Source organism: Passer domesticus, chromosome 5 (genome assembly GCF_036417665.1).
Source record: "Passer domesticus isolate bPasDom1 chromosome 5, bPasDom1.hap1, whole genome shotgun sequence".
Lineage (NCBI taxonomy): Eukaryota > Metazoa > Chordata > Aves > Passeriformes > Passeridae > Passer > Passer domesticus.
The window spans coordinates 44,041,516-44,094,895 of record NC_087478.1 but is presented as its reverse complement, the minus strand read 5'-3'; the positions used below and the strand labels follow the sequence as shown (position 1 = coordinate 44,094,895).

Below are 53,380 nucleotides of genomic sequence, written 5' to 3'. Positions count from 1 at the left end.
GGTTCCAGGGTGAGATGTGGAGGGGCATGGCTTCAAGGGGTTAAACATATAATGATGACATACTGAAGTTTCTAATGCTAATGTTTACATGGAATTCAGTTATTAATGAGGTCTTTCATTTGCAGTCACTAAATTTTTTTAAATCTCTCACAGTCTGCAGTACTTTCAAAGACACTGTCAGCTCATTATGAATAATCATAGAGTGTTCATGAAAGAGGAGTACACTGAAAATGACAAAATCTCCAAGTTATTAATGTGCAAATATTCAAAGTAAAGTGAAAATTATTTATTAAAAAACACTCTGAAATGTTGTAATGTCGTTTGTACAATTTCAGAGTGGAAAAAAATAGAGAAAGAGGATGCAATCTTACTTTTTATCTTTTTCTAATATTTGCTGTGCCCAGGATTAACGTAATGGAAAATGTATATCTTCTTTTTAGACAGCTACTACTTTGAGACTTAAAAAAATATTTAGAGAAGACTTAGTGTTTAAAAGACTAAGAATATAAACACTGCATAATTAGCTGTTAATGATATTGTAAATCTGTTTCTTAAGACACATATTTATCTGCTGATTTTCAAACTAATCATTAGATTTACATTAAAATATAATCTACTCTCTCAATTTCTGTTCTCATATTCAAAGGTGTCCTTTTTGTCTGTAAACGTATTGATATAGAATCATTGCAATAACCTGTTTTATAAGTTTCTGTCTTTCAGGTATTAAAATAATAAAGACACCATGTGAATGTAATAATATCAAATGTCACAAAATCAAGGGGCGTTCCTTTTCACATGATGAACATTTAACCTGCAGAAGACTTGATAAATAAAAGGTACCTTTGAGGCAAAGAGTAAGTTTCAACCTGCAGCTGTTGGAAGAAGGCAGGAGCCTTATTAAAGCACACAGAGCTACACCAAATGAAACAAGGATCTGGTCAGGGTTAGTCACGGTTGGAGTAATGCAAGTTGCAGCCTTGAGAGAGAGAAAAAAAGAAAATATTTGAATCCCACAAAAATAAAGAGTTTGCTGAATTTTACTGTCATGAAGGTTTTTGCTGGCATTTGTTGGCTTATCTTGCAGTCAGATTTAGTATTTGACAGTATCACTTGACATGCCCAGGCAGAGGGCTCAGATTTCTGGGGTTTTTTACTTCCCAAACACAGTAAGTGTGTACACCTTACCTTGATGCAGATCTCCACCTTTCCATCGTGCTTCTTAGTGAGACTAAAAGAGGAGAGAGAGATGAAGAATTGTAATTTTGAAATAATTTTAGACACTATAGGTTTATGAAGACCTTTGAAATATGTTCTGAGTTTCATGTAATACCGTTTCTTCAAAGCAATGAATAACTTAAATTAGTGTTGCTTGAGAACATTTCAAGATGTATTTTTCTCTAAATTAATTTCTTTTGCATTTTTAACTGGTTTTGGCTGGCAGTAATTTAATCAGAGTCTGTAATCTTCTATCAGTTATTGTGCCAAACCATAATGTTCCTTTACACTTCAATGGTGTCCCCAAGTATGCTTCCAGCCTATTGAGAGAACAGATTCTAGGTACTGCTGGTCCTAAACGCCATGTTTCAGTGTCTGAAAAGCAAAGAGATAATTGAAATAGGTGAATGTCAACTTCTATTTTTCTCATTATATGCATTGAGGATAACATATGCTCACAGAATCATTAAGTTCTATATTCTATTGATAGCTTTTTCTTGTCTCAGCAGAGATTGTTTTGAAAATATGGAAATTCCCTAAATAGGAGCATATCTGTCATCTGAAAGTATGAGATAATTTAGAAAAAAAATCCTGATTGTGCAGACCAGTTGCATAAAAATATTGTTTCCAGCTGTAATTTTTATTTGTTGTTTATGGCAATTTGAAATGTTCTTTTGCCACAAATCCTAGGTGGAATCTATCAATCTTTCTGTCATAAAGTAAAACAATGCTTCACTCCTTTTGTGAGACTCTGGTGCTATAATATTTTTCTAATTAATATCACCATAAAATTCATATTTCTTCTACTTCCTCCTCCACATCCCACTCCTAATTTTCTTTCAGAATAAGAAGGTTACTGTTTCTGTCTACTACCAACATAAATCAATTCGTAGCAAATAGCCTAGTGTGATATCTATTAACTTGTCACCAGGGATAAAATTTATTTAAAAGTTAAGAAGTGTTTTGCAATATGAAATTCTACCCAGTGCTGTAGTGAATAGCATTCACTTTCTCAATAAATACTTTTTCAGGCACCACTTCTAGAAATGTAATCTCCTGATCCGGGAATGCTGAATGAAATTCACAAACCATGAACATCTTTAGTGATTAGTGTCTCAAGAGTAGCACTCACTTTTCTGGACACATTGCCTTTCAATATATCCAACAGGTTTTCCATTGTTTTTCTCTTCCTTCCTTTTTTTCTTGTTTTGCCAAACAAGCAAGTAGATCACATCTTTTGGATAAGGCTCCAAGAGAAGCAAAAAGCATGTGAATAGTGTAAAAATTTTCTGATAAAAATCACGGCATGAAACTTGGCTAATTGCATTTTTCTTTTCTCCAGGCTTTACAGTAATTTGATTTTAGTTGTACAAATATGAATGCATCTGTTAATCAACTCTGGCATGTCCAAAACTGTGTAAGAAATATTCTCATATTTTCTAAGCTGATTTGAAAACTCCTTTTTGAAGAAAATACCTCACTTCATAGGTGTATGGAATAAAATAGGGTAAAATATGCATGGCATCATTTGTTTTTGAAGTCACAGCATCTATATTTTTCTGTTTTTCTCAGTTTATTAATATCTAATAAGAAAGAAAAAAGGGAAAGAGATTCAGAAATCACAGGTAAAAGAAAACAATTGACAAGAAACCAGTATTTCAGCATATTACATACAAAAACGGAAGGAAAGGGTTCATCTCCAAAGATGTACATGAATCTTTTCAAAGATAACAAGCATAAAGAAAATAGTTGGCATTTCATGTTAGAGTTCACTTTAAAATCCCAACCATTTGTAAAGGAGAAAATATCATTGTATTTTTCCAGTTCTATGAACCACCCTGTGTTAACTTCTCCTCAGAGATATGTTGGATAGGTCATTTAGGAGTTTTGCATAAAATGGAATGTTTCAGATTTCCCTTATCTAAGTATGATTCATTTAGCCACTAAAATTGCTATTGAAAACCATTTTGCATCGTTAGCCAGTATTACTAAATTGTTCAGCAGGCTTGGAAAACACAACCCTGGGAAAACATATGTTCATGTGAAGCACTTTTGATAAGCTGTTATAAAGAGAGTTCCAGTACATAAACCCATAACTCCTGCCTGTAAAATGAAATATGCAACAAGTAGGCCAAATCTTGATTATATCTCGGATATTAAAGCCACAATTTTGGTTGATTTTGCCATGTAGTAATTATACCATCTGTGATGGAACCCTTTAAAATCCTCTGCAGCCTTCGGTAAAAAGTGAGAAAGAGCCATTTTTATGGCTTGCTTTCATTTAATATTTAGCTTTTGGTTTAGACAGTCCCAGTTCATGATTTCTGGCCTGGTGCACGAATAAGGAGTTCTCAGGTTTTCCTCTCAGCCCCCAGACCTCTGGCCAGCGACTGTAATGCAGCTCTGGGATGAGCTCCCTAAGTCACTGTGGCAATCAGACCAGAAACTCCAAAGAATTTCCCAGTTAACAGAGTGTGGTGAATTCATATCTTCCTTCCTCATAACAGTTAAGCAAGACAAGAACAACAATAAAACAATTTCACAAGCAACAAGTTGCCAGTTTCTTTGAATACCCATATTGACTCTTTGCTGGAAAAAGACACATGAGATCCAAAGCTATGTGCACATGTTCCTTTGGCTATATGACCAAAGCTCTTTAAAACACAATAGGGGCTCCTTCCAGAAATCCAGTTAATTAATTGGCATAATTTATGCCTTGTAGGTTTTTGCATATTAATCAAAAGACAGAGCAGTTCCATGATGCCATGAGGATCAAAGTGCTTGGGCATTTAGAGGCAGGTCTGCTCCAACCTGTTCCTGCCCTATCCATCTGTCCTTTCCAATGGCTTGCTCCTGGCTGTGAGTCAATGGGTCCCTTATTTGCATCCATGAGGTCAGGTAGGCTGCAGGAACTTGACTCAGCTGAAGAATATCCTCTGGAAGAAAATAATCAAGAATATTTACTTTCCAGCCTGCTTCAACTCTTTTCTAGAATAAAACATCTGTGCCGGCATGGGACACTGGGATGAGGAGAGAGGCACAAAACACAAGACAAGAGCCAGCAGCCAGGGCAGCTGCTGCTTGTGCTGCTGTGCCCACCAGGGAGCTGCTCAGCACACTGTGCCCACAACACCCTGCCTGTCACCTACTAGATTTTTATCCTCCTCTCTCTTAAATGAAGTTCTGTCACTTTCCTTTTGTTTCTCAACAAGCAAAGCTCCACTTAGCACTAGCACCTCTATTGCTTTTTGCAGAGGGAGAAGGCCTAGCACCTGCTCAGGCAAGTCACCAGAAGTAACCATCCTTCCATCTGGTCAGTGGCATCAATGAGGTCACAGCTGCTGGAAGCATTTCTTCTCTGCCTTGATCCACCAGCAAAACAAATCTCTCACAAAACCCAGTTAAATATAGCAAACCCACCATTCATCTTTCTCTCTGAAAGATATCACAAGGACATTTGGAAATTAACCTGAATGATCATTAAACATCTTTCTGACAGAGGGCAAGATCAATCTCACCAGCAGGTAGCACATGCAGGTTGTCAATGAGGTGCCCTTGCAGAGGGAACAGAAGGGAGGGTTGAAGCCTCCATGAAAGAAGCACCCTTGCCAAAGCACTTACCCTTGCATTACATGGGCCCTCCATGGCAGAAGGAAGCTTGCTTGACTTGATTCCTTCAGTGTGGGCAGGGAGGGTCCTGCCAGCAGCACTTTGCAAGGCAAGTTGCATGCACTAAGCAGTGCTCTAACAGGCAGCCACTTGTCACTTCAGACTCATTACCAGTACAGAGAGCTAATTTGAAATAGCCACAAGCAGTAAGAAAATTCCCAGAAACCTCAATGTCTCCACTACCTAACTTTCAGACATGCTGTGGAGGTAAAGAAGAAGCATGTTACCTTAGGCCAAGAGCAAGCTGCTGCTAAAAAATTTTGAGGCCTAAAATGACCCTTTTGGTGGCTCATCGGTCCCCACAACACCAAAGCAAGACAGAGACAACAGCTGATGAAAAGTACAACACTCTTTCACCTAACCTGTGAGTCATCAAAACGTTTTTATGCCCTGACTTCTGGTGAGAACAACTCCTAGACAAAGCTGGCAATGATAGGCATACCATGTTTGCTGGAGACTATCACCTCTCAATATGGACAGAAAAAAAAGATGAGGCTTTTTAAAGCTCATGGAAATACCACCACTGTATGAACCTCCACAAAGCAAACTGAAACATTTTCTCCTTTCTGACAGCACAGCAGGCTCGCTGGCTCCAGCTGCTGAGGTGCTATTTTTGTATCACATCACTCAAACCCATTGCGTCTCACTGCAGAGAGGGGTGCTGGGCAGCAGGATGAAAGGCTCGGATGCTGCGTCTAAGGAGCCGCTTTTAAAGCGCCATGGATTTAGCGTAGCTGCACAGAGCAAGGGAGGGTTGCTGGCTGAAGGGATGCTCTCTGCCATTAATTAAAGTCTGTTTACTTAGGGATCATATCCCAGTGCAAAAGAAGAGAATTATTTTTAGAGAGATTTCACCTTTATTGCCATTGAATGAAATTAACGTTAGCTGAATGGCTCACTTGGAAACATAAAAAGCAAAAGCATCTTAGAGTGCCAATTACAAGCATAAGGTCTGGAATGGCTCTCACCAGCAAGCAGTAGCTACTGGTCCTTGTGAAACAACTCCACAATGCCCTCTCTCTCTCCCTTCGTGCTGTTGAATTTGCTGGTTTGTGATTGTACAAAATGGCTCATTTTACTGCAGACAGGAGCAAGGACAATTAGCTCACTGTCCGAGCTGACTAAAGCTGTCCGTGTTCATGGCAGAATGGCTACAACCCCAAACCTGCCCCTTTGAGTGAAATCATTATACATTGTTTATTCTGAGATGTTTGCCTGGTTTTACAGTGTATGTTTTGATGAGCTGAAGAAGCACCTTTCCCTGATTAAACCAGGCAGTTCAGGGAGAGCTTTGATCTTTGCATGCCTTCCGTGCAGCAAAAGGATTTTGCAAACAGTAACCTTGAAGGAAGTTGGCTTTCAGCCATGAGCAGGAAAAAGTAAATATTATATGTCAGTTGAGAATTTAATAGAGAATTTGGGGGTAAGACTTTTAATAGAAAGCAAATTTGTGAGAACTGAATTCTTCTGTCGTGTTTCAATTTCTGATGCACAAAATGAAAATGAAACAGATTGGCTTAGGTTGGATTGATCCATGCAGGACTAATTTAGTTTCCTAAATACAATTAAAATATCTTGTCTCAGGACGGTTCAAGATTAATCTTTCCTCAAGCTGCCACAGTGATTCACAGGAGCTGCAGTTCATTCTCTTTTGAGACAGATACCTGACAGACCTCATACCTCATGGTTCACACCATATTCTAAATGAGATAAGGCAAAATAAAGCCATCACTTCACTAAATTTCATTTTGATATATTATCTTTGGATAAACCTGAAAATGCAGGGAAAGTTGGGGTAAGAATTTAGGAATTCACCTGCATGGTAAGATAAAAAATCTCTTTGTACCAAGGCCTGTAAAATAGAGAAGTAGATTATATCTGGCTGTCCTGGCCCTTCAAAGTGCAGAAGCAGATCATATCTGGCCCTCCAGGCAGGTGTTAAACTACCTGGTTCTTTGGAAATGAATGGCTTCTCTGGCTAAATTTGGAGTACCATGACAGTGATGCATAAACAGCAGCCCAGATCCCTCAAGGTGGACCAGGTAAACAAGCTCAAGGTCCACTGCACATACTTTTCATTGCAACACTTCCGTGCAGAAATCATTCTCTGTGATTGCCAAAGGTGCGATTTTATTGCTCTAAAAGCTCTCTGAATTGTGCCATTCAAGAATAAAGGCAGCAGCTCTCCCCTCCAAACAGCTTTGCACGGCTGGATACCTTACCATTGAATACTTTTCTCTCAGGATTTTCTTCTTTCCAACACAGTTTCCAAATTGTTCCCTTTTCTTTCAATAAACTCAGGATTTGAAGGGTTCAGCTGTACATGTAACAACCAGTTTTCAACACTGAAAATGTAAGGGTGGAACAGTATACACTTAGATGCAGAGTTTCAACATTTCATTTTCACAGAAAGGCTATTTCTTTCTAGGACACTAATGAGTAGAAGCTTGAACAGGAAAAAAAAATTAGATACACAGGTGGTAAGGAAACTGCAGAGAGTTTCACCCTTTAGTGAAGGCATATTAATGCCAGCCTGCTGTTACACTGGCTGCTGGCTGAGCTGGTGTGAGTTTCTCTGACCACTCCCACTGGAGCTCTGTCTTGGGAGGACAATTTGCACAGCGTAGTCAGCTGAAAACTTCCAATTGATCTTTCAATTGATCTTCTATCATGGGTATATAAAAACATTCAGGGGTTTGGGGGTATGTGTTACAATTTTTGAAGAATCTCTGGTTAAATGGTAGTTCCTCCATTCTGGTGCTAGTTTTGAATCTGTGCAGGCACACTCACATATGCTCCAGCACATATTGTACACAAGATAAACAATTGCCTTCTTTTCACTTTAACTACACCAAAAATAAAGACAATTACATAATGCAAACAAATCTTTGAGCAGTGGGGTTCCTGGAGGAAACTGGTTGCACCAGCTGAAAACTTGGAGGGAAGCACTTGCTTTCTCTTGTCTTGAGGCAGAATAGTCCTTGTTTCTTCCCTAGGATATTTTTTCTTTAGGCTTCATGGATCATTAGAAATGAGATAATTGTAAGAACGTTTTAAAGATATTTTATAAAAATAGTGATTACTTTTAGTGTAATCAATACCACATGAGAGGCTATACACTACACTAGATGGAGTTGTTAGGCATAATGCATGAATAAAGAAATTTCCCTTGCCTAACATATTTACCTCCTAGCTTCTCACTGCAGGTAGCTTTTCTGACTTCCACAATGTAGCAACTTTCTATATTTTCATCACAGAGTCACAGAGTAGCTTGGTTTGAGAGGGACCTAAAAGATCATCTACTTTACCAACCCTCAGGCTGTGGGCAGGGACAACTTTTATTTTTAAAGTCTTCCCTGATCACAGCTTAATGTTCTGTGCAAGTTCAGCTTCATCTGCACCTATTGAAGTATTATGTAAAAACAACTTACTAATAAATATGTTTTTCTGTCATTCTCACTGATTCATTGCAATCACAAGAGAGTCAATTTTATCAGCAACAAGTTTTAAAAATATAGCAAAAAATAATGACAAATCTCAAAGAGATCACTTGTAGAGATATAAACTTCAAATCATGATTATCCATTGATGAATGAAAAGGTATTCTATGTTTTAAGTCCTACTATTTGTGGCCTTGTATTGTGCTTTAAATAGTGCCTTTCCAAAGGAGCATATTGGACCATGTCACAGTGGGCATGATTCTGATTTCTCTTGTGCAAATACTGTGATTGACAGCTGTGTGCTGATATTCTCTAACTCAAAATTTATTTCACCATTTTCACCGTCTTAGCCCTTCAAGTCTGCTTTAATTTACCTTCTAATTATTTTTAATGGTATGTGAGCTGGGGAAATGGGAACTCTTGCACTTCCTGTATCCAGAACACATCCAGATTTTGCAGAAATCCCTTGAAATCACACAGGATCTAGAAAAAGAATTACATTTGATTGCAAATTGGAAATGTCTTACCCAGCAGAGATAGGGTGCTATGCTATGCTGCCTCTTGTCTCTGCATCTGGGGAATGCAAAAGAAAATCTGGCTGGCCCTTGACTTTCTGGGTTAAGAGGAAATGTTAGAATTTTGTTTCAGCTTCACTGTCACTGCAACTAAGAAAAGAAAAATATTGGAATAAAGAGACTCAGAAGGATGGTAAAAAAGTTAAAGAAGGTATCTGAAACCTGCACTGTCTCTGTTCTAGATCAGCCAGTGCATGGGAAGTTTTCTCTCTTTCTTTTGACTACCCAATATCCCTGATAAGATAAAAGATTACTATTACTTTTGTACATACATTTTGTACACCATTTAAATAAAACAGCTGAAAATCAAATCTGTTAAGTAAGGTTACCATGTAAAACATTTACAATTCATCTTGCTAATTACAGACACAATGAGAAGCGAATGAGCTGCAGTGTGAAACATTTTACTTCTTTTTCACACGAGAAATCAATGTCAGGTGAAGTGAAGGAGCATAATGGGCTTGGGAAGCTTTCCACTATGGTCCTCCATTTCCAGAAAAAGATAAGATATGTGTACAGTCAGCACATTTTATCACTAAGCAGCATCTTCAAATGCCAACCTATTTACTGAACTTACAGTTCTATGTTATCTCTTACAAGCAATGCAAAAGAGTAATATGCTTTGTATAGATTAATCCTCATAATTCTACGCTGCTTATTCACAGAGATAACTCTCACTCACTTTGTCTTCTCATTATCTAAATAGGCATGCCTTTCCTTAAGTCATCAACAGAGGTCATCACACAAATGCCCTTGTGGAATATTCATTAATCAAACAACTAATTTGAAATGGATCTTCAAAGCATTATTCATTCCCCATCATTCTTCATACATCAATTTAAATGCTTTATGTGTATAATGATTAGGTTGATGTTTAATTAATTGTGAAAATGTGAATTAAAGCTAAATTACAAGACAAATTATTCCACAGCACACAAAAAACCCCTTAATTCTCTACTGTTAGGTTTTGAAACCTCATCAAGTTTCCATAAACACCTTTTTCAGCTTTTTACTATGTGGTTATAGCAGATCGGTTGGTTAGACTGTTTAAAAAAGGTTATAGTCTCAGTGCCACTAATTTACTACTGCAAATGGCAGAATAAGCAAAGGTTAATGCAAGTACACATCACCTCTTTGTAATTAAGAATAAATAGGATATTCGCTATTTGCAAGGCAACTTAAGAGGGCCCAAGACAGAGGAAGATGCAATAGACATATTCTACTCCAGAATTTATTTAATTTCATGAAGCCACTAGATCTAGTAATTAGTTTGTCAGACATCACCAAAAATAAACTACCAACTACACAGTATGAAATAGGTGATACACTATGTGATATGTCTTAGACATGGCAAAAGTCAGATGGTTTTATGACAGAGTAGCGTCCAAATTGCAGCATGTGAGTTACATCTGTGCCATTTACAAACCAATGGCTCCACGTTTCAACTGGATAAACCATTATTTATGTTACTTCCTACAGGTTTTCACACATTGTTGCTCTTGCAGAATGGATATTGCTTCTAAATGCCAGGAGGGCATTTAATAAATGGATGGCTGATCTCAGTACATTGCAGCCCAAGGTACATTGGTAAGCCTTCAGCTGAAACATATAAAATGACAATACTGATTGCATTGTAACAGTAACAAGCTGATTTACAAAAAGAACTTCCTCAATTTACAGGTGAAAATAATTTTTTAAAAATTATGTAACAAGAATTACAACAGCCTAAAAATTTCTATTTCAGTGTATATGCAATGCATATATATGAATGCTAGTAGAGAGTATATATGTATGGCCAAAGAGGTCCAAGCGAATGATGGATGAATAAAAAATAGTTCTGGAAGGTAAGAATGCCATCTAATTATTATTACAAAAGTAAATATAACATCTAATCAGGTTTATTACCATCTGGTTATTTAATGGAGGTAGGGCAAAAAGGCAACTCAGATTAAAAATCTTTCTTCTGCTCACAAAATGAATATGACAAAAACTGTACAAATGGCATCGTATTGAATTCACCCAAAACCAGAACAGGGAATGCACTTTACAGGACAGTGTGACAGCATCTGGTCCCATTGTGGTGAGGCAGTAAGCACAGGCATTTTTTCTGAGCATTACTTGTTTTGAGTTCACATGTACTCCAGCCACAGGATTTAAACCCACATCCCTTCAGCCTATCCATATGCAGAGTCATGCCAAACCAATAATTAAGGTTCAATATGCTCATATGTGTTGTACGATAAGGCTGCATTATTAAATGAATGATGCCTGAAGGAGAAGCAGTAAGATATGACCCAAGCTGCTCAGAACGAGGTAATTTTTTGGTTTTTCCTTTCAAAAGCCTGCATGAGCCAGTATAAGGTGCCTTCCTTATTTGTATGGTTCAACAATGAGAAGTGCTGACCATCTACATCTCTCACTAACTCAGAATCAGATGCACAGTCAGTAATAGACCAATTCTCTTAGTTTTCCTTTCTGCAAGCATTCAAGTAAAACCCCCAACTTTTAAAAAATACTGCTGTTTTATCAGCAAATCCTTGAGTGTACAGACCTGAGCCACCAAAGAAATATGAATATTAAAGATGTTGACTTTTGGTTAAGATGAAATTTCAGTTCAAATCAATGTCAAAATACAGTGCAGAAAAAACCATAGTCAAGCAGCATTTCATTCCTTTTCTTGTTTGGGGAGAGTTCAATTGAGGTTTTCAGATGAACCAAGAATCCTCAATCTGTTCAACTGTCTTGAATAATAAGTACCTTTCCCCCCCGCCTTTTTTTTTTTTTTTCTTCCTCCTCCCCCCCATCTGGGATAACAGCTTTATGGTCTACAAGCCACACATGTTAAGAAGAAGCAGCATCCAAATCCTGCTTCAGCACATGACATCCCTTAGCAGGTGACAAAGCAACATTAATAAACCTGGTCTCATCCTAGTCAAAGCAGATATCATTCAGAATACGTAAAATGCAGCAAGAGGGATGGAATTATATGTCTAGTTTTCAGTGGTTTATTTATGAAATTCCTAGGGGACATAGCCATACAAAGGTCTCAAAGCCATCATCTGTGGTAAATAGTATGTCATAATATATTTAACAAATCATAATTCAATCCACAGAATATTATAAGGAGAAAGGTTTAGAAAATGTTTCTAGATGGGAAGTTACTGAACCCTTGGTTTCAACAGTTTTATTATAGCTTAGGGGTACACTCACTGCTGACTATACAAATAAATAATTCCCCCCCTCTGCAGTAGAGGAGATTTTTGCTCACAGTAAGGTTGTTCAAGTACTAGAAAATTTACAGGTCAAGATGTAGAAGTTTCCATGAAAATGTCCCTGTGGATTGTCAGACACTAATGAAGGAACAGTTTCATATATGGCGGTAAGCTTTCAGAGGTTATTCAGAACCAATAACTATAACAATAAAATACGAGCAACAGAAAATTGATTCAGCATCAGAGAAAACCTCAGGTGGTATATCATCCTAGCTCTCAGAGTTAATCACTGAAAAAATAAAGGGAAATACTGTACAGAATCCTGTACTCCATTCTATAGTGCAAAGTGTCTGTTTGTAACCAAGTGCCCCATAGAACAGTGATGCTATGCTTCTTATGAAAAGGTCATTCCCTCATCTGGTACTGCTGCTGGAATCAGCATTTAAAAGAATCAGCCAGAATTTTCAAGCTCCTTATTTCATAGTATTACCCCCTTTATACTGCCACAAGCAATTGTTTTCTTCCCTTGATGCTCATACATTTGGGGTACTATATGGAAAGTGGATCATCCAACTTCATGGGCACCTCTCATAGAACATCTCTCTTGTACTGCTGCCTGTTGCATTTCCCAGGAGTTTACCTACGTAGCCTTTCACTTTCTTATGCTACAATTTATAGGCTATTTCCTTATATTATGTATGTTTTCAGTGCTGTCTGCTTTTACTAACTGGGTTTCCAATGGGTTTCCATTTCTACAAAATTCTGAATAGTGTTGATAAACTGGGAAAAATTTACAAGAACTTAGTTAAGTTCTGACATATCCCACTGCACTAGCTAAAGTTTTAGTCTGGAATCTGTCATGCTATGCCTATTTTCAGTTCAAATGCTCAGAAAGAAATTATCTATGTGAAAAAACCCTAAGCTCTGAATTTCTGTCAGAGGAAACCTCTGTGAATCTGCCTTTGCTTGTTGCAAAAGCCCTGTGACAAAGTCCATTATCAGGTTCTCTCTCTTAAATAGTTTGGTTCTGACTTTATTTTTCTTGTTGTAATTTCCTTCTATTATTGCCACCAGCTGTTTCTGTAAAAAAACCCCCAAACCAACCAGCGAACAAACACAAAAGCCATACAGTCTCATTAAGCCTGGATACAAAGTTCATCATTTGCAATGATGAGGACTGTGCAGAAATGTCATTCTTTATGTGCAAGCAAGACACTTCAAAATCTCAGCCATATCTCTGCCTGGCTCCCAGGAGGTCATCCTATAACTTGTCATACTCACATTAATTAATTCAGGGCTTATTTGTTTTGTCCTAGACTTTTTCCCCCTCTTTTTTAAAGGAAGGCTACTGGATGGTAACAATGAAAAGGGTAAAAGTCACATATACAGTATCTTCAGAAAGGTCAAGTCATTAAGAATTTGCTTATATCCTTCTTTGTGTCTGCACTTTTGGTATTGATATGGAAGTTCCAAAGCTGAGCAGGAGAGTCAATTCTCCTGCTCCAGGAGGACACTGCATCAGCCTCCATTCCTCTGCTCTGTGTAACCCAGCTCCACTCAAGGTTCTCGCTGAAATTACCTCCAGTGTTTAACATCACAGCCTGTCCACTGTGTAAACAATTCAAAATACCAGAAGACATTGGTAACCCCGTAAAAAAATTCCATCCCTGAAATCCTTGGCTACCATGACAGAGTGAAGAAAAATGTAGATTAAACAATATATTATCAAAAACTTCACAATGATTACAGTGAGGTAGGGGTTATACTTGCCACCATTTCTCCAGCCATGGTGACTGTCTGCTTTAAGACTCTTCCTTATTCTTTTTATTGATTTAAGACTATAGTATTTGAGAACATCTATATTCCTGCTACACACAAATGATTGTCAAGTAAAGATAACCATCATCAAAGAATTTATTCTCATTTGCCCCTTGAACAATACCTGCTCAATCAGGAGAAAAATCAGGAAGAAGAGAGGATAAAATAAAACTCTTCTAGAAGAAAACACATGTACCAACAAGAAAAAATAGCCTATTGAGTTAGCTTTTACTGTTCAGTTCCATTAAAAATGGTCTTGCCCACAGACTTCTATTTTCTCCTGGATCTCCAGAAAGATAATTCCAGCTGATGACTTGTGGAGCTTCCAATTTCCACCTTTTACTCTTTATCAGGCAGTCGAGAGAAATGTCCTTAGCAGCTTAAAGCCTTAGTTCTTTACTAGCATTATTACTTGTCTTCAAATATGCTTTCTATCACCCATCCAATATAATTTCCCAGTGTTGATGCAATACAATGGCAAAGACCATCGTTTACGAGTACATTTCAAATTCCTTGTATTAAAAATATTTGCTACAAAAACAACTTTGTATCAAAAAAAAAAAAAATGGAAAAGGTGCCATTAATCAACAAAGTAACTAATTGCAAGGACCTTTATTCTACAAACCACTGGAAAGAGTTTCATTTTCTTGTCATTTTTTAAAGATAAAATTCAGAAGAAAGAGCCATGTGAATCAGAATTCTGCATTTTATTTTTACTATAATTTGTCCTAAAATCAGTGGATTAAACGATTCACTCCAAATTTTAATTTTTCTAAAAAATGTGATGGTGTTATCTAGTAGATTTCAATAGCATCATGATAGCGACCTTGGGGCACTTACAATAACTTATCCAAGCTAGCATGAATGTTGCTTTGGTGCCCTCCTAAAGCCCAACCCCTGCTGTTTTTCCTTTCACAATACCCTGCACTGATTTTACCTTTGATTTCTGCTACTCTGAAAACAGTGTCAGACATGAATGCTTCCCAGGCTAATCACACATCCTCCAAGATCTCTCATTTTACTTTTGTGAAAAGAAATGTGTTTCTGGATTTTAAAGACATCTTAGGACAGTCCTGAGCGTGCTGACTTCCAGATCATTAAGCACAGTACCAAGCCTGCAGTGTCTCCAGGCTGTGAACTGCGAACCAGAGGTGATGCAGACACCAGCTGTAGTGCAGCTCTGTAAAAAGTCACAGAAGCTTTGAAAAATAAGGGTTCCTGGGGTTCTGTGATGAGTTTTGGGGAATGGCAACAACAGCACCCCCCAGGATATTCATCTCAGTGGTATTTAAAACAGTTGCACTTGTAACATACTTGGATTGGTCACCTTTGCAGCATGGCATCAAATAACAATGCCACCTTCTTCACCAGCCACAGCTGACCTGTGTCTCAGCCTTAGCACCTGGCTCACCCTGAAAACTGCATCCCCAGCAGATCTCACCCACCCCTTGTGCCAGTGCATGGGACAGGCCTTTCCACCATGTATAGTTAATGCATTGTTCCAGCAGTGTGAGGCAGCCTGACAGCCACTTCCAGATAAAAGGAGAAAGCTCTGGCACATGCACAGTCTTAAACACTCCAGGGTCAAAACTGGACATGAACACAGATGAACCCACAGAAAATGCTTTTATCAGCACAAGTTATTTGCTTTTATTTCCCACAGAGTATTAAACTGTACTGGTAGAAGGTACTGTAGTGTTGGTCTAATGATATCTGTGCTCAGAGTAACACTCTGGGAGAAAAAGGCTTATATCCCTGTCAAACAGTTACAGCAATTAAAATACTGCAGCCAAGTGGAAGCCTAAAAAACCATAAGTAATACACATGCACAAAAGCTGATGATGTTTTGCTTTTGTGGACCTCAGGCCAGCTGGGAGTACACACGGGACGATGACTGGTGCCAACACCCTGGAACAGTCACGTCTCTCCTGGCCACCTCCCAACCTAATCACACATGCACATTTCAGCAATATCAGCACATCTGCTTCTGCATCACACAGCAAACCAGCCTGGGGGTTAATTGGTTGCAAAATTAACCCAGAAGGTAAAGGGAACGATAAAGTTGGGGGGGGGTGTCTTTTGTTTCAACTCACAGAGCTGTCAAATGCAACCAGTACTGCTGGATGGGAGGATGCTCCCTTTGAGGGCATTATTCTGTTTGGTTAGCAAAGGTTTTGTGCCATGATGTCATTGCCTTGCCCCCATCACCATTTTAAGGCATTATGCAGATGCATTGCTAGTCTCTCCAGCCAGACGTGGACCTTCTTCCATTTCCACACCAAGTGCACCACCCCCATCAAAACAGAACATATATTTCAAGTTCTTTAGCACTGTAGAAACACTTTTTCATCACCACATCTCATTTCACTGCTCTCTGTGTGCTTTGGAAATGGGACAGAACTTGCAAAACCCTTTTTACACATATATGCCTTAGTTGACTAGGTAGAGCCTCAGGTACCTGGATGTATATCAGAAAGCTCTTAAAATACCAGCCAGTAAAACCCATGTAAAATTTCAGATGATATCTCTCCTTCTTCTCTTGCAGTCTAACCAGAGTTTTTCTTATCAAAATCAGGTCTGCTACAGGAACACAAGACACCAGCAATATCCTTGATTTCTCCTGCTCTCTTCTTATGTGCTGCATAGGTAAAAAAAATGGGCTTTATTATCTTGTCAGGGTGCTTTCCATTATTTTCAGCACACTTCTTCCTTGGAGCAGGGCTTGGCTGAAAAGCTCTCTCTCTGCAGACTGCAGACATTATCTGCAGATTGCTAACTATGGGAACATGGATATCTAGCATCAGAATTGACCTGGGTGGGATTTAGAAACCATTCAAACAGTGACAAGCTGCGATGAAAAAACCATAAGGTTTCCAGAGCAAGTGATATGGAAATGCAGAAAAACAGGCTGCTCTTTGCTGCACTGGGAGTTCTTTCAGAGTGTCTGTTAAGAACAACCTCTGAATCTGAATCTCAGTCTTGGTCACCATATCCATCAAGCCAATGTTGCATCCTCTGGCTCTGGACAACAGCTTAAATACTTACTAACAATTCAAGCAGAATCCTTTTGGAATTCCTTTATACATCGTGATGTTGTTCTAGTTCTGATATAACTTAGTTGATTGGGAATTAAACCAAGAAAACTCTGAAACTCAGTGAAATATGAGACAATACTTCATAAATAGGGGCAAAATTCCACTTCAGCAGTGCTCCCTACTGCGGTGAGGAAGCCTCTAAATTCTACAGTTAAATTCTGGAGACAAAGAGTGAAAAAGTGATAGGATTATCTGTTCTGCCTCCCTTCAGCAGACAGCAAACTCTTGTCTATATAAGCTGAGTGGTCATGGTTATGTGGCCAGATCATACTTAGGACTAAGCCATATTTTTTATCTGTAAGTTAAAATATTAAAGTCTTAAATAAACCAAAGGACAGCAGGCCACCCAAGCGTATTAGCTGACATTAATGGAAAGATAACATAAGCCTCTTTACCCCTTGGGTACCAGAAATTTTGTAGCTTAAAGTGCAGTTTTCTCATACCTTCTCATTAACTTCAGTGAGAATTGTGGGGTCTTAAAACTTCCTAATTTAGAGACTTGAGTTAGAAGCTTTCTCAAGCTGTAGTGAAAATATCACCTTATACATGAAAAGCACAGGCAAAATGTTCCAATCTCCCTTTCCTCCCAGCACATCCTTGTGCTGAGGTCTGGGGCTTTAGCTGGCTCCAGAGCAACTGCTGGAGGGGTGCTTGGAGCATCCTGCCAAGGCAGTGCCACAGAGCCACAACAGCAGTGCTATCAGTAATGAGATCACTTTGGACCACATTACCCTTAAATGAAAAGGGATGCTGCCCCTACTGTTGGCAACAGAGGACCTGAACAGTCACAATTTTAATTGTGCTCCCTGTGCTGCTATTTAAAGACATAAAGAGACAAATTTCCAATCTGTCTTTGCTGACCCCAAGACCCTTCCTGTTTCAGGTTCATTTTGGTGCTTCTGCCTTAGGTCAGATGAATACAGACATCTCTACCTCTCTGTGACCTAACTGCTCACACAATTTAATTTGTGGATTTGTATTAGCAGAATAAGAGGTCAGCTCCTGAAAGCCCAGCCTTAATGCATCCTGTTGACAGCTTCTCAGATATTGCCTATCTGCTACCCATAAGACAGTGCCTGCATTCTCTCCTCATAACAGTAACAAACCTCCCTTCGTTCTCCAACCTGTCATCTTTTTGCCCTGTGAATTTCCAATAACATCCTGAAAAAAAGAGCACAGCCTGAATGAAAGAGCTGAGAAAATACTGCAGTCGATGCTCCTGCATAATCCTCTAAACCATGGCATATATTAATATAAATCTATAATGAGAGCAAATCCCTGGAACAAAACGGCACAGGTTTTCCCTTGTCTGTTTGTTTGGGTTTCTCTTTGTCACTCCAGGTATGTTAATATAAAAGACTGTAAAGAGAGGTACACGTCCAATGCATTACTCTCAGCTAATGCATGCCTATGAGGCATTCCAGCTGCTCCTTCAACCTGAGCTGCTTTGTAATGCCTGTGAACCTTGTTTGAGCTGCATGATATAGTATCTGGAAGAGCAATTTAATGCAATCTCTCATCTATTTCACTGATTGCAACCATTTAGTGCAATCTTAAAGAAAGATGATTAGAACTCTCCGGTTCTTAATGCTTAATTTATTTACATTCATGTCAGCTAGAGAGCCATTTCATTCATCTCCTAAATGATAGCATAAAATCATTGAAAAATGATGTGCAATAAACATTATTATTATAGTGCTGTCCTCACTAGCAGATAACAACTGCTGTCATTCGTAACACTGATTGACCTATATGGCACTGGTCTTTAAATTCTAGCCATAATAAAACACATTACATGCATAACCATTCTCTATTGATGCCTGGCACAATAACAGGTTTTTAGTTAGAATAAAATTCAAGCACGACTGCCATTTCTGTGCAAGTAGGTTGAAACACAGCCACGCTGTGAAAGAAAAAAAAAGACGAGACACATAAATGTCATATTAGCTGAAAAGAAAGGGTGAATTTTTGGAACCAGGACTGCATCCTAATTGGCACTTCTGGTGTTGTTGCCTGGTGCAGAGGCATTCATATTAGGCTGAACAAATGCCACATTTGCATTTCCGGTAAGTGACAACATTTTTCACATTTCTCATGAAACTCTCAGTTAAAAAAGCATACCTGAAAAGTTGTCTAAATTAGTCTGCCAGGAGAAATTACTATCTCATTCTCATTGGCAGAATTGTGAATTTTTATTGCAATAATAGCTTTGAATCAAGGTAAAGAACCCTGCCAACAACATTTGGGAGTTTAAAATTAGAACAATATCAAAAGTTGAAGTGCCCACAAAATATACCTTCTAACAAAGCAGCAAACAGCCTATGCCAACAAACACTAAGTATTTAATTAAGTTTCCAGTAAATGAATATGTTCATGAATACAAATTTTATTTTTTTAATAACAATACAGCTATTTTGTGATTGTAATGCTATCAAGTGCTATTTCTTTCATATGATAAAAATCAATATTTTTCATATTATGACTTCTTTCAAATGTACAGTACCATTAGGAAAGAAGGTATCCATTTTCCTTGGTGAAATCAAGGCACTAAATAATTAAAAGTCACTCTTAATTTCAGCTGTGCAGTACGGCTTCTAAGTTTCCAGTATAAAAATTGGATGTAAAAATAAGTTACTCCTGTATAAAGCATGGATATGTGTAATAAATAAATAAATAAATGGGAAATACATAAATTAATTATATTTTTTAAATTATACTCCCTCCCAGACATAACACTAATTAGACCTATCAGGTTCCTCTAACAAAGAACCTGGCATCAGAAAGCATCTTCCCTTCAGGAAAAGACTGTGTAAAATGGGAACTTTCCACTTACACCAACCAAAAAATTTACTTTTCAAATTTACAACACTGAAAGAGACTGACATACAGATGGAGGGAGGGAGGGATGGATGGACGGACGGACGGACTGTTTTCTCCACATTATGCTACCTTGCCATCTGAATTACCTTGCCAGCTAAATTCCAGCCTGTCACACATAACCAAACTCTAGATGGCTGGTGAGGTTGCCCAGGTGCCACTGTAATTGCCAAGTAAAACTGGTATTACCCAGAAAAACTGAGCTTAACTGTGACTCTAGGCTGCACTTCCACAGCTGAAAAGCAAAGGAGGAACCTATTTCATTTGATGTAGGCTGAAAATACTGCACAAAAATTAGTCAAATATCATTAAAAAAAAAAAAAAAACAAGAAAAAACCAAAACCATAACACCTACTTTACGCTCTTTATCAGAGAGCAAGCTAATACTAGAATAATATGGATACTTGAAAATTCACAAAGAACTAACTAAATGAGCATTAGTAAGTAGTCCCCACCATTATTTTTCACTGTTCCTATATTTATTTATCTTTATGCTTGATTATATTTTTTCTGTATACTTACTCACATACACAGACTTTTGTGGCAGAAGGAATAATTCTGAGAGAAAGCTGATGAGCTTGCAGATGGAGATGGTGGTGAGCTCTGTGGAGTGATGGCTCTCTGACATACAGGCTCACTGAGTGCCTAAATGTTCACTCATGCAGGAAGGGGGATAATCTTATAAAGCTGTACTCGGCTCTTCAGTGACCAGAATCCCATACTCCTTGTATAATATAATTTCTATGACATAACTCTTGAGCAATCAGGATGGATAAATGGCTATAGCTTCTTATACAATCATAAAAAATAGCTTAAAACCACAAACAACCCACTTCAGACAACGGAGTTTTGATCCAGACCTAAATTGTACAAATAGTATTGACTCTTCCCTTATAAATTTTATGGTGTCTCTTACCAATTTTAATGGGGTCCTCTTAAAATTCTGGGTCTTCTGTCTTCTAGGAAGTGCTTCTTGGGACTACTGGGGTGGGAGGCTCAGAGCAAAGGCAGTTCAGGACTTGATGCACCCACTTCTCTTTGCAAAGCACTGAAGCCAACCTCATCTGGTGCCAACAGGGGGCTCTGGCACCTCTCAATATTCACGCCTGACTTACATTGCATCAGCTGAAAAAGAACAAAACAATAAATGTTTCTCTGATGTCCCCTCAGCACACCTAACTTATATACAGTGCCCTGTCAGAGGGCACCAGCTCTGGGGGTACCTTTGGGTCTTAGTTCTCTGGGTTATCTTTGGGTTTTAAGTCTCTCAGGATTCTTTAAAATCCAAGAAAGCTTGTTCAATATATCCAGGCCTTCAATGACCCTCTTTGTTGAGTAGACCCATCCTGTCACTGCAAAAGGACAACTTGTTTTCTATTGAAAGTAAAGGTTCATCTGTTTCAAGTGAGTTTAGAAGCACTTTCATTGCCTTGGCATTAGATTTAGAGTGGGTTCACCACTTTCCTCCATTTTGCCAGCAGAAAGGAGGGAGAAGCACATGAACCCCAACTGTGCTGTCTCTTCAGCGTGGTGTACACATCATCACCAAGAACAGCTTTCAACAGCTGAATAAAAGTCTTAAACTGGAGAAATTAAATTAGGACTAGAAGATATTTGATGGGAAAGAAAATCAATTTGCCTGGTTTCCAATGACCATTGCTGCCTTCATCCAGCTAGACTAAAAGAGCCTAACAGCTCCAGTTGTGCTTGTTCCTACTTCATCATGCTTGCTTAGTGCAAGAGTGGATTCAAAATCACTGGGACTAGCATTGTGCAGTCCAGCAAGACTCTATTAATGCTTTGTCATCACTACTATCCTGAGTGCTAACTACCCTGATTGCTACAATTCTGAATTGGGCTCTCTGATAAAAGTGGGTTTTGGTACAAGGCTAATAAATTCAAATTATGTATCAGAGGTGAGGGAGCAGTGGAGGGAGCCATTAGTCAGCCAAGCTGCTTTGAACTGACAGAGTCCAAACCAGGGATGTACAACTGTGCCAGCCAAGCGTGGAGTGTCCCTGCCTCTAGTCTCCTACAAGTGGCATTCATTCATTCCTTTAGTTCCTATTGTACCCTTCCTGACTACTTAGGCTATGGGCACATGAATATGTTGACTTTTGCCAGCTATCTTGATTTTAACAAGCTGTAAATGACAACACAGCTCTTAAAAGCAGTGCAGGCTTACCTGAAGAGCAGCAAAAACACAGTGGATGACTTTGGGGCAAATCATGTCACACTTCCAATCACTTGCACAGTGTAATTTGCTGCAGGTTTATGACTTCAATGTCAGCTCTTTGCTCAGGGGTGCCTAGTCTTACAAAGACTGAGCTAGTCACACAGCAAGATTTAATGCCAATAACTCTACCTCCCAAATCCTTGTTATGTGTGTGCTGCGGATAGCAAAGGATGGAGCAAGAAAAAGGCAGGCAACTACTCTCTTAAGCTGCTTTTGAAGCTTCTGGTATTTCATGGCTATCCGAGAGCCAATTAGGACTCTGATTTAAAGTTTCAGCAGTCCCCAAGGACAATAGCAGCCACAGCAGAAAGCAAATACTTGAGCTTTCCTTTGCCTTACACTGATCAAGGGAACACTGATGCCAATACATTTTCTCATTTCTCTGTGACTATTATTCTCAACCAAAAAATAACTCCTAGAGAGAATCAGGCAGAATAGTGAATTGGGCATGGTGTGTTTCATTCTTAGGAAAAAACCAAAATTATTATAGCGTGCTAACCAGAACAAGGCTGCAAGGCCAACCTACATGGATAATTCCTTTTATTCTGTATAATAATTCCTCTTACACTGTACACATAAGCAGAGTAGCCCTTCTTCTTACCAAAATTGCCTTTCTTCTCTCCATGCTTTATAAATTATTGAGAAGAGTAGGCAAATTATGGGCCTGGAAGTGTACATGGTTCTGTTTTGTACAAAGAGTTGTGACCTTTTTCTGCTCTCCAATAACCAAAAAGTGTCTTGCTTTTAAAAGTTCAAACTTGTCATGTTGTTAATCCTGGAAGATGACAAGAGCATACCATATATTTGAAAGATAATGGTTGGAAAATAAGAATGATATTAAGATTCAAATTGATTAACCTTTGCAGGGATGTTGTATTATACTGGCAGAAGATAGGCTGAATATAAACAATATTATTTCAGGAATCCAGTTGAAGCTGTCTGATTCAACACATATCCATTTCTTCCCTCTGGCTCAGGGGTAAAGTTGACCCCCTTATGGCAGCTGCTGTCTCCTCCTCTGTTTCCTTTACCATGCTTTAAGCCACGACACACCTTCAAACCACTGCTATCCAAGCAATGGTGCTAAGGATGGAAGACCATAGGGCAGTAGAAATCTTTTGACAATCTGTCTAGGTGCTTTCCAGTTTTCATTCCTGGCTGGCATTCCTTGGAGCATCCTGCAGGTACAGTCCCACCTCAGGTGGGGATGCCACGGCTCAGCCCAGAAACATTCCCAGTGCACCTTTCCTGTGGCATCAGCCAGCACTGGGCACAATGCCAGGTGATGTTACTGGTGACTGCTTCCCTTGGAACACCTGAATTCAGCTTTTTGAGTGCTCCTTTGGTCCTTTAGTGCAAAATCATCAGGCTCAGCTTCAAGGCAGTTGTATCAGTCTCATTTCTGTAGTAAGCAAGGACCTGCTTGAAGCTATTCCCCAGTCAGGCACAGAGTCCAGCTGGAAGTAGCCAAGCCTTCTTTATGTTTGTAGTACAGCCAAGCCCTTTACTAGAGGGTAAAAATGGTCAAAATTGCTCATGAAGATATTTGAAAAGGTTCTGAGATTTCTGAAATTCATCACAAAAAATAATACTGCCATATCTGCCATTCAGTTTGGGCAGCAGACTTTGGATTTTTATGAGTATAATTTTTTTTTCTTTCAGAAAAATCTCTTATTGTAGAGAGAACTATATCTCCCTTCTTTTAAAATCGGCAACTGGGAGTGCAAAGCGAAGAATGAAAAACTTCAGGTGCCTGAGAAAGACAATGAAGGCAGCTACACATGGCAGCTTCTCCTCATTTCCTATTCTAAGTCCATGTTTAAGAATGGGCTCATTCTGCAGTAAGCAGCACTGTGAAACCAAGGGGCAAATGGCAACAATGAATACATCTTGGAAAGAGAAGTAGGAATTAGGGAATGGGAGCTGTCCTGGAGAAAAAGTGAAAACTGCACCAACCTTATTGTTCTTTTTTATGTCCTGAAAAAGGGACAACCTAGAATAGATAGGTGGGCAACTTCATCTCATTGGAAAACAATCTAGTTTTCACAGGCTTCACAAAAAGGCAGTCTCCACTTAAATCCAAAAATGTTTTGCATCTAGGCTTGTGCTGTTGATGCTATCCTTGGAAAACAGAAAAATTATACCACTCTTTTCATTACCTAGAAAGAAGCAGTCAAGGAAATAAAGCCCTGGCTAATAGGCCTACCTTAAAAAAAAAAAAAAAAAACAAACAAAAAACCATGATGATTTAACATCAAATTTCTTCTCCCTTCCTGCACCAAGAGTGCAAAGTCCCATCCAAACCCCTAGTTGAAACATTACCTGTCCACGTCCAGGCCACTGTTTCCACGTGCATCACTGAAAAAACTACCAGGCATTTCTAACCAAAGTATCTTTGTGCAGTGTGTGCTGCTTAATAAACAGCCTCAAAGAGTATAAAACTGAGATCCATAATATCATCTCAGTTTGTAACTTTCAGTGGAATAGGTGGAATTCAGGTCTATTTCCTCCACATGGCTGCAAATTTGTCACTGAACACCCATCCAGAATGGCTGTGAACTGGAGGACAGCAATAGCTCTGCACTAGAGGTGAGGCAGAGCTTGCTGCTCTCTCTCCCTGCTCCAGCTTACAAATAGTTATCAACACATAGAAATAGCCAGCTTCTAGTACAAAATCATCCACTGTTCTTCTGAAAACATCACTGATAGCAAAAGTACTGTGAGTGAATTCCTGCCTTCTGTGCATTATGTAAAAATGCAGCATATTGTAAGTATTCCCCTGCAGATGGCTTGTTACAGAAAAATGTGGAGCACGAAAGGGGTGTGCAAGGCCTCCCTTTCACACCTCTAAGGCCACTGCAGCTTCTTGGGCCAGTCAAAGGAGCAATCACAGCACATTCCCTGCCACGAAGGACAAGCCTAGTGCTCACCAGAACGAATCTGTGTGATTCCCAAGGCATGAGGATCGATCTTCCTTCCTTTGTCAGTACCAGGATGGAAGGCACAGTTCTTGTTTTCAGTGAGTGGGAAACAAAACCTCATTTCTTAGGCCTGTATTAATATTACATATAAAAATGTCCCTTCAGTGGGCGAGACTTTTGGGGTTGTATGTCAGCAAGGTCTTGAAAATATTTTTGACTTCTCTGACAAACTTCTTTCTAGAATGAGAGCTACACAGAAGTTATTTTATAACTGTAGTGATTTCCTGGATATTTTTTATTTATATAGTGATATATATGAAATTACTGCTATTTCTATGTAGCAACAGACACAGCTCACATATTTCTAACAAATGAGACTGTGTTACTAGGTGTATGCTGTGAATTGCCTGGAGATACTACCACAGGACTGTGTGTTTTATCATGCAAGTTGAAAACTAAATTGTTTTGTTCCCTTGTTGACTACAATACACAAGAAACTCTGTAAACTCCCAATTACAGCTGCCACATTTTTGCACGTTCCCCAGTCAATTCAAATAAATAAAATGGATTTTTGAAATCATTATAATCTGAAGCAACAGGAAGATATGTGGGTGGAACTGGCGTAAAGGTGAAGGAAGAAAAATGCACCAGGATACATATAACAAAAACACATCTTCCTTGAAGTTTACTGCTTACACGCTTTTTGATGGAGAGGGATGCAGCAGCTGAGATGAATGATACAGTGTAAATGTGAAATCAGTTCTGCTTGCTGTGCTGTGTAATGCCAAGGTTTCAAATCTCCGCGAACGCCTCCTGTACATTGGTTTTGACACTCGCCGTTCAAAAGCCACAGAATCACTGGTGTCCCAAATGTCAAAACACAGACAGGCAAAAGCAATAATGACAATTGCAAGGCTGTCTTAAGAAATTAAAAGAAAAGGCTGAGGAGCTCAGCAAAGTAGCCAGATTATTCAGCCAACAAACCTTTTCCCAATCAAAAGCGTCTCCAGTCTCAGTGTCTGTGAAAGAGAAGGTTTTCCACCACCTTTTGCAACAGCAATATGAAATGAGCCCAGTGTGGAGAATTTAAGGGTCAGCATTTGCAGTTATCTTATTTTTTTTTACATTCCATTACGAAGGGCAAATTCTTTTTTCAGACAGCTGAATATATGAAGGAAATTTTTAAAGAAACCATGGACGTATCAGCTCCAAGCATTCTAAAAATACACACAAATGCATGACCTTCAGGAGTCATAAATTCACCTTAAACATCTGAGATGAAGACGTATTCTCAGAAAAGTAGATGGCAGATTTGATTTCAACAGAGTATGGATTCCACTCTGTCAGATTTCCTAAAAAGCTTCAGGTTGATTTTATTTGCAGGTCAGGTTTCTAAGCCTGCAAGGTGCATTCAAGTTACATTTTCATTTTTTTTCCCTGTGGAAGAGCTAAGAAAAATTACTTAGCTTTTTGAAGAACTGAAATTTTCATTTAAAAAAAATAAAACAAAGAAACACAGATCTGGAACTATTACATATGCCTCATTTGAAACACAAAATGAGGCAATACTTGTGTAGTTCAGGGTAGTAGTTAAAATCTACTTAGTTAATAAACTTCAGCAGGAAGAAATACACTGGTATTGTCAACTTTGCTGAAACTTGGGTTGGGTTTTTTTTGGCTTTGTTTGTTTTTCAATACTACTTTTTTATAAAGTAGCCTTGTAAAATAAAAGGCTGAAGTTTAATTTTCAAACATCATTTTGGGATATGGTAAATGAGCCTTGCTTCTGACCTGGTATGCACCAAGGTCTGGAGTTTTAAAAAAGTCAGCAACACAATCTACTATTCATCTTACCAAGACAGGATTTCACATGGGGATAAACTCTCATCTAGCCAGACGGGTAATGTTCTTGCCTGCAACCACTATGAATAAAAATTGTCCACAACAAAACCACATATATTACATTTTAAAATTATCAGAAACATTAACCATTGGTATGGAATTTTCAAATTTAGATAACACAGGCTGTAATATATTTTTGTTAAGAATGTAAATTTTATTTAGAAAAACACAAGTAAAAGTCATTACAACCAACCAAAATGGAGGTTTTGTAGGCTATTAAGAATCAAAAATCCAGCTTGTCTTCAGAAAGCTTTGGGAAATTAAAAAAAAAACAAAAAACAAAAAAACCCCAAACAAACAAACAAAAAAAAAACCAACAACAAAAAAACCCACAACAACAAAAAACCTCCACACTATTTAATTGGTCCACCCAAAACATAACTTGTCTCAACAATTTAAAATGACCCACAGGACTACATGAGGGTAAACAAGGCCCCTGAAATGTGCTCACATTGGCTGTGAGATGCTCTAGTAACTTGTAACCATGCTGAATTGCTTCTCTTATCTGTTTCTCAATTTCTGCTTTCCTATCTCTCAATAAATCTGATTAAATTGTGCTTGCTTAGTCAAGGGCAAAGGAAAGAGGAGATGGAACTGGCTAGGACTAAAAAACAAGGAAATGAAAAAGCCAAGAAATTTAGTTAGGTTATTTTTTAAATCTTCTGAACACTATGACACTTAACACCATGCAACTGAAAGCAAAAAGGGTTTTGGAAAAGCTCAGAACAAATTCTGTAAAACAAAGGAAAAAATTCCGCTTCAGATAAAATATTTTTCTAAGCCTTGTGGCCAGATTACATTGTAGTAACATAAGCAGAGGCAGGGGCTGATTTTTAAATTACCTGTTATACTCTAGTCTAACCAGCTGTATAGCTAGCTTAAAAACTTGGAAGCTTTTTTTCACTTTGAAGAGTTACAGAGTTAGACACCAGTCCTTCACACTGTTGTAAAAGCCTTTATGTCATGACCGCTGAAAAGAACTCTTCTGAATACACTTTAGACACAGGCATGGAAACAAAATACAGAAAGCAGGGGTTTTTTGTTTGTTTGTTTTAATCCCTTGAACACGAAATCACAGCCTGAGAGGAGAGGTCAAACTCAGTTTTCAAACCCTACACTCACTCAGGGTGCAGCATTACTGTCAATTGTTTTCATGGCTGCCCCGTAATGGAATTTATAAAGGATTTTCTAAGTTTTACATTTTAAAAAGACAACAAAAAACCAAAACCAAAGCAAAACCCAAAACATTAATAAAGAAAAATCCATGCCACTTGATCAGGTTCACCACCACACTTTTTAGACGACTACTCCATATGATCTTTTGTCTGTCTCCACTCCTCCCCGTCTGTTCAAATGGAACAGTGCCCACTCGCAAATTGGACAGTCCTTGTTGCAGAGATGGCAGATGCAGAATGAATACTTGAAAACAGGGAAAAAAAGTAGCTTGCAGACTACTGCTGCGTGCCAGCGAGACACAGCTGCATTGCAGAAAGCACATTAAAAGAAAAAGCAACCTAGACAAAACCCTCCAAGAAACAACTGTGGCTAACTTTTAAAACGATGTAGCTGAATTACAGCAGCAAAGCAGACAATTGCCTCCTCAGTCATGCGTGCGAGTGCATTGACAGGCCAGCAGGTACTGGCAGCAAAAAGTTATTAAGAGTTAAGATGTGCTAGATGCATTAATCAAAGAATAAAAACTTTTTAGCAGGTCAGATAAGAAGGTACATTAGTTTCACTGTGCATCTTATTGCCTGAGGAAGTGCTGGCCAAGACTGCTTTATCCCTGCTAACATTCCTCCTGCCTCTGCTCAGCTGGTACTTAGGTGGTAGGCTGCAAACACAGCTAGATCTGAGAAGCAACATTTCCTACATTTTTTACTGCACCAAAGCGCCAGGAAATGTCATTTGCCTGCACATTTGCTCCCTCAAATACTGAGATCAATAATTTATTCAAGTCTATTCCATTTGTTTGTCAATAATTGCAAAATAGTCTTTTCTATTGTACTATAGGAAAATGAAGGAAAATAACAGGGACGTGAGGGAAAAGTTAAGGCACTGAAAAGTGCAGCTAACAAAACACCAGACATAGTGATGCTCCCCACTAACCCCTTCCAAGAATGTGCACCTGTAAAAAAGTGCATTTTCAAATTTCTTCCAGATGCTGTGAAAATGGACTGAGGGCAATACAAAAAGCAGTCATTCAGATATATAGCCAGAGTCAAGTCTTGACAGAAGTTCAGGGAAAGATGTCTAGAAGAAGAGAGCAACTTTTGCTGATGGCTGAGGAGGTGGCAATGACCCATGGAACTGCTGCTCTGCCAGGATGGGAGGTGAGCCTGGAGGCAGCATTTGACTGGTTTATGACCACACTGTAACTTCATGTAAATAGCTTAGACAGATACTGCTTAAATTTTAGGCTAGGTGATAAAACTTTTAGGCTCAATCTATTGACTGCACAGTCCCAACCAATTCCTGTGGCCTACTGGAAAACCCAGCAGCTGTCACTGCTTCCTTTCCACTACAGCTTCAACTCCATGCCCTTTGGTCATAAACTGCCCTAAAAACAGCTGGATAGAGAATATAGTTTTAAACAAGGAAGAGTTATTAAATGCTAAGTTTCTACCAGTACAGTCATTTAGTATTAATAACTTCACTTCATAATTTATTTTGCATGACAATAGTAGCCAGATATCCTCATGCTGTGATAAGCAACAGGCTTCTCTGCCCTGGCGATTATAAAATCAAAACAGATAAAAGAGGAAAAAAAAGAATAATATATGGAGAGATTAAGTGAATGTCCAAGGTCACAGAAACCATGTGCCAAAGAGGATGGATCTGAACCTAAAGAAGTGGAGCCACACTGCATCTGTGATTATTTTCGTATTCCAGAAGCAGACAGCCCTAAGGCAGCACAGCAAAAGGAAGGTGTATTACGGATTTAACTTCCATCTCAGGATAAGCCAAATCAACCATCAGAGCAGGGTCTGATTCATCTGCAATCTAGAAGGTGGTCTGTCATCCATCACAGCCCCACAGTGAAGGGTGAAAGCAGTAACTGACATCCTTGGTGGCATCGTTTAATTTGATCTTTTAAACTGGCTCTGTCATGAATGCTGCTGAGACAATAGAAAAATAGATGAATGTCACAGCCATATTAACCTGGACTGATGTTAATGTTTATTAACCTAAAAAGGTTTGGGGACCATTAAGAAATAAAAACAGCTGTGTGTCCTACAAAGTATTTTTTTTTCCTGCCAAAACCTTGTCTCACTTGATTGTTTGCCACCACGATTGTCACTTAAATAATTGTTTCTCTTTTTCTCACTGAATGTCTAAGCATTTTAAATATCCAGTGAAATGAGGGCACCTCTTTAGATTTCTTGATGACAAAGGAAAGACAGGAAGAGGTGATGCTGTTTATCTGCTTTTTTATTGTTGGAGTATTAGCAGGTTATCAGTATCTCTAAAACTTATAGCAATTTGATTTTGAAATTGGTTTCATTGATGCCCTTTTCACCTCATTCTCCAGAGATCTGGAGTCCCATTCTCCTTTGATTCTCTTCCTCTGACCCTACGGAGATTGAAGAGATACTCGGGTTCAGATGTAATGTTCACTAAAAACTCAAGAAAATCTCCAACACCTTCTCTGTCATGGCTTTGTTTTTATCAGTCGCCTGGCTTGTTTATCATCTACTCCACAAGCTACATACCTAAATGAGATAGTGATCTTTACTATATTTACAGAACCATCCAAGAGCTGATTATTAAATTATGTGCTGCAATCATCTGCTACTGAAATTCAATCACAAATGTAAATAGAAGTTGTAGACGAGAAATTCAACCATGTTCTTTCTCACATACTGTGAGAAATTGTACATTGTTTTTCTCTTTTATTGACTAAATCTTTAATACATTGATACATCCAACTTTGAGCAGTGTGCTTTCTATCAGAATAATACTAATGATTTTCTGTGTTGCCTTTTACATTTGATCAGGCAGAATGATCACATCAGATCATCCAGACTTGAAGAAATTGTCTTAGAACACAAAGATACTGAAGTGAATACTGTGGACTCCTTCTGCAAGGGACAAAGGCTGAGCTCAACCCTGCAGTACTCCAAGTAGCTGTGCCTGCACAAGAAAGCTTAAAATTGATCCATTGTTGGTAAATCAGTCAAAACTCTTGGCTGAAAAATCTGGGTTACCTACAGTAAAAATGACAATAAAATCATACCCTTCATTTAAAGCTCAGTTTCTGATCATGTCCCTGGTTTTGGATAGGACTTTCAACAGTTTTCTTTGCTTGTGGAAGAAGTAATGGCTTGCAGAAAAATAAGTCACTATTCTGCATCCAGAGGAAATCATTAATTCTGCTGAGCTCCATGTCCTTATATTGAAGCTGTTTGCTTATTTCTTTTTTTTCCCCAGAAGGCCATACGCAAAGGAATCTCTATTACTGCAGGGAAACATCTGTAGAATGCATTTATTTTATTTCATCTTCATCACTTGACCACTTATTCATATCATCTCTCACTGTATTTCCACTATTGAAACAATTGTTTGACTCAAAAGGGGTAGGAAATTGTTCTCCACCCAGAGGGTGGTTGGGCATTGGCAGAGGCTTCCCAGGGAAGTGGTCACAGCACCAACCTGATAGAGCTCAAGAAGTGTTTGGACAATCTCCGAGGCACAGGGTGTGACTCTTGGGGTGTCCTGTGAAGGGTCAAGAGTTGGACTTGTGGGGGTTTGCGGCCTCCTTCCAACTCAGGATATTCTATGATTCTGTGATCCTAAGAAAGCTGCCATTAGCATCTTCACTTGATCAGCATCTTCAGAAACCTACCTTCAGACAGACTCCTACAAGTTACAGCCAATCTTCTACGGATTTTATGTCACATAATTATGAATCATCTTAGGGAAAAAAAAACCCAACAAAACTAAAAAACCCCATTATTCTTCAGCCCAGACAGGCATTAATGGCAGAAAACATACTGACAGTAAGATCATTGCACTGACATATTATTTTTTCTTTTCTTGGTAATAGATTATATTTAAATCTAAATCACTCATCACATAAATAAATTAAGGAATAATAGATTAGGGAAGAATCTGATATTTTGCAAATTAAAATCCTGCCACTGTTATCACCAAGTCACTCAGGAGCTGAGACTTTTCAACTCAAATTGCCTGATCTGAGGTGAGTTTCCCTTTTTAATGATACTTTTAGCAAAATTCTGCATATATATAGAAAGTTAATTTACTTCTTTAGAGATCAGTCATGTTATCATCTCAATCTAATTAGATAAAATTGTCCTTAAAACAATATTGATTTTGAACTAAAGCTTTCCGTTGTATTACCAGTAGGCAGTGTTTCCCTTATTTAACCTTGGTGACAGATAATGTCAAATTCAACAAAAAAACACTGTTGAAGAGCATAGTCAAAGCAATTCTGCCTCTTAAAAGCGAAAATTAATTAAACTGTGCTAATTGCTCAATCAAATAAATACAACACATTCTCTTATAAGGGGTAAAGTTGGTAATCTTCTATTTTCATTCAAAATTTTCATTCAGAGCCATTAAGAAAAAATTTCTGTTGCATAGACAAAATATATTTAGTCTTTACTGTACCTTCAGATTATGGTTTGGTTCCCATGCTCTTTTTCACTGTAAAATGTCATGATTGTTCTCAAAGGTAGGTGAAAACTAGTATTTACTCATCTGGTGTTATGTCCAGTTAAGAAACTATTTTCTTTTTTCCTGAAGTGTACTTTTGCCAAACGAAATGAGTTCATCTGAAAGAGAGAGGTTAAATCAGATTACCTTCCAGAAAAGAGACAGTCAGCCAGGGAACATGAGTCAACGTGAAATTTGGAAAATTAGTTTGGAACATTTATAAACAGAAGCTCAAGTGCCTCTCCTGCAGTAGTTTGGGGCAATGAGAGAAGTTGCTTCAGTGCAACAGCAGAAGGGCTGTGGGGCTATTCCCCCTTCCATCTTCAAAAGTGCAGCAGACACTTGTCAGTGGGAAAGTGAAGGCTGGCACTAAGCTGAGAGCAGTTATTAACTCCAGATTTCAGCCAAAGCATTGCAGGTGGACAGCACAGACACTTGTCCACAATCAGAAATAAGCCTGGATTTGAAGCAATAGAGGGGGGTAAACAAAGCATACTGGCCCACTAGCAGATTCAGTAGCCAATGGCCCAGGCTGTGAATGCACTTTAAAAGATGATGACATTTTTACCAAACAGTGTGTTATCTTTCACTGGCCCCACAATAAGCATGAGGAAGCCACAAAACCCACCCCCCGCCACAAATTTCCAAAAGATATTTGGAAAAAGAGATAGCACTAAAGAGGGAATAATATTTGGCTTGACTCAAACTGCGTATTTTAGCATTAGTACGAAAACTAAGGCAGAAGCAGTTTTCAGAAATATTGTTTGCAAAATGTCTGATCTTGAGGCTGTTTTGTACATTCAAAACATGTCTATACCTTCAACTACACTCATAATAGTAGACTGTAATAGCTGCACTTTTGCTGGTAATGGGAAAATTCCAGTTATTTTGGTAATGTTGTTTTCAGTTCATCATGGTTACAATCCATATTTTCCTGCCAAAGACTGTATGAATGATGGGGAATGTTGTCAATTTTGCATTTACTGTCATTGTGGTTGTTCTTTACTTGGCAATATAGGAACTTGCTGTAATAAAAGTAGCTAATGTGTATTGGATGTTTTTTGTTCAGTACAGTTTAGTGGACTCCTGGCTCCTCAGAGAGGAGCTGGAAAGCTACACCTGAACTGAACAAGTATATATTACCTCTCCTAGCTGATACTCTATGTTTTTCATGTATTAGAAAGTATGTTATTAAGAGAATGGTTTTATATTTTTCCATCCCTGGTCACTGCTAGAAGTTACAAAAAACATCTCACCTGACCAGACCACAGAAATAGGTGCCTGACCACAGCCACATTGCTGGAATCAATGCTCAAGACTGACAGAGAATGGCAGCACCAGCTCAGTGATGCTGCATCTGGGGACAGGGATAAGATTATAATTTTCAAAGACCCTCCAGAAAACCAGTGGCTGATTATAGTTAGTAGTCACCCTCAGTGGTCTCATTTCCTCCTCTGTACACATGTTAGGACTTGGCTGAAACAAGAAAATTTTGAACACCATTTATCCTCTGAAGTTTGCTTTCTCATCCATTAAAAAAAAAAAAAAGAAAAATCCAGAGGCGCACTCCTCTTAATGAGATTCTTGCCTGGAAACAGCATCAGATTTTGGCCCTGCTGTTTAATTAGCATGGTTCATTGATTTATATTTAAAGTAAAAAATCCTGTAAAGTCCAAACACACTGATTTATGTTATTAACATCATATTATGCAGCAAATGGAAAGAAGTAGAAGGTCCTCTGAAGGCAGACCTGTTGCCTGGACCTCCATTTGTGTGTTTACTATCAATAGCACTTATGCCCTGAATGCCTGGCTGAGCCACCACCCTTGCAATACTTAGTAACAGCTAAAATTTAAAAAGCAAGCTCTTAAATGCTAAATCTACTGTAGGCAGTAACTTCTCCATGCTCAGTATGTTTTGCAGAGTTTACACAACTTGTTGTCAGCCATTGATTATGAGCAACAGACCTAAGTAATTCCTATAAGTTTTTGCTAAATGGTAGCTGAGTCATCACAAAAAAAACCCCAGAAAAACACAATAAATGGTCTGGATCATCATTGAGCTCTATTGCTGCTTATCATTTCCAAAGATGACCAGGCAGGCTTAAGCAGGCCATCCTTTCTCAAGGAAAGGATTGTAGGAGGGAAGCACCATCTGCAACATGTTCAGACCGACTGCCGTTCTGTGCCCAGAGAGCCCACTGGGACCACAGACCACTGACCACTGCAGCCTCAAAGTCTCTCACTCTTCCACTTAGCACTGTGCAGGCTGGGTGAGTAGGGATCTGCAGCACAGATCAGCCTGTGACAGGGACAATGGCTGCTCCTGTCTGTTACTTATTCTGGTGAAGACAAAGGCGTTTATTTCAGGGCTGAGTCCCACAAGAAGATCTGCCAGCTCTCCGTGTGAGGAGCCACCCATTGGTCCTGAAAATAAAATGCATGTATGTGGGAAATAAACTGGTCACTGAAATTGGATTGGGATATCCATGGAAAGTGATACGAAGAAACATAAATATCATCATTCTGCGAAATGCATCAGCTTACAAACTGTTAAAAATGGTTTTTCAAAGGACCTTCAAAAGACTTCAGTGCAAACAAGTGAAGAGTCACCAGTGTCTCACTAAGCAACAATATGTGGAGGATGTAACATAGATTTCTAGATGCTATTTTATCATAGCATTTAAAGTTTGAATATACTGTTCCACTTAAATAGAATAACAGTCTTGTAGAGCTAATAATCTTCCCTGCTGATGGACAGCAGATAAGACATAACAGGATTACATTAATTCTTTCAAGAGTTCCCCTATCTACTCAGTCCTCACTCCAATTTCTCCACTGCAAATAATTGCAAATGTTCTAGTGCCAATACAGGTGCCATAAAATTGTCAAAAGAAAAAAATTCTTTTGAAGTTCATTTTTAAAAAGATATTTTAAAGTTCTGTGAAGTCATTCCTTTAGCACTTCACTTCTTTATTTCTTGCCAAAACTTCTAAAATATTTTGCAACAAAATATGAGAAGAATTCCTCAGATTCTAATATTTAAGATTATTTTCATACATTTCTAAGAAGGTTGTTGGCTGATTAAGCACGAAAAAATAAGAAACTTTTATTTCCATTTTAGCATCAATCTTTTCCATTTCAGTGGCTGCTGCTGTTCTTTCTACTTTAAATATACTCCTGGGTGAACTTCTGGACCAGTGGTTACTGGATACTGTTTTCAAAATGACTGAAGTACACTAAATCTCATTGACTTTCAGTTTTGCCCAACATGGCATGCCCTCTGAGCAGTAAGTGACAGATGTGTCTATTGTCCACAGTAGGACTTAAAAGGCATCACTGCTTTTTTGACAGGATTCATTTTCCCACCTAAAATGTTCTGTCAGACAGAAGTTGGCTGAATTGCTATAGAAATTCCTTCTTCTAGGATCATAAGCATTAAAAGAGAGCTTTTAGAAAGGCATCGGGAGAGCTTCTGGTATGCTCTCCCACATTCAATAAAGTTGATGCATCTTGCTTGATGATGGATTCAGGAAGGATCCAAAGCTTTGAACTCCTTCCTGTGAAAAAGAGAATTAACTTACTGTCAATTGTACTGTATTTTGGACATACAAGTCCACTCTGCTTTGGGGGTTTTTCAAATGAAACTATTAAAATTTATTCTGAAATAATGGCTGATTCTAGAAAAACTCCCATACCTATAGCTCACATAGAAAAGGCTTTGTACTTTTTCTCCAATCAGGAGCAAAAGGAACATGAGAAGTGATTTTTAAGATTTCCTTCAGCTGGAAAACAATTGGCACCATTGTACAAGCACAGCAAAAGCAAAGCATACTTCATCAAAATTCCTGGTGCTCCCTGATACAAGCAGTAATTTGGCCATCATTGCCAGCTTTACGTTCATATTGAGATCTCCTATAGGGGTGGAAATCTGCTCAGGAAGTATCTGGCCAGTTTAATGCCAGTAATCAATCCTAAAGAGTGAAGTTAATGAATTTTGGTTGAAAACATAAATTTGAGCAACCATGTAATTTTACATTGCAAGTAGCATGCTTCTCTTGCAGCCCTCTATTCTTGTGCACTAGCCTCTGTATGTAAAAGAGCCAGATCTCCAAGGAAAGCAGTGTACCCTGTGCAAAGATTTTAACAGCTGAGGCACAAAAGAAAATAATGGTACCCAGCAACTGCACTCTCTATAAATGTCTTCTTTGAAGTTGGATCTGCTAGTAAAGCTCCCTTTTAAGTTTGATGAGCAAATGCTGATTGCACCATGGAGACAGTTTCTACAAGTAACCACAAAGTAGTGAGAAAGTAGACAAAAGTCTGTAATATTCAGGGAACGCCTCCCTCTGCTAATCAGAGAAAGCTGAAAGATCAAATGCTTGCTCAGTGGGCAGCTGTTACTGGGTTTGCTTTTTAGTTCAGTTCAATAAATTGACTTGCTCACTTGTTACTAAAGCAGATTATTGTTAATGGGCTTCTTGGTCAACAGCACCTCTTGATAACATTTTAATTAAAATGAATATGTGTCTCATTTAGTTTTTGGGGTCTAATATGTGACACTTCAGAACACCGACATTGTCAGATGTCATTTTCTTCAATTAATTGGTGTGTAATTATTCTCAAATGGCTGGAAAGCATACAACATTTTATTTTTGCCACATTTACCGCTTTGATACTCAGTCCACCAGTAGTGCCCATTAAAAAAAGTAGTGCCTTCCTTCTGAAAGGAGACCAAATTGAATTTGCAGATCAGATTTCTGTTGCTTACAGTCATTCTTAACTCAGCACCAACACCTTTCCAGCTGGCTCTGCCAGGTAGTCCTGTGTGGCCCTGGCTCAAGAAGGTGAAGGGATAATACCAGGAACCAAAACACCCATCCCTGCTCCTGGTTTACCCCTGGAGGAGACTCATAGCACAGGCAGAGGTACTTCTGGCCAAGATTGTGCTCTCAGTTTGGGAATACCATTGCCATGCTGTGCAGGATGAACATGAACTTCTGAGAAAGAAAATAAATAAAATTATAGTGCAAAGCAAATGCAGCCAGACTCACTAATCTTTTCTATCCTAACAGGAGCTCTCCAGGAGCTGGATCTCCTGCCAGGGCCATCTCTGTGAGGCCCTTGTACACAAACCTGAATATACTTAACTCACCTGCTGCACTTATATTTAGGTACAGAACTGACATCCTTCTTCTTCTATGTTTAGGAAACTAAAGCAGAGGGACTGGTTCAAACACACCCAAAACGGCCCTCAGAGCAAAAGCAGCAAAAGGACATGGGACTCCTATGTTTCCAGCTACAACATGAACCCCTGCACCAAGTTCTCCCAGAATTAATGGTAGCTAATCAGAATTACAGGTTTAGATCTTGTACCACGTATCCTTCTGGTAAACATAGGTATAATTCCAATGAATGATAGATTTTCCCCTCTGTTTTCATCTTCAGAAAGAGGACTATTTTTTCCCTTTTGTACCAGTTCCACTATGCTAAGAAATAATGATTAAAAAACATGGACATCATCCTGCTTCTTTAGTTCTGGCATCCCTATCATTATAAATGTTTTCCTACACTGTTACCATTACATGAGTTCTATAATGAACTATTTGTTCATCAGGGAGCTAACTTGTAAGCTGTAAAGATCAGAGCTTTATTTCAAAGGGAGGGAAAGCGTTATAGCATTTAATCTTATGCGCATTTGTCGTGATTTAACTCCAGACAGCAACGAAACACCACACAGTCACTCACTTCCTCCCCACCCCGTCCATAGGATAGGGAAGAGAATCCATTTAATCAGAGTTTAATAAGTAAAGGAAAAGCTGTGCATGCAGGCAGAGCAAAACAAAGAATTCATTCACCACGTCTCATGGACAGGCATGTGTTCTCAGCCATCTCCAGGAGAGCAGGGCTCTATCATGCACAAGGATTACTTGAGAACAGTCAATAAATATTGTCATTCCAAGCATCCCCCCTCTTCTCTCTTCTTTCCCCAGCTGTATATGCTGAGCATGACACCACACTGCATAGAATATCTCTTCAGTCAGTGGGGTCAGCTGTCCTAGCTGTGTCCTTTTCAGCCTCTTGTACACCCCCAGCCCCCTCACTGGCAGGCTGGTGTGAGAAGCCTGAAAGGCCTTGGCACTGTGTGAGCACTGCTCAGAAGTTATCGTAGAATTGTTTTGGTTGGAAAAGACTTTTAAGATCATGAGGTCCAACCAGATGATGCAATGCAACATTGGAGGCAATGCACCAGAAACTTTTGGCCACATACCACAGCTGTGACCAGCCACAACCAGTAACTATCTCCCAAAGCTTCACATTCAGCTAGGTCTTGTCACCATACAGACAAACCTTTAAAGTCAGCTGCACTTGCCTGCCCAGGTCTCCAATTGCTTTGGAGTAGACATGAATGTGGCTAGGAAAGACCACTATTCAAGACTTAAAACATCTACTAACACTGTTTTCAGCACAAATACAAAACATACTCTATTATTAAGAACACTATTATTAAGAACAAAATTAACTCTATTCCAGCCAAAACCAGGGAAACATTTAGGCGAATTTACAACATAGAGTAAAATCATAGAATAGAAATACAAAATCACTCTAGTTAGAAAATAGCTCTGAGGTCATCGATTCCAATTGTTAATCCAGCAGTGCTGTGTTCAACCCTAAATGATTTCTCTAAGTGCCACATCCACTTTTTTTTTAACACTTCCAGGGATGGTGTCCTTCCCTTGGGGGCTGCTCCAATGCCTCACCAGCCCCTTCAGTGACAAAATAATTCCTAATATCCAGTCTAAACGTCCCCTGGCACAGCCTGGGGCCATTTCCTTTTGTCCTGTCATTTTTTATTTGGGAGAAGAAAACAACCCTCACCTGGCTACAGCCTTTCTACAGGTAGCTGTGGAGAGCAACTGAGCATCATTTGTTCAAGGTCAAATAACCCCAGCTCCCTCAGCCTCTCCTCATCAGACTTGGGCTCCAGACCCTTCACCAGCTTCCTTGCCCTTCTCTAGACTTACTCCAGCACCTCAATATCGTTTTTGAGTGCCCAGAAGTGGACACAGGAATCGAGGTAGGGCTGTAGCAGTACCAAGCACAGGAGGAGAGTCACTGCCCTGGTCCTGCTGGCCACAGCATTGCTGATCCAGGCCAGGATTCCATTGGCCTTCTCAGCCACCTGGGCACAGGTGGCTCATGTTCAGCTGCTGTTGACCAGCACTTCATGAAAGACATTACAGGACCTTACTCACAGCTATGGGTGCACCAAAGGGGTACAGCAGGATTTAGACATTTTAGGTATTTCCAGAAAGAGCTCTGGAAATTTTCAACATTTTTCAACACATTTTATCCAATGATGAGAGAGGTTAGTCTGTTTCCAGTACCCATAAACTCTCTTCTGCTGCAATCCTCTATTTGTGCAGGTGATTTTTTTTTTTCTGTGATGTATACCTGTCCATTTGGAGATATCCAAGCCACAAAACAGCTGTTAGACAGTAGTAAGTTTTGGTTACTCAGAATCAAGGCTGGATCCAACCCAACAATGACAGAGAAGTGAGAGATTCGGTAGCATGTTATCAATTTTCTGAGCCATCTGGTTCAAATTTGTGCAATTTAACGGCAAAGCATTAAATTTTAAAAACAGATTATTTATTACCACAAATAATCTAGTAACATTTTTGGAGTATGAGACTAGAATTAACCTCTGAAAGGATAATCCTATCAACTTCAGCACATTACATGTTTAAAATATACCTACCATTCACAGTGAAGCAAAGACACTTATATATCATTAAATCTAATGGAACAAAAAAAGTATGCTCTTTTAGAAATGATATCTCACCGAAGTGTTTGATCCATGTCAAAGTAACACATGTTAATCAAGACAAAGATAGCAACACAAGACAAAGAATCTAGTATGAACAACTGTACAAATCTCCATCAGAGAATTTCACTTTTCACACACAAGGTACAAACAGCTTCTCATGTACTGCACTACCTGCATGCAGTGCCATGAACTGTGGCAGTGTGTGACAGTCTTCAAAGCCTGTAGAAAGTAATTTAATAACTTGCTTCTATCAAACCCACTGCTCTAACTTCTGAGTGTCCCAAGAATTTCAGTTTGGACAGGCCAATTTCTGACTGGATATACTTTTCAGCCTTCCTTCCTCCACTCCTCCTTATGCCCATTTTCCAGGTGGGAATATGAAGCCCAGGCACCTACCAAGACCTGCAGAAGATCATATAAAAAGTCTCTAGCAGAGGACTAAGCTGACAGACTTTCCTCCAGTTTCAGGTTTGCATTCTTGCTGGATGAATGCATGACTTTTTATTCTCCTCCTCTAAAGTACATGTTATTTTTATGACACATATTTCCTAAAGTGTTTGGAAGCATGAACGTCAGCCTGGGTGGACAGTCCTTGAAGCCATTTGGAAGCTTTATTAAAGTTAGTACACATCTATGAAAAGGAGGGCTATGATCCCTACTACTGAAATAGTATTTCCATATTATTTAAGATTTTATTTGAACTTTTAGTAAAATATTAATTCCTATCCTGGTTGTAATATAAAATTCTTTATTATGTACTGGTACCAATTTTCAGAATCTTGCAGTTTGAAAGTAGGCCAAATGTTAGGTTTAAATATCCTGAAAATGTATTTCTAGAATATAATAATCAGTCAAATGCAAAACTGAGTTTGAAAGGTAACACATCTATATGGATCATTGCAATTTTGAAGACTAAATCATGTCTAATTAACTAGGCCGAGATAGTAGATTTTTTTTCCCATCTCAAATTTAATTTAATTGTTAAAAGCCAAAATCTGTACATTAACCAGCTCTTCACTGAAATATGGGGGAGTGCTGCCTGCAGAAGTTTTTAAAACCAGACCTAAGGTATCAGGCTGTGCAGCTCCTTGCAGCTAAGAAATATGTCAAATGCTGCTCACTGTGTTTCACATCCCTGACATTGGCTTTTAAGGAAGGATTCAGCCTGAAAACCCCTTTGAAGGGGAACAGAAACTTTGAAGGCATCATCAGAACAAAATCATGTTACATTCTTCACGTCAATCTGTGCACTTGGCAGATGCCACACACCAATAATTTAAATTTTTGTTTTCATTTTTCATTTTCAGGCACTGTGAAAATTCCAGGGCATTTCCTCCATCATATTTGTAACCTATTCATTATACCATTTTACTGCATAATGAAGACAAATGCCAACACTTTAGCAACAGATTTGGGTAATGACAAGATGTACAATAACACAGAGTAATGTGACCAGGCCTTCAAGTTCTAATTGAATATTTTTCTGATCCTGCTTTCATTAATCTTTCCTCCCGTTTCATTTTTCTAGCCATTTTATGTGCTGCCTGCCCCTTTTCCCCTTTCCCCCTCAACCCACTCTCTGAAAGCTTTTTTGAGAAATGGATTCTGCCTCCATTGTGGGTTCAGGCTTTCTCCTTATCACTGTGCACGGCTCACTTGCCGATGAAGCACTGAGCCTCCGACGGAGGCAGCAGCGTGCATCCCAGGCACGGTGCTTAATTGGTATGCTGGCCCATGCAAAGCTATCTGATTGCATTCAGCAACTGGCAGGGACAGAAAGCATTTCCAAGGGAAATAATATCTAGCTGTGAATGTGGAATATGTGTGTAAGAACTGAACAGTAAACACCAGCCTTAATTTTAATATCTCACATTATGCAAAACTAAAAAAAGATGAGTGCTCCGATATTCAAGCAGACCCCTGCGGGATAGGAATGTTATCACAAGAATATTATAGAAACCAATGCACAATATCCAGCTGCTGTGAGAATTTAAGGGGCATCAAATGATTTTGAATCACCATTTTCCTTCCACAAATGAAAGTATTTACCTATTAACAGCAGCAAAACTATATTATTTTGCTGGGCAGTACGACCGCAAGCAACATTGCCTTTCAGTTTAAGCTCTGATATGTTAGCACTTAATGTCCCAAACAGCCCTTAAAAGCTCCAAGGTAAAAATGTAAAACCATAATCCAGTCCTAAATGGTCATTTAAAAAATGATCATCCCAAAGCTCAAGAGTGCCTTTATCTGTTTATGAGGCATTCCAGTTAAAATAGTTACACTAGGAATGCAGGGAGGATGATACCTATTTAATTTTATGGTGTTTTTCTCTCTCTCCAATGATAAAAGGTGGCTGGGACTGCAGCAAAAGCCAAATCTGGTCTGCTTTGTTCACACAACTAGTCACACTGACTGCAGCAGGGCTGTGGAAGAGATTTGCCCTTACCTCTTACTGTCTAAATTATCTTTATAAGCCACTTTCTGTTTGTGTCCTACTGTTTAGTGAAACTGCTACTCATCTGCTTCCAAAAGGAATGTGGGACAGATAAGAGCTAGGATGTGAAAGCAGAAAAAAGAAACATCCATTCAGATCAGTGGGTTCAGATTAAAAACAAAATCTTGACAAAACAAACTGTCTTGCTGACATAATTTTTTGGGAGTTGGTCAAGGAAGATTTGCACAGAACTGTTTAGACAATACCTGTCTTGTTCATCCCTTAGAACTTACATCACCATTCCCAGAAATGAGAGGACAGGAAAGAATTTGTGATATTCAGAGAAAATTTGCATGCAATTTTTAGATTATAAGATGTACAAATGTTCTCAAGCTGATTCTACTTCTTTTTTTTTGTTTCCTAAAGTAATGTGTGACATAAAGAGAATTTAGTGCTGATCTTGCTGGGCAGTCATTTAGGCCAGGGTATGATAAGTAAACAACCTGGCAGCACCACCCAGCTCTGTGTTTGACTCCTGCCCTCTGAGCAGCCCAATGATGCTATCATGCTGATTGCTTTTCACACCTCAGAGCTAGATCTCAGCAGTCTGGGTCAGTTCCTGGGTCAGACACACCCAGAAGCACCTCAGCAACGTGGTGCTGAGAGACAGTGGCTGCCCTGGTGTTGCTAGAACTGCTTGCTGCTGTCCAGAAGGAGCTTTGCCACTTCAGTCATGTGTCCTCACTTCCTCAGCCTGGTTTCAGCTCTGCTTGCCAACTTTCTCCAAGTTGCTCTTGAAAATAATAAAAAAAAAAAAGTCTGTTCCCTGATGATGTCCCCTCTGGGTGAGGAGGAAGAACTGGAATTTTGTGACCAACTTTCCAGGCTCACCTTGAACTCTCTGCTCTTGAGGGATTGGGAAAGGGTTGTTTTGTAAACTTTTTTTGTTCTGCAAGTGGCAGAAGAAACCTCAGCAACTTGGGCAGACTAGCTTCTTGTAGACGTCCAGCCCTGTGAGAGGAGGCAATCTTAGCATCGCTGCTCTCTGGGGTATGCCTCAGGAAAGAGGAAGAAATTTCTCTGCAAAAGCCCAGACTTTCATCCTGAGAGACTGAAAAGCATGGCATGTACTGGGTCCTTTCTGCAAGCCTGGAAGAAGCACAGAAAGGCCTTGGGAAAATAGCACACCTACTGAACAGAAAAACTTGCTCTGCTTAAAATCAGGAATTTTAGTAATGCAAATACACCTCAAAGAAAAAACTTCTGGAAAAACACCACTGTTATTTCCAGAGCATAAATGCAATATTTTAAACACTGTCCATTAGGTTTTGTTCCAGAAAACATGTGGATCACATATTTATTTGAGACCAAGTACAAATCATCCTCAGTCCTTGCAAATGCCTTCCTTGTAAAATAATAGCAGGGAAATGTGAGTACTTTAAAAAATATTTTATCGCTGAAGATAATAGCAACAAATCTCCACAATGGCATAAACCTTCAATTTCCCATATTCAGGATTCCGTTTTTTTCAATTAATGGACATAAGGAACAAAGATTTGATAAACCATTCTGTACACGTTGTTCACTATTCTGGGTGTGTGTCCTGCCCTGAAGCAACTGGAGATGTCAAGTCTACTTGTCAAGGCCAAAAAGAACAGAGATAAATGATCACCCTGTCTCACAGCTGTATTTACTGCAAACTAAGCACAAACACCGTGTTTAGAGCCCTAACATTTGAATAGGTTATAATGCCACCTCCAAGTGAAAGTTTTCACAATTGAAAAAAGAAACGGACAATTTCTTCACCTACTTGTATAATGCTTTTCTAAAAGACAGAATTTGAGGGAGATTGGATTCACCTCAGCAAGGCATGCTGCACCGTGAATTGTCTGAAGCTTCCTCAGTATATTTTGCCAATTTGATCACCAGTAGTAAATTGGGTGAACTTTTGGATTTCAATGCCTGAGACTCCTCGTGCGTCAGGATGAGACAATTCTGTGGCTTGGATGATTACTTCTGAAGGCAAAAGGCCAAAGTTTTCTCCTTGAACTTTACATATGAATTGATGAGCTCAATGCCTTTACATAGTTTTAGGTACCTCCCAGCTTTGCCTAGCCACATCAAGGGAATACAGTAGTAAAAAGCCATTTTCTTTCTACTTGCAGAACACGTTAGCATTTGAGAGGGAAAAATCTGTAAAAGACTCCATAAAAATATTCAGAAAATGCATTAATCCCAGATACTTTGTCCATAGTTCCTTGCAGAGCTATCAGAGTGTCTAGGTTATTGACCTATAATCCATTAATAGGATTTTTAAGAGTTCTGTTATGGTTACTCTTCAGGAGATGAGTGAACAGATTGATAGGATGGTCACCCCCTTGCCATAACCTTTGCCTAACAAAGCTGATTAATTCAGTCGTTCTAGTTGATCAGGCATCAACCGTGGCTTTGTCTACAGATAATTAACTAAGATCCAAGCCAGAGAAGTCAGAGGCAAACAGCAATGTGAACTCTCTAGGCTAAATCCAAGAGATTGAGGTCTAGAAGCAGGGCTGAGGTAAATGATGCTGTAAAGTATCCATCAGTAACCACCACTGTGTCAGCCCAAGCTTTTGTGAGCAGAGGCAAGATAGAACCCAGCAGATGAGCACATGGTGAGTGATGTCAGGCACCATGGGCACTTGATGGAGCCTTGACAGGGTACCACACCTGCAGCCCAGCACCTCATTCACTTCTCATGACACTCACCTGCCCAAAATCTTTTAGCCACCTGAAGACAGTCCACCTGCATTGGGCAGCACTGGAAGCGGCATGGAGCAGCACCCCTGCCCTGCACAGGGGCATTTCCAGAGCAGGCAGAGAGGCAAAGGGAGCAGTGCTGTAGCTGCAGATGCCCTGAAAACCCATGGTGACATGGTTCTCTCCCTTCCTGTTTGCTTTTGTTTGGCTCTTTGGAGCATTTCCACAGGCCTGTGCTGGACCAGAGGCTAGCAGGTCTCTGCCTTGCCTCATTAGACATGAGCAGTAGGGGTTGCAGCCATCTACCACACTTAAGACATTCAAAAGCACCCAGACACATAATTGACTCCAGCTCCTTTCAACCCCAAAGCAAGCTAGCTACAGTCAACAATGACGAATAAAGAAAGAATTCAAGCCTGGCAAATAACCTGAAGTAGAGCAGCTGCAATGGGAAGGGAAGCAGCCAAGTGAATTAAGCCTCCCATATTCCTTGCTTAGCCTTTCTTTTCTCTCTCTGACCTGTAGCTGAATACAGCCTTTTACCACTGCTCCTTGTTGCAGCTGCAGCACTCCGAGGCTCTCAGGAGCCTTGTAACACTCCTCTGGTCAGTTGTAGGGAATTTGGAATACCAAGGCAGGTACACCACAGTGCTGCCCCTTTCACTTGCTCCTCTAAGGGCACATCTGCCTTCCTTGGCATCCTCCCAGCTCACCCCTGAGACCACTCCAGCACACACCACTGACTTCATGCTTGCAAAGCAGGTGTCCTAATAAAGTACCTTAGGAGTCAGTCTCAGTCATCAATTTGCAGCAAGGGAGTTGACATAGATATAGGTTAGCTGGTCCACTGCCTCACTTTGCAGTGGGGAGCAGAAGGGACACACAATCCACACCTTGTTGAGAAAGTGGTGGACAAAATGTTTTTCACATCTTCAGTTCAGAAATAGCACTTTCAAATGTTGCATCGTATGAGCAGCTGTGCAGAGATTTTAATTCTATTTCTGAACTGGAAAAAAAAAAATTAAATTCACTGTGCCAGAGTCCCAGGTTGGTTTTTTTTCCCAAGAACACAGGCTGAAATACTATCAACACTAAAATCGGAGGTTGTGCAAAAGCTTTGGGAGATTTTCACACTTCGAAGCCAAATTCTGATTTATTAACTGTTGGTCCAGCTGTGGAATAGTACCATAGCTTCCCAAACATCTGCTTTGGGATTGCAGAATTTTGCATTGTGCAACTCCCAGAAATATCTGAGTGTTGCTAAGACGATCCAGCTCTAACCCCATCTCACACTCATGCCTCATCAGAGGGCACAAATAGGCAACCCTCTTCTTACAGGCTAATTACCAAATAGAAGGCTCCTCTGGGGTGGTGTCATATTGAGGCTGGCTCACTGGAAACAATGAATTTTGGTTCATTTTCTGTTCCAAGATCTATTTAATGTATTTTATTCTCTTAATATTTAAGGTAAACTACATATGCCGCCCATAGGAGAGAGCAGAAACCAAAAACAGATTTGCTTTGAGCTGTAGTCAAACTGACACATTGCTCCCATAAGAAGCTATGATTTACCCTCTTTATTTGCTTGCTTTTTGGATCATTTTCTTAGAAGCTGTAAGACAATTTTAATGCCATGCAGGCAGAGAAGAAACTGAGCTCAGGTTTATCTTGTCCTAGGTGAGCACTTTGAGCACCTAAATAATGTATTGAAAGGTGACAGTGACACTGGTACATGCACAATGTTTACAGTAAGGTACAGATAGGAATGGAATCCTGTCTTAGCCAAATTTTAAAATTCTATACATCTATATACAAACTTACACTCAGGATTGTATATATAACAAATTTCAATAGATAGAATTGGAAGGAGCATGCACAGTTAAGCGTTTTAACCAGTGCATAAACATTTATGAATGTTTCATGCATTTTTGTGTAGCACGGGTGTTTTTTCTCTCTTTACTCAAATGAGCAGTGCCACCTGAGAGGCTATTCATGTGAGCACAACGGCATGATTTACCTCTGTCTGATTTTTAAAACTCACAGTAATCAGGATACAAGCTTCAAAATCAGGGCTGACTTGGATATTTATTAGCACAATTACGTCTGCAACCCCTCCTAGACTGAACACGATTTTGGTAGTAATTTTCAAATCATTAGCACACTCTTTTAGTAACATCTTATCTCAGCTATTAGACAGGCTGTACTTAAATTGAAGTCATTAGCAAACACTCCATTACTGTATTGTTTTGCAGTATGCATTTAGTATATTGGATTATTTTGTAAAGTAAATATCCTCTAAATATGAAACAAATCAACACATATCTATAAAACATAATTATAAGGCTACTTAATTCTACAATGTATAAAAATATTTTCAACTTTTATATGAAGTAGCTTCTAAATAATAGAATTCATGGTACATGATTAATTATAGCAATCATCTATCTGTGCTAAAATATGACAGTTTAATCTTCTAAATCGCATCGGGAATGAAACAATTCTGAATCCAAGATATCCCTTTATAGGTTCTAAGTACAGCTCATAAATTACTGTGGCTTTTAAATCTCATCTATATTTCTGCAGTGGAGAGGCAAGACAATACTATGTTCCAGTCTGCAGTCTTCTTTAAGTAAAATTCTTGTTCATTAAAATATTTTAGAGATGTCTCCATAACAACAGTGCCATATAGCTAACTTCCTCTGAAAGAATAACTTCAAATTCAGTGTTTTATAGGGTAGGTAATTTTTACCTTTGGTGTGTTTTGAGAAGGAATCCCTTGGATGGGACCTTTGCTGCATGGCACAGGTGAAATCTCTGAGAAACCCCTGTGATATAAACCTCAGGCTTTTAGTTCCTTCCTTTTTTTAGTAGCATTAAAAGCTTGTATAAGATTCAAGAGTCTCTTGCCTCATACATGGCCTGAATTGTGACTTTCTCTGTGGTTCACAGCTCCTTACAGCTGCCCTGATCGAAGCTGGGGGAGCCCACACTGTGACCGAGGTAGCTCTGCAGCTCAGTTCAGGGGCCCCCTGTCCCTGTGCTCAGGACACTGTGTCAGGGCATGCTCTTCAAATTACCTGCAGGCCACTTTGGTCATCAGTGGGAATCAGGGAAGCTTGCAGAGAAGACCATTGCTCAGCAAGCACCAGACAATTTCAGACTTTAATTTGGAAAGAATAGTCAGCTCAAACCTAAAACACTAGCATGTAGATCTAGCTTTAACAGACTAGCACTGAATAATGTCCAGATTAATTTAATCCAATGGCACAAGGCAGAGCAGCATCATAATGTAGCTGAGCTGCATAGAACCAACCACGGCTCAATGGTAATAAAGACCTGGGGTTTCTCATTAATTCATAGGCAAAAGAAGAGAAGAGTAAAGAGGCTGTGTCATTGTGTGTGCAACTCTTGCACTTTTCTGTTCTACAAGGTTTGTGGGAGGGGAACAAGTTCAGCACAGGTGGTCTATGCTGTCATCTTCATTAGCAAATCTTTGCCAATGCTAACTGCTCCTGAGAAAAAGGCTGGTGTGAAGGCAAGGCTGGAAGGGTCAAGCTATGTCAAATCTACTTTCCTTTTATTAGTCTTTTCCTAGGATTTTTCTGCAGTAATCACTAAAATAGCCACACTATTCCATGGTGGTGGGAGCAGGGGGAAAGGTCTCAGTAAAAAAGACAGGTACAGTTCCAAAACAAATAGCACAAGCAGTAAAAATTATGGACAAGTTCTAACAACATTAATGGAAGGCAATTAACCAAGTGAGCCACAGGCTTTTTTTCTCGACTCTTACTATAAATATATAACACCAGAGTGAAAAAAAAATCTTAATTGCACAAGTATTTGGTTATAAAAGTGATCCAAAAAATGTTGTAGTAGAAATTCTTATCAGGATGATGCAAAGGAAGAGCTCAGCAAAAGCTTGGTTTATAGCTCCTGGAGCCCTAAGAGCACTACTGTGCCTCATGCAATGAAACAAGCAATGACTGCAGCTACCTTTCAGAAGAACATCTTTCTACCATCACACTTTTCCTTTTATAAACCATTTTAATGCACATGTCAGGCTCAGCAAGACACTTGGCTGAAAGTTGTGATTGGATGTAAATTTCCATAATACAAATAAAATTAAGTTTCCTTTCAGCTTCCTAGGCTGAAGTGATGTTTAGATGTCATACATGTTCTTCTCCAAGGTCAGAAGAATTAATAGCTTAGTGGGTAAATTGGCCAACAAGCAAATCCTCTCCTGAGTTTTCAGTAAAAGAATTCCTCTTCTGTTTATCAGACTGCCTGAAGGTAATTTGCCAAACACAAGAGAAAAAGGAGATTTTTATTTTGTTCAAAAATGTTTTTTAAAAAAATCTGATTTTGCTTCCTGAGAGGCTTTCAATGAGAATAACATATTCAAAAACAACACTCACTTTAGAGTTTTCATTTGGCTGTATACTTTTTACTTCTTTCAGTAATCTCCTCCAAGTTGTCCCTGATTTGAAAGCAAATGCAGGGGAAGAGGAGACTGTAAAATGTAGGAGAGACAAAGTGAGGCCTTGAGATGAAAAATAGCTGTAAAAAGCTTTTATTTTCTGGGTTTTTTCAATCCAACTGCATTGTTATTGCCTAAGAACTTCATGAGAAAATAGTATAGTTCAGTAATGCAGTACACTATAATGTTAGGTGCCCAAACACATAATCCAGCATTGCTGTGCTTATGGATGTCCTCTGAAAAGGTGTTGGTTATTATGCATTCCAAGTTACTTTTAAGGCATTTTTTTCTCCATAGTCCTATGTATCAGCTCTTCAATTAGTTTCAATTTCATGTTGTTATCTGCTTTGATGTAAGTTCATGGCAATCCTTGTTTATTCCCCATTTCAATGTTCTATATCCATTTGACCCTGTTGAAGGCACCTTCATGAACTCTCAACAGCAGCAGGGGAAAACAACTAATGAACCACAGGGAAACATAATCTAGGAGCAGGTCATCCTCTGGACAACCTCTGCTTCCTGTTCCCATGTTGGCAGCTCCCAGCATGTTCCCACAAGCAAGACCTTATACTGAAACACATTAAAAATTCCATTTTACTTCTTCACTCTGTTTTAAGAATAGGGTCAATTCAGGAATTTATTCAGGAATTCAAACCCTCTGAATTAATACCAATACATTTCTGCCCATTTTTAGCAGCTCTAGGCAATGGATTTGGGAAATCTCTGCAAGCAAGATCTGGGAACCTGTCACAACTTCCATCCCTTTGGGTATTTCCTGATTTTTCATTGCTCTTCCCACCTGTCATCACTTTGAGAGATCAATATTGTTCTGCAGGTTGTAACGTCTGAACATTTATGTATGGTTAGATAGGCTCCCTTTATATATTGCCTGAAAGATAAAATATCAGCTATCAGAGGTTTTCCTAGCTTAATCAGATATACATCTCTTTAGTGTATTAGATACAATAACAGCATGATAAATATCCACAATTTATATGGATATTTATATATGGATAAACCATATGACAGATTTAATCATTAATGAGCCATCACGTAAAAACTTACTAAGGTTTTTTAATAACATCAGTACATTCTCAGTTTAGCACATTTTGAATACCAATGAATGGTGATCTATATATTTACTGAATAAATGACATACTCTATATTCCTCATGCTGCTACTTCATGAGACTTCATTTTTCTTGCTGCACTCTTTGATATATCTTCTAATGTCACTATTTCCTCTGCTATATCTGGAATCCCCTCATTTTTGCTACAGTATGCTAAATATTACTTATAACTGTGTAAAAATTAATAATTAGACATTTTAGAAATTATACCATATACATTGCTTTCAAGAACTGCATGTTTTTTTATCTGGAGGATCTGGTGTTTCCACCAAAGTTAAACCTGGAACCAGACAATCCTGTATAATGACCAGGGAAAAAACATGTTTTCTCAAGTGGGTTGGATGCCTCTGGGCTTCAATGTCTTTTGCATGATAAGTCTAAACATAGTGAATGCAAAGAAGAATTTCTGTCTAATGGAAAGTAGACGCCTCCTCAAACACACCTATTGTCCTATCAATTTTGAGGTCAGGTGACATTTCAGAGTAATCTAAACCATTTAAACAACAAATTATTTCCTATAACTTGGTCTAAAAGGAGATCACTGGGATTTGCAGATATGACAGGACTGAAGTGGCATACTCACCAGCAGGATTTCTGGTGTGCATGACTGCAGTTTCCATACTATTACTAATAAATCATTCAATTTTCCCTCCCTCTGCCTCCATTCAAAGGTGCACGGTTCACATGGGTGGAATGTGACATGGCAGAATGTACTACTGTTGACAAACGATTCCCCAGGAGAATTGTCTGAAGCACTGGTTGCACAGATGATCAATAGCACTGTCAGTGTTCTGGTGTTGTTCAGTTTCCCATTTACATGGAGTAGAATAACAACTGAGAACCTTAATTCACACACGCTTCAGGACTTATCCTTGCTCAGTAACAACTCTCCAGGAAGCCCACAGAGATGCCTCTGTCACACCTGGGGCAGCTCCCCTCCCTGCTGCACAGAAAAGATCTGGGGGTTCTGATATCCTGGGATGACAAGGGGCTCCCAGCTGCCTGGCATGAAGCTGGTTCTCAAACCACCACACCAAAACAAGGATCACAACAGTTCCAGCAAACCCCGACTGTCCAGATATGAGAAATCTTCTAGCTGTGCCACCTCTTACCAGCTGTTAGGAATGAGTCAGGTTTTCATGAAGTTCTGCCTTGCAGCAATCAAAGATTTTTCAAACCAAAACCAAAACAAACCCAAGAAAACAAACAAAAAAACATGAAAAACAAACCACCAAAACAAAACCCCTAAAGAACCAGAAAGTAAAATAAACCACCAAATCTCCTCATTTACAAAATTGAGGTTTTTGTCAGACAGCAATAGTTCTAATGCACAGGGGTTGATGTTTCCACACCTGAGTATGAGATGCATTATATTAGTTTCAGAGAACAAGTGCTTGCAAGGCTTTTCTGTTCTGCATTTGCAAAATACATCATTGAGGTATCAGTGGAAAAGATGCTATCACAGACTAAAGCAGAGGTACATATTAGCATTATTGACTAGCAACACTGAGTGATCTATTTTATTTAATACCAGATTTATCTCCCTGGTGTCTGCAACTGTAAGAGCTGTAAGATTAGCAATTTACCGAAACTGTCATATGGAACGACAGGATGAAATGATGTGGTGTGTTCTCATACAAAAATCAAATTCGAAATCAACCGATTAAAAAAAAATAAAAAATAAAAAATAAAACCCTAAACCCCACCTCACAATGGAGGGCAGCTTTTGTTTTGTTGGGTTTTTTAATCTTTAATTGCCAATGCTGCATATTGGCTGGAGGTTTGAACCATTCTGTAGGTGCTATTCCAAAAAAGCAGTGTCCCTGGAGAATTAATAGCATATGATCACTAGAATAACTCTTCACAAGTCCCTTGAGTCTCTGTAATTAACGTGTTAAACTGCACTTAGAGGGAATAAAGTATCATTATACACAGAATAAATCATTTCAAATTACTGAATTATTTGTCTGTACAATTACCCAGATAATTATCTAAACTTTATTAATAAAAGGTTTCATTAACTACCACTTACTCTGGGTAGAACTAACCCATCCAGGTTTTACTCTCAAATACATGCACAATGCAAAATACAACATAAATATTATAGACATTTAAAAAAAAAAACCAGAACT

At 39.0% G+C, this 53,380-nt stretch overlaps 1 long non-coding RNA gene across 1 annotated transcript; it reads right to left on the bottom strand.

Annotated features, from left to right (window-relative positions):
- Nucleotides 1-20,856: 20,856 nt before the first annotated feature.
- Nucleotides 20,857-51,940, bottom strand: LOC135301355 (uncharacterized). Its single transcript, XR_010363113.1, has 3 exons — nucleotides 51,832-51,940; nucleotides 32,592-32,755; nucleotides 20,857-21,026 (listed from the first exon to the last, which is right to left on the bottom strand). It is a non-coding gene; the product is annotated as an uncharacterized LOC135301355 (long non-coding RNA).
- Between the last annotated feature and the right edge of the window lie 1,440 nt (nucleotides 51,941-53,380).